The 72,089-nt window shown below is 35.9% G+C and overlaps 2 protein-coding genes across 5 annotated transcripts; one reads left to right on the top strand and one right to left on the bottom strand.

Annotated features, from left to right (window-relative positions):
* The first annotated feature begins 45,167 nt into the window (after positions 1 to 45,167).
* Positions 45,168 to 46,211, top strand: LOC141689701 (uncharacterized). Its single transcript, XM_074494055.1, has one exon. It carries the CDS (start codon positions 45,168 to 45,170, stop codon positions 46,209 to 46,211), a length of 1,044 nt encoding a protein of 347 aa, XP_074350156.1.
* Positions 46,212 to 51,682: 5,471 nt separating this feature from the next.
* LOC141690194 (NADPH-dependent diflavin oxidoreductase 1-like) lies at positions 51,683 to 68,810 on the bottom strand. Of its 4 annotated transcripts, XM_074494873.1 has the most exons (12): positions 68,628 to 68,810; positions 68,317 to 68,394; positions 68,134 to 68,238; positions 67,956 to 68,047; positions 67,560 to 67,738; positions 66,500 to 66,597; positions 65,820 to 65,894; positions 62,295 to 62,405; positions 55,711 to 55,824; positions 52,941 to 53,060; positions 52,554 to 52,770; positions 51,683 to 52,462 (listed from the first exon to the last, which is right to left on the bottom strand). In XM_074494873.1, exons 1-12 carry the CDS (start codon positions 68,763 to 68,765, stop codon positions 51,933 to 51,935), a joined length of 1,857 nt encoding a protein of 618 aa, XP_074350974.1. In that variant the 5' UTR covers positions 68,766 to 68,810; the 3' UTR covers positions 51,683 to 51,932. The 4 variants fall into 4 exon arrangements, with proteins under 4 accessions (XP_074350974.1, XP_074350975.1, XP_074350976.1 ...); XM_074494874.1 differs by lacking the exon at positions 68,628 to 68,810 and having other exon boundaries at positions 68,151 to 68,238; XM_074494875.1 differs by lacking the exons at positions 65,820 to 65,894; positions 66,500 to 66,597; positions 67,560 to 67,738; ... (2 more) ...; positions 68,317 to 68,394; positions 68,628 to 68,810 and adding an exon at positions 63,270 to 63,787.
* Between the last annotated feature and the right edge of the window lie 3,279 nt (positions 68,811 to 72,089).

The following is a 72,089-nucleotide window of genomic DNA, read 5'->3' as shown; positions in this document are numbered from 1 at the left end:
GCGGGATTTATCTATTTAAGTGTTTAAATAAGATATATCATAGGTTAGAGTAAAGCTTTTTATGGATTATGATGAGATCATAATCATGAGACCTAAAAGATGATAACTCTAAACTTAAATATTTCCTGGTCGTAGGATTACTAACTGGTAATTAGTAATCCGCAAAGATCGGTACATACTATGCTTGCTTCATTATGAAGGATGTCTGTTCTCATAGACATTTGTGTGGTGACACTATAGCTAGTATGTAGGTGCTTATTATAGAATAAGTTCACTGAACATGACTCACACAGCTGAACAACTGATGGCGTTCACTCACGTGCCAGCAGTTGTTCACATAGTGATAGTTGTACAAGTATCTTTAGACTTGAGGTCATCATAGTCATCTTGTTTACACTGAACTATGCTTTGGTTTAGTTCTTAGTCTCCAGGGATAATTATAAGGGCTCTATTGGGTATAGGAATTTGTACAAGAAGCTAGTGTATGATCAATAAAGGATCTACCCCTTCCAGTGAAGGAAGAGAATGTTCAATGCTGATCCACTTATGCTAGTTCAGGAATCTCTGGCCAGAGTGAATGAAGTTAGAAAGGAGTTTCTAATTTACATTAAATAGAACTAAGCATAGTGAATGGGAAAGCAAATGATTAAATAAGATAGGCTTGACATAAGTTCCATGCCTTGTATTTAATCGTGACATTGTAGGGTAGAAGGAATTGATTGTACGGTAACTACTCACTGAATAGGTTCTTGGTATCCTAAGCAGTGAATTCGTATTATCCGGATAGTCGCGATATGCTGAGAAGTATCCCTCACGACGTAGAATAAATATGATTAATTTATTAATTAATCATATTTAATGAATTAGAGAATTTATATAAATAATGATAAAATAGTTTTATTATTATTTATTTCTAATACCGGCTTAATATTGAACTTACAGGGTCACACCATAAAAGAGAATGATTTAATGGTGGAGGAATTAACTAATAATGGCTGGTAATTATTTATTTGTGAAATAAATAACTAATTAGTAAATTTTATAATTGATTAAATGAGATTTAATTAATTCTTAATATTATTAATTAAGAATTTAATTTTGGAAATTAAATCAAGTGAGAGAATTATTTTTCTAAAGTGTTTAGAAAATGGATTAATGATTAAAAGGTGTTTTAATTATTAGTTAATTGGTTAATAAGAATAATTAATTAAAGGGTTAATAATAATAATATTTTATGGAAAATTTTCAGCTGAAAATTTTGCCTATAAATATATTATTATAAACTCTATTTGCCTCAACCCAAATAATTAACCCTAATTCTAAAGTAGAACAAGAGGGAGGCAACTAATTCTCTCAACCTCTTCATCCTCCATCACATTGTACTCTTGGTGGATACCGGTGGAGTGCTTCACACTTGAGGAGCAGCTGCTAGGGATCTCCGCTCATCGTTCTTGGATTTCTATTAAAGACCTCCATCTTTCCATTAACGTAAAGCTTCTTAAGGTAAATATACTGAACTACGAATTAAATATTATTTTTTGCATGGATCCTGCGGAGGGTTTCGGTTTTTTTTTTAAGATTTAAATTTACGTTTTCGTTGCGTTTATGTGCTAAAAACCCTTCAACGGCATTCGAGCTACTTGCGCAAAGTTTTTAATTCATTTATGTGTTTAACTGTTTTCGATATATGAGCATGTACGTGATTCGCCATGATTTGATGTTGATATAATATGCTTATATATGTATGGTTTTGAATATATGATATTCACGTGAGTTGTATAATCATAAGATGATTATGTAATCTGTATATATACTGATATATACATGATTTATGTTTGTTCTAATTATGAGAATCATATTAGATACGGATTCTGAATTGGCTGCTGCAGATTTGCTGAAATCTGGGTCTGGTGTCTGATAACTCCGGTGAGCGGGCGGCTCCGTCCGATGGCGTTCCTGGACCTTCTGTGCGGGGGTGAGGTGTAGTTGCTGGTTAGGCGCCTGCAAAACAACACCGGAAGAGGGGTTCGGCTCCCACGGCGCCTCCGGTGTGAGAATGAGAGCAGGCTTTGGAGAAAAAGAAGGTTTATGTAAGTAATGTAAAGGCTGCTGTGTGTGTGTGTGGATATTTATATGTGATGGCTGCTATGTGTTTTTGAATGTATGAGAGTGTGTGAGTATGAATATTTTCCAACCCCTAAACCCTTCGGTCTTGGGGGTATATATAGCCCCAAGGTAGGGTTTAGGGGTAGTTACCTCTAAATCTGGGCCGTTGGATCTTCAGAGCGGAGGACGCCTGGCTTGGGCGGATTGCTTACACGTGTCTAGGGGAGGACCACCTCTAGAGTGTCCTAACGGCCTCTGACATGCACCGTGCTTTTCTGGAGTGTTGGTTGTTGATAGCTATCATAGTCACGTGCCCACATACCCCTCCTTGGCGGGTTGTAGGATGTGCATGTGTTTGCTGGGACCCCGCTCATGGCAGTCTGAGTCCGGATCCGGATCCGGGTAGGCATTAGGTTCGGGCTCCCTGTCGGATCCGGATCCGGGTAATGTGATGGGGCCAGGCCTGGTCTCTCCATTTGATTGTTCTGGGAGAGGGGGGTCTCGGACCATCGATCGAGCCTGGTGTCCTTTAGATCCAGGTTACATCCTAGCCGGGTCTCTTATACCCTATCATTTTCCCCCCACTCCCTTATGGGGATTTTCTGGATGAGGGAGTAGAGTAGGATTACATGGTTGGCTTGGGAGAAATATTTCTGCTCCTGGTTGCCCCCAATCTGGATCTGGTGTAGTAGATGCCAATCCGGATTAAGGTAGGATGGTTGATGCCTTAGAAAAATTTCTGCTCCTGGTTGCCCCCCAATCCGGATATGGTGTAGTAGATGCCAATCCGGATTAAGGTAGAATTGTTGCTGCTTCTAGAAAAATTTCTGCTCCTGGTTGCCCCCCAATCCGGAACTGGTATAGTAGATGCCAATCCGGATTAAGGTAGAATAGTTGCTGCTTCTAGAAAAATCTCTGCTCCTTGTTGCCCCCCAATCCGGAACTGGTATAATAGATGCCAATCCGGATTAAGGTAGAATGGTTGATGCCTTAGGAAAATTTCTGCTCTTGTTTGCTCCCCAATCCGGATCTGGTGTAGTAGATGCCAATCCGGATTAAGGTAGAATGGTTGATGCCTTAGGAAAATTTCTGCTCCTGGGTGCCCCCCAATCCGGATCTGATGTAGTGGATACCAATCCGGATTAGGGTAGAATTGTTTCAAACATGAAACTGTTGACAATGATCCGGACTATTGTTATTGATCCGGGGCTGTGGAATTCGAAAGGTTTGGGAATTTATACGGTTTTGCTCATTTTCCCCCCTTCGAATTTGAATTTTGGGCAGTTACTTTGCTTGATAATCGGGCCATAATGATGACTTGATATAAATGTGCTTTATGTGTATATATTAATATACATATTTGTCTCTTTTTTTTGTAATTGCTGGGATAACCAACCCCTGGCTGCCACGTGGCAGGGGTGGTTTCTCTCCCCCTTCCCCTATAAAAGTCGCAGCCTCCTTTCTTTTTCTCTTCTTATTTTCATTCTTTATTCTCCATTAAAAAGAAAACAAACAGTCTCTCTTTCTCTCTAAAAGTTTCTTGAAGGGCCGCTCTTGTTTTTGGATCTTTCCGTTGTTGTGCCGCCGTCTCCTTTGTAACTCGTAAGTTGATTCTTCCCTTGTTCGATTTCTTCTGCTTTATCTTCGAGTTTTTTCAAGAATTTCCAAATTTGCATGCTTCAATTTTGTTTCTTTTCCTTCGAATCCATGGTAACAATTAGTTTTTTAGTCTTTCTTGTGGTTGGTATGGATGCTTTTTGTTTAGATGTGTTTATTTTTGCTTGTCTTTGTTGTATTTTTGTGCGAAAACTGAGTTTTCGGGTTCGGTTTTCCTGGGTTTTTTGTTTGTGTTCTTCGTGTTCTTGGCTGAAACATATGTGTGTATAGGTAAAAAGGGCGGATTTCACTGTTTGATTATTGGGTTAACTGTTTGTGGGTTAGGGTTTTGATTTTGATCCGGGTTGAGGGTATAGGATCCGGATCCTGGGGGGTGGGGGTGTTTTGTTAGGATTATATGACTTGTGTTGTTTAAGCCTTTTTTTTGTTTCTTTGGATCCGGATCGGGGTGCTTGCCACCGGGATCCGGGTTTATAATTCTTGATATTTTTTGGCTTATAGTTAGCATGATCCGGATCGTTGATGTTTTTCCGGGTTGGACTTGCATTGGTGGTCCGGATCATTAGGTTATGCTAATACTAACATAACACACTTGATCCGGACCTCTTAGTGAAATAATTAAAATATGTAGGGACCAGGCTAACTGACCTTCATTTTAATAGGTATATGGTCCGGATCAAGGAGCGGGCTAGAAAAGTCTATAACTGCTACCCAAACTTTTCTGGAGAGGAGAGTGACCCGGATTCATCTGGTAGAGAACAGATCCGGGTAGTGATGGCTAAGAAAGCTTCTGTTTCCGCCGAGATAATCTCAAAGTTCAGGTATAAGAAAATACCTGGGGGCTAAGTTCCCTTCACGCCCGAGGGGTACTGGATAGATGTCAAGTATCACTTTGTTGAGAAGCCGACCGAGATCGAAAACGAGGTCTATTATAGCCGGGTTAGATATGATAGACATCCTGACGGTCACCCCGGAGTATATAACCAGGAAGCTCTTGAGAGGATTTTCGTTGCGTTCCCAATAAGCCGGGATCACTACCAGTTGAAGGACTCATTTTCTGAGGCTGATCCGGGTGAGATGAATGAGGCGGTCCGGGCTGCTTTCCAGTTGACTCCAGATATTAAGTGGAGATGGCCAGAACCCCATGAGAAGATCTATCATCGGCCAGAAGATGGTTTTGTCCCGGTCTGGATGGAACATCTCAGATCCGGGTGGAGCCCCCGGTGCCATATGTTTATCAAGCACCTTTGTAAGCACGTGTACAGGATATCCCCGATGCAAATCACCCCGAATGGGATAAAGTCGATGACATGGTTCATCGCTTGCTGCAACAAATCCGGATTCTTGCCCACCTTGAAGCTTTTTCATCAGATTTTTTATCTCTCCAAGTTGAGTCAGAAACCTTTTTATGAGATTAGGTTCTGGGCCTCGGAGTGTGGTTACGGCCCGGGTAGAGCTAAGCCCATAATGCACCAGTCTTCTTTGAAGTACTGGAATGGGGAGATAATCCTTCTGAAGGGATATGACTTGGCCTATCTCCCTTACTTTACTACTGAGGGGGTTCAAACTAAGTTTAACCCGGCTGTGCTCGAAGACCGGGCTGTTACCCAGATTAGATGTTTCTGTGAATCTCTCGAGTTTCAGCCGACTCGGGACACATTTATGAACCATAAGCTGCTTTTTAATCTAGGCTGTAAGTTTTCCTTTTTTCTTTCTGATTGTGGATAAGATGCTTTCCCTCGATCCGGATCTCTTTCGCTCAGCTTGATGATCCGGATCAAGGTCCAGTTTGCTTGTAACTTGTTTGCATAAGTTTTTCGCCTTTGATCCAGATCTCCTTCACCCAGCTTGATGATCCGAATTAAGGTCCAGTTTGCTTTTAATCTGTTAGAATATATTTTGCCTCTGATCCGGATCTCTTTCATCCAGCTTGATGATCCGGATCAAAGTCCAGTTTGGTTTTCTGTTTGCATAAGTTTCAATCCGGTATTTAATCTCCCTTTGTTTCATTTCCACAGGTCTGCCTCATTTCAACCACAATTTCCTGAAAATCATGTCTTCTTCTGCATATGTTGCTGCTTTCAACACCCTCGGGCTGGCCTTTAAGACAAGAAAGGGAGCCCCTGGTCCCGGATCTGGCTCCGTAGATATTGAGGGAGGGGCCGAGTCCTCCGTCCCTCAGAACATCCCGGATCCGGGCCACAAGTCTGAGGCCGAGGTTCAGGAGATTCCGGGCGGTGATGGCCCTCCGAGTAAGAAAAGAAAATCTGTTCCGAACAAGCCACCCCGGGGCAAGGCTGTGGTTTCCAACCGGGTTATATGTGATTCGGAAGGCCGAGGGCCCGACGGAGAGGCCGTGAAGATAGGCACCAAAACTCTAATCGACCTAGCCGGGTTCATGTCCAGTATCCCCTCCGAAGAAGATTGGGAGGAGGTTGAGGGCTACAATATGGCTGCTGCCTTGAAGAGGGTCACAGGTCAATGGGGGCAGGTAATTTCTAAATTTTTATGCTCTTAGTTCCGGATTATGCCCCCTAATTTACTTTGTGCTTTGCTAATAGCATGTGTTTTTTTTTGTTTCTCAGCTTGGGAGTGCAATATCCATTTGCTCTGATGTTTCTTTCACTGAGCTCAAGGAGGCCAACAACCGGACTAAAGCTGAGAAGATGCTTTCCGATTCCCTGAGGGGTGAGCTGGAGGAGGCCCGGGAGGGGTTCCGTGTTGTGGAGGCCGGGTTGAATGAGAAGCTGAAGGATTCTGAGACCCGGGCTGAGGGGCTGGCCAAGGAAGTGGAGAGGCTCAAGGGGGAGCTTGCTGCTAAAGAAAATCTGAACAAAGAGGCTATCATTGTTGAGTTCAAGGCTAGTGATGTTTATGACTTCGAGGTCGCTCATGCCGGGGTTCCCGAGGTGCGCAGGTCCTGGGTCGTTGCTGAGCGGCACATCAAGACCGACCCGTTGGCGTCCTGGGAGAGCTTCATCCAGGAGTTCCTTGCTGCAAAGGCTGTAGTTGAGCAGGGTCAAGGGGAACCGGAACCCTACGATGGCCCGAGCCCCAGCTTTCTCTAGATCCGGATCAGCTTTCCTAAGCTTCTCGGGCCCAGCCCATGAAATTTCATTTTCTAGGATTTCCCATTTGTCGTACTTTGATTTGGACCTTGTGTAATATTTGGATTCGTTTCGGGTTGATGGCAATCCGGATTGTGTTTTAAACTCTTATTTCGTTGTAAAAAATATTTGCTTTTCTTCGATCTGTGTTTTTTTTTTTAGCAATCCGGATCCTGGTTATGGCCCTTAATCCAGATTGGGTTCATATCAGGGATGGTCCGGGTATGGAACCGTGTTCGGGTTGATGTTTAATTTTTTGCTTTATGTACTTGAAAATTTAAGTACATAATGGTTGTTTGCAACCTGGATTTGAATGCTAATCCGGGTTGTTTTTTGCTTTTAAATTTGCTTTCAATCCGGGTATGTCTAACCCGGATTGATGTTTGCTTTTTTGCTTTATGTACTTGGAAAATTTAAGTACATAATGATTGTTTGCAACCGGGATTTGAATACTAATCCGGGTTGTTTTTTGCTTTTAAATTTGCTTTCAATCCGGGTATATGACCCACCCGGGTTGATGTTTGGTTTTTTGTTTTATGTACTTGGAAAATTTAAGTACATAATGGTTGTTTGCAACCTGGATTTGAATGCTAATCCGGGTTGTTTTTTGCTTTTAAATTTTCTTTCAATCCGGGTATATGACCCACCCGGGTTGATGTTTGCTTTTTTGCTTTATGTACTTGGAAAATTATATAATGGTTTTTTGCAACCTGGATTTGAATGCTAATCCGGGTTGTTTTTTGCTTTTAAATTTGCTTTCAATCCGGGTATGTCTAACCCGGATTGGTGATTGCTCCATTTACTTAGAATTTTTCTAAGCAAATAGTGGTTGCTTTCGTTTTTTGCTTCTAACCCGGGTATGAGAAGGTACCCGGGTTGCTTTTTGCTTCCATAACTTGTAATTTGAAAGTAATAACTTTCTAATAAAGGAAAATTCTTTTCATTGATTTGCAAATTTTTTCATACAAAATATAGGATCATAGATTGGTTGCTTGCCATAGGCTACAAGTTCTGGTTGCTTTTGGTTGCTTTTTCTACTTGTAAAACTTTCTGAGCCTGAGTCCATGCCATGTATTCGGTACTTCAGACTCATCCATGTTCATGAGCTTGTATGTTCCTGGCCTTAGAACTTCCTTGACTTTGTATGGGCCTTCCCACTTTGGCATTAGCTTTCCAGTGTTGGTGGGGTCTGAAGCTTCCGTGTCTCGAAGGACCAGGTCTCCAACTTGAAAGTTTTTGACCCGGGACTTCTTGCAGAAGTGCTCTCTTATTTTTTGCTTATATTTTTCCATTCTTGCCACTGCCTGGTCTCGGACTTCGTCAATTAGCTCAATATTCGTTCTGAGCCCCTCCTCATTTGTTATCTCATCAAAGTTGATTGCTCGATGGGAGGGGGATCCTACTTCAGTTCCATAAGCCAGCTTGAAGGGGGTTTCTCCTATGCTTGTTCTAGGGCTTGTTCTGTATGCCCAAAGTACATTAGGCAATTCTTCTGGCCATTTGGTTTTGCTTTCCCTGAGTCTCTTCTCTATCCCCCTGAGAAGTATTCGGTTTGTTACTTCAACTTGGCCGTTTCCTTGAGGGTAGGCTACTGATGACTTCATATGCCGGATGCCCCTTTCTTGAAGGTAGGATTCGAATTCTGAACCAACGAACTGCGGACCATTATCTGAGACTAGTACCCTCGGGATCCCAAACCTCATCAATATGTTATCCATGAACTTGATGCAGTCTTGTTGGTTTATTGTTCTCATTGCCTTTGCCTCTACCCATTTTATCATATAATCAATTGAGACTAGTAAGTACCTGAGGTCTCCTCTGGCCCTGGGAAAGGGTCCCATGATATAAATTCCCCATACAGCAAATGGGATTGGTGACAAGACTGAAGAATGTAGGACTGGGCTCATCCGTGTCACATTGCTGAAGAGTTGGCATTCCTTGCATTTTTTCACAAAGTCTATTGAATCCTGATGGATAGTAGGCCAGTAGTAACCCTGTCTTATGATTTTATGAGCTAGTGCTATTGCGGACATGTGGTCCCCGCAGATTCCTTCGTGAACTTCCATGAGGCAGTATTGTGCCTCTCCTGGGCCTATGCACTTGAGTATTGGGGAGGAGAAGGTCCGACGATAGAGTATTCTCTTTTCCATGAAGAATTTTGAAGCTTTTGCCTTTAACCTTTGCGCCTTCCCCTTGTCCTCCGGGAGCTCTCCCTTCTCCAAGTAGTTAATGAATGGGGTCATCCAATTTGGACTGTTGTCTATTTCCATAACTTCCTCAGACTCTGTGCTTGGTTTCTGCAATTCTTCGAAGTAGACGGAGCAATCCAGGTCTGATGAATTTTGAACAAGCTTAGATAGTGTATCAGCTTCTGAATTTTCCTCTCTGCAGATTTGGATGACTTGTATTTTTGGTATCGAGGCGAGGTAGCTTTGGACCAGAGCCTGGTACTTGGCTAGAACTGGATCCTTGGCTATGTACTCGCCATTTGTTTGTTTTACGACGATCTGGGAGTCGCTGTAGATTTTGAGATTCTGGATCCTGAGTGTTCTTGCTAGCTTCAATCCTGCAATCAAGGCCTCGTACTCTGCTTGGTTGTTTGTTGCTGAGAATGTAAAGGAGATTGCTGTTTGGATTGTGAACCCTTCTGGGCTCTTTAGGATGAGCCCGGCTCCTGATCTTTCATTGGTTGAAGAACCATCAACGTTGAGAGCCCAGGCTTCAGTTTCTTGATCTGTGTGTCTCTCAGGGTCAATGCACATGGGCACGGGCTCTTCTTCTGGGAAATTGCATTCTATGATGAAATCAGCTAGAGCCTTGGCTTTGATTGCTGTTCTAGGAATGAAAGTTAGGTTGAACTGACTTAGCTCAACCGCCCAATTTACCAACCTCCCTGAGACATCTGGCTTGTGTATTATCTTCATTAATGGTTGATTTATTACAACTCGTATCTCCCTTCCCTGGAAGTAGTGTCTGAGTTTTCTGGATGTTGTGACTAAGGCAAAAGCAAACTTTTCTAGCCTCGGGTACCGGGTCTCTGCATTTTTTAGCACTTGGCTCACATAATAAACGGGTTGCTGTTTTCCATTCTCTTCCCTGATCAAGGCTGCTCCACCTGCCAGGGCCCCTGCTGACAGGTAAAGGGATAGGGGTTCCCCGGGTTGAGCTTTTGTTAACACAGGGGGTTGAGAAAGGTACCTTTTGATTTCTTCAAATGCGCTTTGGCATTCCGGGCTCCAATTAACTTCTCTCTTGTTGGTTGCTCCTTTTAACAGGTCAAAGAAGGGTAGGCATCTTTCAGCTAGCTTGGAGATGAATCTTCTTAGTGCAGCCAGTGACCTGCTAGCTTCTGCACATCTTTTTGCGTTCTGGGGGCCTTCATCTCTTGGATTGCCTTTATCTTTTCTGGGTTGGCTTCAATTTCTCGGTTGCTTATCATGAATCCAAGAAATTTTCCTGCCCCTACTCCGAATGTGCATTTTTCTGGATTGAGCCTGAGTGAGTACATTCTCAGGTTGTCGAAGCATTCTCTCAGGTCTCCTATGTGCCCGGGGATGCTTGTGGACTTTACAATCATGTCATCGACATATGATTCCAGGTTCCTTCCAATCTGGTCCTTGAAAATTTTATTCATTGCCCTTTGATATGTTGTTCCCGCATTAGTCAATCTGAACGGCAGCATTATATAGGCATAGACCGCCTTGTGGGTGATGAAGGCTGTCTTTAGAATGTTTCTGGGATTCATCTTGATCTGGTTGTACCCCGAGTAGGCGTCCATGAAACTTAGCATCACGTGGCCAGAAGTCGCATCGATCAATTGATCAATGTTTGGCAAGGGGTAGGGGTCTTTGGGGCATGCGTTGTTTAGGTATGTGTAATCGATACACATTCTCCATTTTCCGTTTGCTTTTTTCACCATCACTACATTTGCCAGCCATTCCGGGTACTTGACTTCGCATATTATTCCCGCTTTCAATAGCTTCTCAATTTCTTCATCGATTGCTTTCTGCCTTTTCGGGGCAAAATTTCTTCTCTTTTGCTTGATTGGCTTCCTCTCTGGGTTGACGTCCAAGCTATGCGTCGCTATGGATTCATCCAATCCGGGCATGTCTCTTGGTGTCCAAGCAAATATGTCAGAGTACCCTTGGAGTAGCGAAATCAGGTCTTTTCTGAAATTAGCCTCGAGCCCGGATCCTATCTTTATCTTTTTTGTAGGATCGCTTGTACTGATCAGAATTGTTTTTGTTTCAACAGCGGCCTCTATCTTGGATTGATCCGTATCTGATACCATCTTCTGGATCCGAGCCTCTGTGTTCTTTTTCATATAAATCTGAGCCTGGGCTGTTATCTCTTTATTCTTTCTTTCTTCAGTCATTTCTGGGTTGGTTGCTTGTACAGTAGGGTTGGTTTGGTCAATGCCTAGGCCCAATTCAATCCCTTCTTTGACTTGGTTGCTTTTTTGCTCTTCTGAGCCTTGTTTGGTTGTTTTTGGATCTGAGAGGGTCTCTATGACCTGAACTTCTTTTCTCCCATCATCCCTTGATTGTTGGCGATGTTTCTTAATACTTTGCTGTTTCCGGAGCACGACAACCTTTCTCTTGTTGTCTTTATGGGTCTCAGCCATTACCAGAGCCTGACTATAACATCTTTCAGCTACCTCATAGTCTCCCTTGATTTCTCCTACCCCGGTTGGGGTTGGGAACTTGATTTTCAAATGTGATATGGAGGTGATTGCTTGGATCCTGGTCAAGGCTGAGCGCCCGATTATGCCGTTGTAAGATGAGGGAGTATTGATCACGTAGAACTTAATCACATGGGTAACTTGGTTTGGGGCCGATCCAAATATCACTGGCAAGTGCAAAGTTCCTTGGATCGGGACCAAGTTGTTCCTGAACCCATACAGAGGGTCCTCTCGCCATTCATTTGAGCGCACGCTCCCTAGCTTCATCCGGTCCACAGTATGCTTAAAGAGTATGTTTACTGAAGATCCATTATCAATCAGCATCCTTCTCACTTCGTTGTCAAAGATATCAAGTATTACCACCAAGGCTTCATTGTGATTTGGGTTGACCCCTTCATAATCCTTGCTGCTGAATGAGATCATCATCTCCGGGTAGGATTGAATTGAGAATACCTCATCTCCTGAGCCCGGGCTCCTAAGGGGAGAGTGTGAGCCTCCCAGGACCACATTTACCATATTCTTACCTTTTCTTTGCCTTTCCTCTCTCTGATTTTTCTCCCTTGAGATGTATTGATTCAGGTTGCCTTTCTTGACTTGATCTTAAATGAAGTATTTTAAAGAGAGACAATTTTCAGTCTTGTGCCCATGAGTTTCATGATAGTCGCACTGCCTGTTATAAGGCCTGCTCTCTGGAGGAGTCTGCATTGGCTTTGGAGGATAGTAGAATGGCTTTCCCTTGATCTCCTTCAGTATCACTTCCCGGGTCCTGTTTAGTTGTGTCCACTCTGGCTCTTTCCTAGGCTCCCTTTATTGCCTAGGGGGACCGGGATCACTTTTGGACTCTGTTTTAGGGCCCAATCTTTGGAATATTGGGGTATTTTGTACAACTTTTGTTTGCTGGGTTTGGTTGCTTTGTTTGAACTTTTTCTCCTGATGGTAACCCCCTTTCGGTCGGTCATCAGAAGATTTGTTCCTGTTTCCTCTATTCCGAGTCATTCTCATTGCCTGAAGAACATCCGTTTCTTTTATGAACCGGGCTGCCATAGAATAAGCAGCGGCCAGGCTTTGGGGTTCCTTGTTTATCAACTCCACAATATATCTCTCATTGTGTTCTGGATCCAGGTTTCTTCGAAATATGCTTAGAGCCTCCCTTTCATCGAGATTCGAAACTTTGTTGATGGCTTCCTGGAACCTCCGCATGTAGGCTGAGAGTGCTTCGTTATCATACTGGCGGATTGTCTCCAGGTGGCATATGTGCATTTCATGTGTTTTATTGGCTCTGAATCTTCTAAGGAAGGCTTCTCTGAATTCTTTCCAGGAGTGGATGCTTCTTGATGGGATTCTGCTGAACCATCTTTGAGCCCCCCCTTTGAGGGTCGAGGCGAAGAATCTGGATTTCGTCAAGTCATTGTAATAGTATATCTGAGATATCTGTTCGAAGTAGTTGAGGTGTTCTTCCGGATCCCCCAGCCCATCGAAAGAATCGAAGTTGTAGTGTTTGAGATTTTTCTGTCGGGGGATGGCTTCTAGGGAGTGGCTTAAGGGCGTGAGGGTCTCCCCAACTTCCACCCCGGATTCTTTCTCCATTTTTCTCTGGAGCTCGTAGATCATTTCCTTGAGGTCTTTCTGACCCTCCTCTTCATCATCGGAAATGATTTCGGGGGTAGGGTCCCTCCGAGTTCTTTTTCCTCTTGTTTTAGCTAGGAGCCTCTCCTCCTCCATCTGCATTCTTTTCTGAATTTTTTGCTCCAGCTTTTCCTCCTCTTCTTTTCTTATCTTTTCTCTGATTTCTTCTAACTTTTTCTTTCTGGTTGCTTCTGTCTCCTTCTTACTAGGCTCTTTTTGATTCTTTTTTGCCTTATCCCCAATTCGGTCGAAGACAGATCTCCTGGATTGCTGAGAGTCCCCGGACTCTTCTTGCTCATCATCTTGTTCAAATTCCATCTGAGCCCGGGCTTGTTCATCTCTGTAGAGCCTGATTGCTTCAACAAGTTCATGGCTTGTTAAGTTAGCATATGCTCCTCTGCAACTGGAACATTGGTGTACTTGTACTGATTTAGCTCTATGACATTTCTAGCATCCCTGATCGGGGTATGCTGTGTCAGTGGTTGCTCCTAGAAGGTCTCCATGTCTCCTCCAGGTTCTTGAACTTGAGAGGGGTCTTGATCTTGAAGATGGGTACTGGCGGAGGGCCTACCAGCTGTACTTTTTCCTGCTCTTACCATCACCACAAATGTACAAACAACTGACCAAGATTTGAGGCTACAAATGTGGATCTGAGGTTGCTTTTTTAAAGATTACAAAAAATTTCCAGAATAACAGCAAGCAAATTTTCTGGGTTTTTCTAACAACAATACTAAACAAGAACAGCAGGCTCTTGAACACAAAAGAAAATATGCAAGCTAAAACAGTTCTGGGTTTTAAAATTACCAAGACTATCAAACCCCAGGCTTCAAGACTATCAAGATTATCAAACTCTAAACAACCAAAACTTAACAAGAGCGGGCTCACATAAACGTGGCCTAAAGTAACGAGTTCACACAAACGTGGCTAAAATGAACATTCATATTCAAGAAAGGGTTTGGTTGTTTATATTCTTACAGTTTTGAGAGTGGACTCTCTCAAGAGTTTGCTGATGAAGATGAATCCAGGGGCACCGAGACCCAAGGATGGAGCGCCCCTCCTTCTAGCGCCAAATGATAACTCTGGTGAGCAGGCGGCTCCATCCGACGGCGTTCCTGGACCTTCTGTGCGGGGGTGAGGTGTAGCTGCTGGTTGGGCGCCTGCAAAACAACACCGGAAGGGGGGTTCGGCTCCCACGGCGCCTCCGGTGTGAGAATGAGAGCAGGCTCTGGAGAAGAAGAAGGTTTATGTAAGTAATGTAAAGGCTGATGTGTGTGTGTGTATGGATGTTTATATGTGATGGCTGCTATGTGTTTTTGAATGTATGAGAGTGTTTGAGTATGAATATTTTCCAACCCCTAAACCCTTCGGTCTTGGGGGTATATATAGCCTCAAGGTAGGGTTTAGGGGTAGTTACCTCTAAATCTGGGCCGTTGGATCTTGGGAGTGGAGGACGCCTGGCTTGGGCGGATTGCTTACACGTGTCCAAAGGAGGACCACCTCCAGAGTGTCCTAACGGCCTCTGACACGCGCCGTGCTTTTCTGGAGTGTTGGTTGTTGATAGTTGTTATAGTCACGTGCCCACGTACCCCTTCTTGACGGGTTGTAGGATGTGCATGTGTTTGCTGGGACCCCGCTCATGGCAGTCTGAGTCCGGATCCGGATCCGGGTAGGCATTAGGTCCGGGCTCCCTGTCGGATCCGGATCCGGGTAATGTGATGGGGCCGGGCCTGGTCTCTCCATTTGATTGTTCTGGGAGAGGGGGGTCTCGGACCATCGATCGAGCCTGGTGTCCTTTAGATCCAGGTTACATCCTAGCCAGGTCTCTTATACCCTATCAGTGTCCGATTTATGCAAACGAATACCCTATTCCATAGGTAAATGAGCGTCTGAACAAAACTGATAGCTATAGCTATCAACGACTCGTCTGTAAGGCGTTTGACGTCGTTTACTGCCCGTAAACAGTGATTCTTGTTTTTCTGATTTGATTCTAATTTGACTTGTATAAAGCATCCCTTTTTCTGACTAGACAGATAGACTCTTGTGTATCACTTTTGGGACAGATGGCTGTAGCACTGTTATACTTTTGACCAGATCAAACTATGTATTTCTCGTATTATGTATATATTTGTTTCCTTTCAGTTCAGTTCCTTAGTGATGAGATCACTGTTTTTATCATTATTATTACTGCACTTCTTTTTAGAACTGTCTATCCCGGAAAATTGGCTCTTACTAAGGCCTCGACTAACTAGACAACTAGACTATCCCATCGTCAGTCCTGAATCACACACCGGAGCGGGTCAGCTCTCATACCCTTTCCATCGCACGACGGAAGATATAGTCGGACTGCCGCCTGGAGATCCTACCATGCATGTCCCCCTGGAGCGATCTGAGTCTCGCTCGGGACGTGAGCTCTATCCCCGTCAGCTCCCTCCTCAAGGATCGGGGTATAGCAGCCCTAGTCTCATAAGCTCGGGTACGCCTACCCGCCCTCTCCGCATCCAACTCCCTCCTGACCTCATCTAGTCGGGCCTCAGCAACAGCCACTCGGGTCCTCAGTACATCCTGAACATAGCTGTGGGCTAACAAAGACTGCCTATGGGCAGGGTCGAGAGGTGGTGAATCCGGAGCCGCTGGGGGTGCCTCCTCGGTCTGCCTAGGCTCGGAAGTATGGGTCTCTGAGCTGTCATCATATGGGCTCCAGGATAGTGGTGGAGGGGTAGGAGCTCTGACCACCGGGAGTGTGGTAAAGGGGTACCAGTGTAGACTACCATAGCTCCGACACGCTCCTCAACCACTGGGACCTCATCCGGGTCCTCCTCATCTAAAATAGCAACAACCTCTGTCTCTGACTCCTCTGAGGGGTCCTCCTCATCCTCCTCCATCTCAGGCTCCTCTTGATCCTCGACATCTAGCAGTGCCTCATCATGCTCACACTCGAACATCTCAGGGTCCTCTATCTCATGCGCCTACACATTAAACGAGCTAAGTTACTATCATGATACTTATAAGGGTTCCCATTTGAGAGCTTTGTTCAATAGTTACATCCTTTTAGGAGGATGCAACTACAAATGAGCTTGTATCCTTATTAAGCACTGCAGTTTGTTGGGAAACTGCAGTGTGGCTAGGCTGGGAAACACTCACCTCTCCAACCTTATCCTTAGGGTTTCTTTTATGTTCACCCTGTCCCTCACCTACCTTACCCACCTTCACACTCCCCTCTTTTGGTTTGGTGGATTTTGCAACTGGCATCTTTTGAGAGATACCAGAGGGGGCTTTCTTTGACTTGGATTTAGAAATTTTTGTTGATTTGGTAGCTTGGGTAGGCAACTATTGGGTCAATGACACAGTTGCCATAGCTACACTTGATTGTAAAGAAATTGAAGAAGTTGGAAGAGCAGGGACAACTGAACTTACCTCACTTACCTGAGGTGCTTCCATTACAGGGAAGTAGAAGAGTGGCACCTCTTTGTGATGGTTTTCCCTATTCAAATTTGCAATAATTTTTCTCTTTTGAACCCAACAATCTAGTTTGTTGGTTGGGTTCTCAAGCACAATTCCCTCAGAGAGGTGGTTAGCTAACATCATGAAAAATCTAGCATAGTAAACATTTTTACCCCTCTTATTTAACTCTCCTAACTTAAACCCCAACTCAAACAAAACAAGATCATTAAAGTTAAAGTACTTATCGGTAAATAGCATTTAAAGCATGTTAAGCACAGAGATATTAACAGAATCAAAATTACTGATTTTACCAGAGAATACCTTAGTAATTACATCACATAGATAACTTCATTCCTTCCTAAGACCCAATCTCCTAATTTCACTTAACTTAGAAGTAGAGAGTGCATAGTTCATGGAGTTAAGCATATTAACAATTTCAGTGTCTGTGTGTGGTGAAGTTACAGTATTATCAGGAATTTTGAAACATGCTTTAACAACATCACTGTTAATACAGAATTTTTTACCTTTAATAGTGAGTGTGATGGTCTTATCAGTTGAGTTGTACACAGCAGTTGACCACATTTCCTCAACAACCTCACAGAAGATGGTGGGTGATTCCAGCATGGCATAGTTGAGTTTGCAGTTCTTTACAAAATCCATCATTTTGTGGTAGTCACCAGACTTTTGAATCCCCTTGTTTACTAGAGCCATGAAGTTGTTCTTCTCATAGATGAATCCAGTTTGTGACATGATCTTGACTACTGGTGCCATTGTTAGAGAGTGGAAATTGCAGAGATAGAGATGATAATTGCTTTTGAGAAAGAGAGAATTTAGAGCAGGTGATTTGAGAATGATAAAAGAAAATTAATGGAAATGAATTAAGCTTTTATACTATCTCAAAAATAACTGTTAAAAATAATAAAGTAAAATAAAGTAACCAATAGAATTGCTCAAAATAGTCGTTTAAAAATAAACTGTAAAAATTTCTTCAATTATCCGTCGTGTTATGCTTACAAACTGTAAGTATACTGGATGGATAATGTTCATAGAATCAACGGCTAAAAATAAGACAATTCGACGGATGAGGATAAATCAGTTATCCGTCGAGTCATAAAATATTCCAGAAAGTAATTGCTTTTTATTTGATAATTGTATACCGACGGATGATCAAACTCGATGGATAATGATCATCCGTCGGGATGCAAATTTTGAATTAGCCAAAATCTCATCCAAGACTGAAATATCAATTAAATTTATGGCTGCATTACAACATGCAAAATATCTGTAAAAATTTTAAGAATAATTTAGCATACCTAACTCACTTACCAACCTTTAAAAGGTGGATTCATCCAGTGACTTGGTAAATATATCTGCAAGCTGCTTTTCACTTGGAACAAAATGTAGTTCCACAGTACCATTCATTACATGTTCCCTTATGAAGTGGTACTTGATGTCTATGTGCTTTGTCCTTGAATGTTGTACTGGATTTTCAGTGATGGCAATTGCACTTGTGTTATCACAGAAAATGGGAATTCTTTCCGCTTGCAGACCATAATCTAGCAATTGGTTTTTCATCCATAAAATATGTGCACAGCAACTGCCAGCAGCAATATATTCAGCTTCAGCTATAGAAGTAGAAACTGAATTCTGCTTTTTACTGAACCAGGACACAAGCTTGTTTCCTAGAAATTGACAGGTTCCTGTTGTACTTTTTCTATCAATTCTACAGCCTGCATAATCTGCATCTGAATAACCAGTTAGATCAAAACTAGAATCTCTAGGGTACCAAATGTCAAGTTTTGGTGTTCCCTTGAGATATCTGAAAATTATCTTAATAGCTACTAAGTGAGATTCTCTAGGATCAGCCTGAAATCTAGCACATAAACATGTAGCAAATATTATGTCTGGCTTACTAGCTGTCAAGAACAGAAGTGAGCCAACCATGCCCCTATAACTTGAAATATCCACAGACTTTTCAGTAGTGTTTAATTCAAGCTTAGTTGTAGTGGCCATGGGAGTTTTTGCAGATGTGCAATCCATTAGATCAAACTTCTTTAAAAGATCATAAACGTATTTAGTTTGAATGATGAATATTCTATCACTAACTTGCTTAACTTGCAGACCAAAAAAGTAAGTTAGTTCTCCCATCATACTCATTTTATACTTTGCATCAATTTGGCAAACTTTTTGCAAAGTTTTTCATCTGTAGAGCCAAAAATAATGTCATCTACATAAATTTGAACAAGTATACTAGAGCCATTAACATTTCTAAAGAATAAAGTTTTATCTACAGTACCTCTTGTGAAGTGATTTTCCAAAAGGAACCTTGATAAAGTGTCATACCAGGCTCTAGGTGCTTGCTTCAGTCCATAGAGTGCTTTCAATAGATAGTAGACATAATCTGGGAAATTTGAGTCTTCAAAACCAGGAGGATGACTAACATAGACTTCCTCCTCCAAATCTTCATTTAGAAAGGAACTCTTGACATTCCTTTGATAGACCTTGAAATTGGCATGGGCTGCATAGGCTAAGAAAATTCTGGTGGCTTCAAGTCTTGCAACAGCAGCAAATGTTTCATCAAAATCTATTCCTTCTTATTAACAATAGCCCTTAGCAACCAATCTAGCTTTGTTTCTGACTACTATGACATTTTCATCCATCTTGTTTCTGAATACCCATTTGGTGTCTATTGGATTCTTTCCTTTAGGTTTGGGTACCAGCTTCCATACCTTATTCCTCTCAAATTGGTTTAACTCTTCCTGCATAGCTAAAATCCAATCAGGATCCAACAAAGGTTCTTCTACCTTCTTTGGTTCTTCCTTAGAAAGAAAGCTGTTGTATAGACATTCATCTTGAGTTGCTGTCCTTGTTTGAACTCTAGAAGATACATCACATATGATATGCTCAAAGGGATGATCCTTTGTCCATTTCCTTTGTTGAGGTAGATTAGCTCTCGATGAAGAGGCCGCATTGTTGTCTTGATGTGTGATTGAGTTTTGATTGTTTGAAACTCCCCCTGAGTTTATGGATCTTTGATTTGAGAGAGGGGAATTTTCTGTAAGTGATCTATTCTGACTTTCAGCTCCTTTTGATAACCCGACGGATGGTGAATTTTGAGTACTGACGGATGAGGTTGGTTGTCTCCTGACGGATGATGCAGGTTGTCTACCGACGGATGATGCATTTTGTAACTCGACGGATGTTGAGTTAACAGCTTCATTGGAGGTAGATTTTCCTGCACTATCCTTAGTAGTAGTTTCTTGATCACTTAAATCATCATTGTCATCACTAACCATCTCCACATTGTCAAATTTGAGGCTCTCATGGTAATCTCCATCTTGTGGTCCTTCAATCTTTTTATCATCAAACACAACATGTATTAATTTCAAAACAATATTGGTTCTCAGATTGTAGACTCGGTATGCTTTACCAACTGCATATCCAACAAAAATTCCTTCATCTACTTTAGCATCAAACTTCCCATTCTGATCAGTTTGATTTCTCAAGATATAACATTTGCAGCCAAAGACATGAAGGAAATTTAGAGTTGGCTTCTTGTTCTTGAACAATTGATAGGGAGTCATGCATTTTGCTTGATTAACCAGAGAAATATTCTGAATGTATCATGCACTATTTACAGCTTCAGCCCAGGAATATGTTGGTAACTTAGACTCTTCAAGCATTGTCCTTGCAGCTTCAATAAGTGATCCGTTCTTCCTTTCTACAACTCCATTTTGTTGTGCAGTTCTTGCTGCTGAAAACTCATGCATAATCCCATTTTCTTCACAGAATGCTCTCATAGTAGAATTCTGGAACTCGGTTCCATTATCACTCCTGATTCTTCTAACTTTGAAATCATGATAATTATTGACTTGCCTTATGTGATTGATAATGATTTCACTAGCCTCATCTTTAGACTTTAGGAAATATGTCCAAGAGAACTTTGAGAAATCATCAACAATTACTAAGCAAAATCTTTTCCTTGAAATTGACAATACATTGACTGGTCTAAACAAATCCATGTGTAACAGTTGCAAAGGTTCTTCAATAGATGAATCAAGCTTCTTTCTGAATGATGCTTTGATCTGCTTTCCTTTTTGGCAGGAATCACACAATCCATCCTTAGAAAATTCCACTTGAGGAATGCCTCTAACTAGTTCTTTCTTTACAAGTTCATTCATGGTCTTGAAGTTTAGATGGGATAGCTTCTTTTGCCATAACCAACTTTCATCCTGACTTGCTTTACTGAGAAGACAAGTAACAGATTATGCATGTGATGAGTTGAAGTCAGCTAGGTACACATTTCATTTTCTCACTCCAGTGAGAACCACTTTGTTGCTTCTTTGATTTGTCACAACACAGGCTTCTGAGTTGAAGGTTACTGAATTGCCTTTATCACAAAGTTGGCTGATACTCAACAAGTTGTGCTTGAGACCATCCACTAAGGCAACCTCTTCAATGATGACATTGTCTTTTGAAATCAAGCCATATCCCACAGTATAACCCTTGCTGTCATCTCCAAAAGTAATACTTAGGCCCGCTCTCTCCTTGAACTCTGTGAGCAGGGTAGAATCACCAGTCATGTGTCTTGAACAACCACTATCCAAGTACCATAGATTATTTCTGTTTCCCTGCACACATCAAAATCAAATCAAGTTGATTTTGGTACCCAAGTTTCCTTGGGTCATGCCTTGTTAGCTTTCTTTTTCTGTTTCTTAGGTTTTATCTCATTTGACTTGGGATATCAGATTCATCCTTAATCATTTGAGTTAGACCTTTAAAACCATTCATTACAGCAGAATTATCATGCATATTTTGATTAACAGAAAATGGCATGCTATTAGTAAACATGTTATTCCCGTAAGGCATGCTAAATGGCATTTGTGGCATACTAAATGCAGCATAATAAGGATTAGGTGCAAATGGCATATTAGCAAATTGTGCATTCATATTATGTGCTGACATAACATTCATAGGCATAGAAGGCATGGCATTCATGTTGGGAAAATGAGGTGGCACATATTTGGAAGTAGGCATGGCATATTTGCAATTAACAGAAAAATGATTTACACTACAACACTTGACACAGATTTTTCTAGGAGCATATTTATCAGGAGTGTAGTTGTTATGCTTGTTAATTCCTACTTTACCATTTCTATTATTTTTCCTTTTAGCATATGTTTTAACCTCAATCTTTTCCAGTCTGTCACTTAATTGCTTGACAGTCATATGACCAACATTAGCATTTTTCTCCTTCTTTATTTGACTGAATTCTCATGCAATAAAATTCTTGGAAACTGATCCATATTTCTCATTCAACTTGACAAGTTTGGCTTTACTCACAGGCTTGCTCACAGTCAACGGATGAGGATTTATATCACTCGACGAATAACTCTTTTTGTTATCCGACGGATGACCCTCATCATCCGTCGAGTTTACATCTGTTAGCAATCCTTCAACCAAATTGGATTCCAGCTTCTCTTATTCTTCTTCCAGGCTGCATCACAAAAGGACTCAATACCTTGAACTTTGGTGATTTGAGCATGAACATCTCTAGATGTTTTCCATGCCTTAATCACCTCCTGTTCTCGTTCAAAGTGCTTCTTCAAAATCTCTTCTTTCATCAAGGACTCAGTTAATTCATCCTTAGCAATTTTACACTCAATTCTCAATTTTTCAAATTCAATGAACTGAGACTCTAGCACATTATTCCTCTCACTTAAAAATAAATTATTTTCTTTGATTTTAGCATTTTCCTTAGTAAGAGACATAAGTGTAACACGCAAATGATATAATTCTGTAGACATGTCATTTATTGCATCATTACACTCAGCTTTAGATAAATATGCAAGGTTAGTGGTGATTACCTGATTACTTGAAGAACTTGTCTCTGTTTTATCAGACTTGGCCATTAGGGCTAGATTAACATAGCTGACATCCTCATCCTCATCCAGACCATCTGCTGCCCAGTCATTTTCTTATGTAATGAAAGCCCTTTCCTTTTGTTTGAGCGACTCAAATTATTTCTGTTTATAATCCACAGGCTCAAACTTTTTCTTGCTGGAATCTAACTTTCTACACTCACTGGCAAAGTGTCCTGCCAAGCCGCATTTGAAATATTTGAATTTTTATTTATCCACCATGTTTATATTTGACTTAGCTGCTCCAAAGTTCTTCTTGAACTTGAGCTTGGCAAATCTTCTGGAAAGAAATTCTAGATGTTCATCAATATCTTCCATGTCATCTTGGCTCAAATAATCTTCATTTTCTACTACCAGCCCCTTGCCCTTGTTTTCACAAACCTTTGAAGTTGATTTAATAGCTTCCATCTTCATCTCCTTCTCTTTCTCTAACTCATCAACTAGTGCAATGGATCCTCCTTTCTTCTTTCCTCTCTCCATCCTCTCATCTTGCTTTATTTCAAGCTCATAAGTTTTCAGGATGCCATACAGTCTCTCCAAAGTAAACTCCTTGTAATCTTGAGAGTTTCTTAATGAGACTGTCATAGGTTTCCATTCATGTGGAAGAGATCTAAGAAACTTAAGATTGGAGTCTTTTGTCTGATAGACCCTTCCATGCAACTTCAGAGCATTTAGTAGTTTTTGAAATCTACTAAAAATGTCAGTGAGAGACTCACTGTCTTCACTATCAAAGTGCTCATATTGCTGAATTAGCAACTGCATCTTATTTTCTCTAACTTGTTCAGTGCCATCACAGATTGATGATGTTGTCAAACATGTCACCATCAACTCGATTGAACAAAATGTTCATGGCCTTCTTATCCTTCCTAACTTGTTCAATATCAGGATCAAACCATGCATGCCTTGGCTTGGGGACAGATGGCTCATTTCCAGTTGTAGCTCTCATTGGTACATGAGGGCCTCTTTCTATGCAATCTACATAGGCCTCATCTTGAGAAAGTAAATGAAGATGCATTTTTACCTTCCAGTGATGGTAATTATCTTTATCCAGAAAAGGAATCTTGATTCCAACATCCTTCTTGTTCATCTTGCTATTTTGTTGTGATCTTTAAACTCTTTGTTTATCAAGAGCTTGCTCTGATACCAATTGTTAGTCCCTAACAATGCAACAAGAATTACAGAAGGGGGGTTGAATGGAATTCTTGAAACTTTTTCTTGGTTTAAAAGTGTTCTAACTTAAAATATATATCTGTGTAAATTGATTTGCAGAGTGCGGAATAATAACTTAGAATGAATCAAAACACAAGTCTTTAAAAACTTTCTGGTGGATTTGAATATATCCACCAGAGATATATATTATATCAAGAGAACTCTGTGTAGCTAAATTAGCTCACAGCTGCTTACAAATGTGAACAACTAAGTTTACAGAGAAATGCTAAGAAATACAGCTTACAAATGTTTCTCTGAGAAAAATGTTCTTAGTCTTGTTGTTGTTCTATTTGCTACTTCTTGGTTTATATATCACCAAGATTACAAAGTAATAAGACAAGATAATAAAACAAAACCTATCAAGTCTAATACTCTGCTGCTTCATTACTGTATTCCAGCATCTTTGAATATCTTCATAATAGCATGGAAATGACAATGTTTCTTTGTTCTCTAAAACCCAGTTGAATAGGCTTCCATATTCCTTTTGCATAGTTGCATGCATAAATTTCTTTATATACTTATAAGCTAAAAAATTTAAAATTTCACGAAGAATTCAGTTGCATTAGTTCCACAGATTAACTGTGAGTTGTAAACTTGTGGAGTGGCCGAAGGTCCAAAATATTATAAAGTGATTATAATTAACCGAGAGTCACAATTATAATATGTAATTAATTGTGTAATTAGTAATAAAATATAAGCATCTATATAACAAAATTATTAATAAATATGGACAGCTAAAGCGATCGTCAGTCATAAAAATAATCAAACATGTATATACAAACTTCAAGGACGATTTTTGAAAAAAAGTACATGACACTAAGAAGACAAAGCAGAAAGGTATAATACAGAATTCTGAAAACTAACCTTCTATTTATTTTCGTGATTAATCGGATAGTTTTTGGAAGAAAATCTTTTATAAACCTGGATAAACAAACAAAGATAATAAGAATTAGATGATGAGATGGGAATTCTACAATTACAACGATATTGTCTTCTAATTTTCTATTTATATAGATCTCAGGCAATGAACCTTTTTACTTCAAATCCAAAGGTATTTTGATTAAGATAAGATTACTTGTGGGGAATATATCGGATTTGAATATTTTTTGGATCGTATAGTATATATTTGAATATTTTAAAGACTTTTACCAAATTTTAAAAACGTTTTTACTTTTTTTCTAAGAAATAATAACTAAAAAGGGAAGTTTTGATTTTACTATTTAAAACAAAGAAACTCTATAAAAATATATAAATATGATAAATTAGGAAGTTTTCTATTTTATAAAAATTTGGATTTTGTTTTTTTCTATTCCTATATGAACTTGGATTTTATTTTCTAAAATATAGGACCTAAATAAGGAAATTTTAATTTTTTAAAATAAAATTTAGGAGTTCTAATAAAAAAAATAAATATGATTGAAGCGATTCTAAAGCTGTCGGGGTTTTTCCTTTATATATATATATATATATATATATATATATATATATATATATATATATATATTAAGATAATAACGATAAAGCAAAAGAAAAAGAAGAAGATTTGCATGTAAATAAGGAAAATTGAAATTAAATTTATATATTTATATTAATATATTAAAATTATTATATAATTAGATAAATAAAATTTTAAAATTATTTAAATATTAACAAACCTATATATCGCACGAATTTAAGTTAGTACGATACTCAGAAGCAATGTTACAGAAATCGCTAGGCGGACCTAGACGGTTAGGGTACCGCCTAGAGATTAATCGGATAGTCGGAGATTAATCGGACGGATTAATCTAAACATAAATCGGATGTATTTGAATATTATTATTTACTTTAATTAAAATTATATATAATTTATTAATGTTAATTATATTATATTATATGTACATAAAATTTTGTTACTTTAAAGTATGAATAACATTTAAAGATATCATTTGTATTGTATAAAAAAATAATAAAATGAATAAAAGAAAACATAAATTAAATAAATATAGAGGAAAACAGTCATGAATCTACGTGAATGAAGTAAATCAATTTTACAAAAATACCACAGGCCCAAATTCATACTGGCTACTAGGCTACTAATTCAAAGTATATGATAATATTCACAAAGATATCTTGGTATTCGTGAAATTTTTGTATGTATTATTTGAGTATATACTATTCACTTGTCTTCCTCGTCAAAGAAAAATGGAGCAAAGCAATTATGTTCATCTTCGTTTCATGACCAGTTTCCCCCAATTCTTTTATCGACGAGTAAGATGATTCGACCGCCTTTGACCGATTCAGCCGCCGTTTACCGATTTTGATTGTTTTTGCCAGAAAACGCCTAAAGATCTGATTACCTCTGAATTGCAGCGGTGAGAGCTCGCCTAGCGCCTACACGCCGCCTAGGCGGCCGCCCAGACCGTCTTTTAGAACACTGCTCAGAAGGCAATCCAGTTACCAAAATAATCCATCCAAAGTAATAGAAACTAAAATTAACATGATTAGAAAAATAAAAACTTCAGTTATTAAATTTATTTGAAAGAAGAATAAGGAGGTAATATCGATAATAAATATTAATACAAATCGTAAATTTGAATTTGCAATTTATGCGTACTAGCTCCAATCCCGTGCAATGCACGGGTTTCTGTTAATATTTAAAAAATTTATTTATCCCGTTACATTATAATTTAAAATTATTTATATAATTATATAATAATTATAAATTTATGTTAGATATATTTGTGATGTCATGTCTAATGATGATTTGTATTTAGTTTTCAGATCTTACTTAACAGGACAAATCAGGACTTAACTGGAAATCAGTACTTATACTGAAGTCAGGACTTAAGATATCAGAACTTAATTTGTCGGAACTTAAGTTATCAGGAGAGATTTATCAGGAGATAATATCAGGACTTAAGGAGACTTTCAGATAAGGAAGGCGGCTGATTGAAAGGAAAGAAGATCGAGCTAAAACAAGAAAGAGATATGCATGGAGAAGAATTCTATGAAGAATTTTATACTTGGAAGAAAAGATAACTAATTGATATATATTAGGAAGCAGAATTATATTCGATATCAATTAGAAGATTATTTTGTAACTGTATAATATATAAACACAGACATAGGGATTACACTATATGTATTATCTTAATCGAGGATATTATTCTTTGTTACCCTAGCATCTCTCGTGATAATTTGTTCATCACTAAGAGAGAACAGTTCTTTGTAACAGAGTTTATTGTGTTGAATAAAATCTGTGTTCTGTTACTTGAGTTTTTATATTCGATTTGATTGTAGTAAACACTGTATTCAACCCCCTTCTACAGTGTGTGTGACCTAACTAGTGGTATCAGAGCAGATCTGTTAACACACAAACAGTTTAAGATCCAAAAACAATCATGTCTGAAGTAACACAAACTCCAACCAAGCCCACCAAAACTGAAGAAACTTCAAAGACTCAAATCCATAATCGATATGAGACTATTAGGGTTCCCATACTGAAACCTCTTGAGTATTCCATATGGAAGGTGAGGATGTCTATGTTTCTGGAAGCTACAGATCCAGAATACCTTGACAGAATTAATGAAGGACCACATAAGCCAACCAAGCTCTCTGTTGTAGTTGCAGATCGGCCAGCACAGTCTGTACCAAAGGAGAAAAGTAAATATACAGCTGAAGATATCTCATCTATTGCAAAGGATGCAAACGTAAGACATTTCCTGCATAGTGCCATTGATAATGTCATGTCAAACAGGGTAATTAACTGCAAGACTGCAAAGGAGATATGGGATGCCTTGGAGACAAGATGTCAGGGAACTGATTCAATTAAGAAGAACAGCAAGACTATACTCACTCAAGAGTATGAGCACTTTGACTCAAAACCTGATGAGTCATTAACTGGTTTATATCACAGATTTGTCAAACTCTTGAATGATCTGTCACTGGTGGATAAGGAATATGATCTTGAAGATACTAATCTTAAATTCCTTTTAGCTCTTCCTGAAAGTTGGGACTTGAAGGAAACTACTATAAGAGACAACTATGCTCTTGATGAAACCATTCTTGATGAAATTTATGGTATGCTCAAGACTCATGAAATTGAGATGGAACAAAGAAGTAAGAGGCATGGGAGAAAATCAAGGACAGTTGCTCTTAAGGCTGAGGAGGAATCCCCTAAAGTGACTGTCTCAAGGAAAGGCTCTCATCACAAAGTCTGATACTGAGTCATCAAGTTCTGATAGTGATGAGGATTTAGAAACTGAAAGTCTATCTGAGATGGATGATGATTAAGAGATGATGAAATTACGTGCTCTATGGTGAAGGGTATCACAAAGATAGCTTACAGAAAATTCAGAAAGGGAAAGAAGTTTTCCAGGAAAGGTGCAAGTTCTGATAAGAAAGGTTTCAGAAAATCTGAAGGCAAAGGAGGAAAGTATGACAGAGGAGATTGCTCAAATGTCAAATACTACAACTGTGGTGAGAAAGGCCACATATCTCCTGATTGCAAGAAAGGAAAAAGTGACAAAGGCAAGGCACTTGTCACAAAGAAGAAAAGCTGGACAGACACTTCAGATTCTGAAAGTGAGGTGAACTATGGCTTGATGGCAAATGCTGATAGCAGTTCTGAAGCTGCTGAGTTAAAGGTACCTCAAACAACTTATGATTTTCATACTGATGATATTACTGAGTTGAGAAGATATCTTAAAACCATGTTCATTAGTTATAGAGATCAAAATTTAACATGTGAAAGATTAACTTCTGAAAATCTTGCTAATAAAAAGAGGAATGATTATTTAGAAAAAGAGTTAGTTATGTTCCATCAAACTCAGAAAGATAGAGATGATGCTTTCTATGTTAGAGATGAAGTGCTTAAAATGAATGAATCTCTAAAAACTGAGTTAGAAAAGGAAAAAGAGATTATCAGGACTTGGACTAACTCTGGCAAAACAACTCAGAATTTGTTAAGTATTGGAAATTGGAAAGAGGGCTTAGGTTATGGAGATGATAAGAATAATAAAGGAACTGTAGAAATTGAGCCTATAGTTGTTAAACAAAAGCCTAAGGTAAATCATGTTAATTTTATAGTTGTAAAGTCTGATACTGATAAATCAGAAGTTAAAGAGAAATTAACTTCTGACAAACCATAACAGGATAAGCCAACTGAAGTTAACATAGGCTTGATGACAAAGAAGCAGCTTAAGCATAAGCTGAAAGATGTTAAGAATGTAAACAAGGTAAAGCCACCTAGGAAAAATAGGAATGGAAAGGAAAGAGTGAATAAAAGCAATGATTATAAGCCTGTTCCTAACGCTCCTAGAAAGAAATGTTATAACTGTGGAAATTCTAACCATCTGGCTTCATTTTGCGGGAAGAATAAGAACATAAACTCCTTACCTTTAAAATCAGGAGTTAAGAGTCAGTCTGTTAGATATAGGCCACAAATCCTTGTTTTCACTGTGGTAGTTTATGGCATTCTATTTATCCTTGCAAGGAATATCATAGTTTGTACTATGATTATTATCAAATAAAACCTTCTTTAAAGAAAGTTAGCATTGTTCATTCTAGTATAAGTTCTGATGCAAAGTCTGATACTGTAAATTCTGATAAGAAAATTGTTAACATAAACTCTGATGTTAAATCCGCTGTAAATGTTAACAAACTTAATAAGGCCAAAGGATCCAAGCAAGTATGGGTCCTTAAAACTAATCATTAGTGGTCTATGTGATTGCAGGGCAACAGGAAAAACATCCTAGTTTTGGACAGTGGATGTTCAGGATATATGACTGGAAATAAAGCCCTGCTATCAAACTTTGTGGAGAAGGCTGGCCCAGGTGTTTCTTATGGAGATGGCAACATGGGAAAAACTCTGGGATATGGAAATATCAATCTTGGGAATGTCATCATTGAAAAAGTAGCTCTAGTCTCAGGACTTAAACACAATCTACTGTGTGCTAGTCAAATCTGTGACAGAGGTTATCATTTGGATTTCATTGAAGAACACTGTGAAGTTGTAAGCAAATCTACAGGCAAAGTTGTTCTGAAAGGATACAGGCATGGTAACATTTATGAAGCCAAACTTTCTACAAGTTCTGATGGTTCTGCAATCTGTCTGTTAAGCAGAGCATCAGTTGAAGAAAGATGGGATTGGCACAAGAAACTCTCTCATTTAAATTTTAACAATATAAATGAACTTGTCAAGAAAGATCTTGTGAGAGGACTGCCAAAATCAGTATTTGCTCCTAATGGCCTTTGTGATTCCTGTCAAAAGGCAAAACAAAGAAAATCTTCATTCAAGAGCAAGACTGAATCTTCAATTCCTGAGCCTTATCACCTACTACATATTGATCTATTTAGTCCAGCGAATGTCATGTCAATTGCAAAGAAGAAATATGCTATGGTCATAGTGGATGAGTTCACCAGATACACATGGGTGTATTTCTTGCACACAAAAAGTGAAACTGCATCTATCTTGATTGATCATGTCAAACAACTGGATAAATTGGTCAAAGACTCTGTGAAAATAATAAGAAGTGATAATGGCACTGAGTTCAAGAATTTGATTATGGAAGAGTTCTGCAAAGACCATGGAATCAAGCAGGAATTTTCTGCTCCTGGAACTCCACAATAAAATGGAGTTTTTGAAAGAAAGAATAGAACTCTTATTGAAGCTGCACGAACTATGCTTGATAAAGCAAAGTTACCAACCTATTTTTGGGCTGAAGCTGTGCAGACTACTTGTTTTACTCAGAATGCAACACTTATCAACAAGCATGGAAAGACACCATATGAGATGGTGAAGAAAAAGAAGCCAAATCTAAAGTATTTTCATGTATTTGGATGCAAGTGTTTTGTTCTTAAGACTCATCCTGAACAGCTATCCAAATTTGATCTAAAGGCTGATGAAGGAATTTTTGTTGGATATCCACTTTCCATAAAAGCCTTCAGAGGCTACAATTTAAGAACAAGGGTTGTCATGGAATCTATCAATGTCTCTTTTGATGATAAGAATATTACAGGACTTGAAGATTTCAATGATCATGATCAGCTAAGATTTGAGAATGAAGTTTTAAATTCTAATTCTGTAAATCCTGACAGTCTAAATCCTGATACTGCAAACTCTGATGGGTTAGACTCTGATGTTATTGAAACTGTGGTGACTATGCCAAAGGAAAATGCACCTGTGTAGGGGGCATATTGAAGATACAACTACATCTCAAGAAGCATCAGAACTAAGAAAAGGCTCTTCAAGTTCTGATTCATCAAGTTCTAATGGGCCAAGTTCTGATAATTCTGGAAACTCAACATCTGATATTTCTAGAAACTCAAATTCTGAAGGATCTAACTCAGAGAGCATAATTTTAGGGGGAGCATCAGATAATATTGATGGAGACAGCATGGATCATGGGGGAGCATCCAGTTCTAGAGATAATCTTCCATCTGCAAGGAAGTGGACTAAAGCACATACACCTGACTTGATTATTGGAGATCCTGAAGCAAGTATTAGAACTAGAACAGCAACATCAAATGAATATCTCTATCACTCTTTTCTTTCTCAGACTGAACCAAAGAAAGTGGAAGAAGCTCTTCAAGATGCTGATTGGGTGCAAGCAATGCAGGAAGAGTTAAATAAATTTGAAAGAAATAAAGTCTAGACCCTAGTGCCAAGACCAAAGAACAGATCTGTTGTTGGTACAAAGTGGGTGTTCAGAAACAAAACTGATAGTGATGGCATAATTACAAGGAGTAAAGCAAGGCTGGTTGCAAAAGGATATTCTCAACAGGAAGGAATTGATTATGATGAAATATTTACACCAGTTGCTAGATTGGAAGCCATAAGGATATTTTTGGCTTATGCTGCTCACAAAAAGTTTACAGTCTTTCAAATGGATGTAAAAAGTTCTTTTCTTAATGGAGAATTGGAAGAAGAAGTATATGTTGAACAAACTCCAGGTTTTGTAGATTCAAAATTTCCTTATCATGTCTACAGACTTGATAAAGCACTTTATGGCCTTAAGCAAGCTCCAAGAGCATGGTATGAGACCTTAGCTCAGTTTCTTCTAGAAAGTGGATTTAACAGAGGGACTATTAACAAACCATTGTTTTATCTCAACCATGGAAAGGACTTACTTTTGGTGCAGATATATGTTGATGATATCATTTTTGGTTCTACAAATGACAGACTTTGTAAGAAGTTTTCCAAGTTAATGCAGTCAAGATATCAAATGAGTATGATGGGAGACTTTAGCTATTTTCTGGGCCTTCAAGTCAAGCCGAATGAAGAAGGAACTTTTATTTGTCAATCGAAGTACACCAGAAATTTGTTGAAGAAGTTTGGAATGCAAGATTGTTCAAGTACATCCACTCCTATGGTCACTGCAACAAAATTGGATAAGGATACTGGTACATCAGTAGATATTACTGATTACAGAGGTATGATTGGCTCACTACTCTATCTAACTGCAAGTAGACCTTATATCATGTATGTTACCTATCTTTGTGCAAGATTTCAAGCAGATCCAAGAGAACCTCACTTAACAGCTGTAAAAAAAAATTTCAAGTACTTAAAGTGTACAGCTGATCTAGGATTGTGGTATCCTAGAGAATCAGACTTTAAGCTAATAGGTTACTCAGATACAGATTTTGCAGGATGCAAAATTGACAGGAAAAGCACAAGTGGAAGCTGCCAATTTCTTGGAGGCAGGTTCGTTTTTTGGTTTAGCAAGAAACAAAAGTCAATTTCCACATCAACTGCAGAAGCAGAATACATTGTTGCAGGAAGCTATTGTGCACAGATTCTTTGGATGAAGAATCAGTTACTGGATTATGGGTTAACATATTCTAAAATCCCTATTTACTGTGATAATCAAAGTGCTATTGCTATGACAGGTAATCCAGTTCAACACTCAATGATAAAGCACATCAGCATTAGGTACCATTTCATAAGGGAGCATGTGATGGAAGGTACAGTAGAATTGCATTTTGTTCCAACAGATCAACAACTAGCAGATATCTTCACAAAACCACTATGTGAAGCTACTTTTACAAGATTGGTAAATGACCTTGGAATGGTTTCAGGTTCTTTCTCTAAATCTGCTTAGTTTATGTTCTGATACATCAGTTTATGATCAGTATTTACAGATATTACTATTTTTATGTATTATGTGCTTAAATTGAAATTTTCTAAGTACTGATTGTTGTCTGATATGAATTTATAAACTCTGATAGTAATATGAATGTTTCTGTGACTATTCAATCTAATGAGGATAACTGTGCTAGATGTTGACCTAGTAGTCTTTAACATACTGATGATCCGATGTATGAAGTAATTGTTTATGTGGAAATCTTTTAACACTAGAAAATTTTGATATTGATCTTAGTTATGTTGACTTTGTGTATCTTATTACTAAGTCAAAAACTAGAATAGTGCTTCTTATCTGTTAAGTTATGATGTTGGTAAATCTTATGGATGTACTAAGTGTTGATAAACCTCACTTATCAAAAGAAAAAGAAAAAGAAAAGAAATAAATATCAGGTACTCCTTTGAGATCTAGAGTAAAAATATGGAAGGGAAGACCCAAGTGCATTGCTGGTATTAAGTAATATGCATTAGAAAAGCAAAATAAATTTTCTTGGTGACTTTTCACATTCTCTGATTACTGGAGATATACTCTGATAACAGCATAAATTCTGATAAGTAGTCGTGACTCACTTACACTGAGAAGCCACTGTATAAAGGAATTTCAAAAGATGCATAAAATGAGCACAAAACAGTTGAGGTGGACTCATGCATGAACTCATTCTATAGTAGACTTCAGAATAATGACATATTTTGAGCAAAGTTCTTAGTTATGCCTTATTTCTAAGATGTACTGAAGTGAATCAGACTTTACTCTTTGTCTGATATTTAGCTAAATGCACACACTTACACTCCTTATGAATGATGAAAATTATTGTGGTGATCAATATTGTTTTAGATGAACAGTTTAAGTGTCAGTTACATAAATTCTGAGGACAAGTTCTGATGGAAGTTCTGATGATTAAGTTCTGATGTACTCATATCAGTATTTGTGTGAAGAATTACAGGAATAAACAATCACTTTTCGAGTTAAGAAGCCATATTCTGATGACTTTTAAATTCTGATAATAATCAAGTTCTGATGCTGACGTGGCAGTATTTATTTACTTGGTTTATTTTTGGTCATTACTTGAACGGTTATATTTTCTCAGAATATTGGTTTATGTGAGTTAAAGCAGTAATAATCATTTGTTTAGTGGGAACAGTTTTTTTTAAACTGAATGTGCAAAGTAATCATTACTTATTTACCATGCCCATTAACTTTTGTCGTAACTGTTGCATGGCTGACAAGTTAAAAGTCTGTTCCACTACTCATTAATTGCTGTCACGTGGGGTGTCTAAGTAAAAGAGATAAAAGATTTTCAAATCTTTTATGTTCATTTTTATTCTACTCACTCTCTCTCTTTTCTTATTCTCTCTCACATTTTCTGACGGTTTCTATACAGACATTTCATCAAACACCTTTCAGGCAAACTAAATTCTCACTTATTTCTGATGGCGCCCAAGGATTTAATTATTGATGGAGCCAAGTTTGTACCAAATAACTATGCTGCAATCTTGAATAAGGCTGAAGCTCCATCAGATCTGCACTTTGTGCAAGATTTATTAGTCTATAGTGAGATTGGGTATACTTTAACCCAACCTCAAACTATTTCAAGCCAACAAGTGCTGACATTTTGGCGAACTGGGCTTTTTGATGATGGTGGTGCTACTGGTACTCCAAGCATTGTTTTCACATCAGGAGTTGTCGAGCATGTGGTTACTTCTGGAGCAGTTCGTAAAGCTCTCCACTTACCTGAAGGTTGCACATTCTCAACAGTGGAGGATCCTGTCATACAGCAGCTTATGGCGAGACTGGGCTATGAGAAAGGTTTGGGAAAGCTGGGTCAACTGAAAAGATCAAATATCAGAAAGGAATGGAGCTTTTTCTTTGATTGTATCACTAAGGCATTCGCCAATAAATGCTCCAACTTTGATGTTATTCCCATCATGAGTCAGCAAATCGGGTATGCCCTTATTCATCAAACTCATTTTGATTTTGTAAGTGTTGTGCTAGGTTTCATAGGGGATAGGATGACAGAGGATAGGAATGTAGTATACTTTGCTAGATTCTGTCAGCTTATATATACTTTCTGTTGTGATGAACCCCAACCTACCAGTGATTTAATTCCACCCTTTAAACTTGCAAAAACGGCTTTTAATGATTTGTTAAATGCTGACAATAAGAAACAAGTGTTGAGACCCTTATAGATTCCTCAGTCAGTAAAACAGATCTTGGTAAATGCTGATCCACAAACATACACATCTGTTTACCCTGATGTTCAACCCACCAACACATCACAGCCAACACAACAGCCATCAGAACATACCATCTCTCACCAACCTCAAACTTCTCAACCTCAACCTTCAGTACATCCAGTGAAGCCTTCATCTTCCAAACCCAAGAGGACAAAGACTGTACCTCAGTCTCAGCAGAAGAGAAGGAGAATTATTCTGAGAGATGAGTCAGATACTGAGGAACAGGTTCCATTATCAGAACCTGTTGTTGTAGAAGCTGAGAAGATCTCTTCTCAGAAAGATACTGAAACTGGGAGTTCTAGGCCCCTCAAAAGTCTTAGAAAGCTAAATTCTGATGATGAAGCTCCCAAAGTCTCTAATTCTGCAAAGAGACTTAAAAAGCAAGGAGCCAGGATGATTGTAAGTGTATCATCACACACTGAAGAAATTCTCGAAGCAGCAGCTAAGGAAGGGGTCAGGAATCTCTGATCCCAACAACACCTATAGTCATTGAATTACTTCCCACAGCTGAATCAAACTTTACTCAAGTTCCAAAGTCTCCTATTCAAGAGCAAGAGGATATTCCAGAGCAAGTGTCTACACCTCCTGTGACTCCTATCATTAATCCAGTACATGTTGAAGACCCAGGTACAAGTGCTGAAATAGACCTACATAACTTGGTTATGCCTGAGGTTCTGTACTAGAAAGCTCCACCAACTCAACTCACTCCACCAACAATACCAATTTTGAATGCTGATTTCAATGCAGATATTCCATCAACACCAGTTCTGAATCTAGATGATGAAGATCAGATTTTAGGTGGGCATCAAAATTTGGATGTTGATCAAAACTTAGTTGCAGATCATAATTTAGAGGATGATGTTGAAGCATCTATAGCCTCACATACTGTTATTTTATCAAAGGATGCTGATACTGCAGACTCTGTAAGTTCTGATGCTGACAATGCTGAAATTACTGGTGAAGCTGCTACAAATGTAGATGCTGATGCAGCTAGTCCTTCAGAACATGCACCTCAACAAACAGTTAACAAAGCTGATTTGATCAAGAAGTTTGTTAGAGAGGATGCACCAGTACCTTGGAGTGAAACTCCTAGAGGAAAGGAGTGGACTAAGGAGTGGAACAAAGTTACTTTTGTTCCTAATGAAAAAATTCTTGCTGAGCACCTTGCTAAAGCTGATGAAAAGCTGATAAATGATGATTTCAAGGCACAGCTGAGAGTTACTGCATTGAGTACAAGGCACCTTCAAGGTCAACACTCAATAACTCATGACAAGGTGAACAAAATTCAAGAATCTCTGATCCAGCAAGATATGAATATAAAATTGGAAAAGAACAGATTTTTCAAGCCAGCCTTTGACCGAATTGGGTATATTCAAAAGACTCAGGAGAAGCAACAAGATCAAATTTCTGAAATTCTAAAGAATCAAGCTTCTCAGCAAACTCAACTCAATGAGATCCAATCCTCAATGGAATTGCTTGTCTCTCTTTTTTTACCTGCTGATGCCAAAAAGGGGGAGAAAGTGATTAAGTCCAAATGCAAATCTAGTCAAGTACTGAAAGGTAAGGATGATGGAAATATTGACCAGGAAAACTCTGGAATGGGTAGAGGTCATGGTCAAGGCAAAGGTTCTTCATCAAAGATAGCTGAAACTTCTATACAGAGATCAAGTTCTAATACTGGGAGAAGAATAAGTTCTGATACTGGTAAAAGAATAAGTTATACTGGACATTTGGAGCTTGATGAAGAAATTTCAAAGAGATTATTTCTCAAAGAAAATCCGGGAATGGACTTTGAAAGTCTAAAGGAAGAAGAAGCTAGACTTAAAGCAGAAAATTTCAACTCCAAGTCTAAAGCTTCTGTTGTTGAAAAGAAACTTCCAAAACCTAAGGGTATTGAGATTAAAGAGAGGACAATTTTTGAGGCAACCAAAGCCAAATCACAAGTGGAGGTAGATCCAAGATCCAAGGGCAAAGAAATAATTGATGAACCTGTAAAGGTATATATGCCAATCATGGATCTGGAGACAAAATTTGATGAAGATGTTAGTCTGATTTTGAAGAAAAAGGATATTCAAACAACCTCTGACAGAGCTCATGTTGTTCAAGATCAGGACTTAGTAAATTCTGATATTACAGTGAAGCAAACAACCTCTGACATAGCTCAAGTTGGCTTGATATCAGAAGATAAAGAAAAGGAAACCTCTGACATTGCTCATGTTAAACATTCAAGGATGTTACTACCTAATTTTACCAAAGCTCAACAGACTCAACCTTTGAAGACTACATCAAGTGGTTTTGAAGCAAGAGTTGTTACAGGAAAGGAAGCAAGAGACAAATCAGGATTGGGTAGTTCTAAAGAGAAGAGAGTAAACAATACTACCAATGATCCAACTTCCTTGAGTGAACCAGGAGTAGGTACAACTCCTGAGAGATTGAATCAACTTGAATCTGTACAAATGGTTTACCACTCTGTTTTGAAAGAAGATGGTATGTTATACTTTATGACAGATGGGAGGGTATTCCATATTAGGAAGAATGCTATTCCATTGAAATATTTTGAAGAACTGGAACATGTTCTATTCCTACTTCAAGTGAAAAATAGATCAACAGATGGTGCTGCAGGTTATTTAAAATCAAATATTCAAATATAGAAGAGGCTTTACTTTGTAAAGTCTAACAGCCCATATTGTCCTAAGTACAGATCTCACAGTGGAGAAATTGTTGAAATAAAGCCTAATACCACAAATATCATCACTACATTTTCTGGTATTAAGGGACTTGAATTCAATCTAGAGTCTGATAAAGCCTTTATAATCAGACTGGATCAGGATATAAGAAAATCTAAAATAAATGATCTCAGGGCTGCTATCTTTCAAACTGGTGAAGATACAGTTGAATTGAAAAATGCTAAAAGGAGGATGGTCAATGAACTTAAATATGCTGAGAGATGTCTTTTGAAGAACTATCTCAGAACAACTCCTGACATCAAAGAGATCAGAAATTGAAGCCAAGTCAAAGATCTACAACTGCTTAAATTTTGAAGGATATACAGACTGAAGCTGAAATCAGACTTTAAGGATGGTAAAGCTATAAGGACTGTAAGTTGTAGTTATCTAGTCAAATTCTCATGCATTTGTACTTAATATTTTTGACATCATCAAATAAATGTTGAACTTGTATATTATGCTAATTTACAAGTTGGGGGAGATTGTTAGATATATTTGTGATATCATCTCTAATGATGATTTGTGTTTAGTTTTCAGATCTTACTTAACAGGACAAATCAGGACTTAACTGGAAATCAGTACTTATACTGAAGTCAGGATTTAAGATATCAGAACTTAAGTTATCACAACTTAAGTTATCAGGAGATATTTATCAGGAGATAATATCAGGATTTAAGGAGACTTTCAGATAAGGAAGGCGGTTGATTGAAAGGAAAGAAGATTGAACTAAAACAAGAAAGAGATATGCATGGAGAAGAATTCTATGAAAAATAGAATACTTAGAAGAAAAGATAACTGATTGATATATATTAGGAAGCAGAATTATATTTGATATCAATTAGAAGATTATCTTGTAACTGTGTATTATATAAACACAGACATAGGGTTTACACTGTATGTGTTATCTTAATCGAGGATATTATTCTTTGTAACCCTAGCAGCTCTCGTGATAATTTGTTCATCACTGAGAAAGAACAGTTCTTTGTAACAGAGTTTATTGTGTTGAATAAAATTTGTGTTCTGTTACTTGAGTTCTTATATTCGATTTGATTGTAGTAAACACTGTATTCAACCCCCTTCTACAGTGTGTGTGACCTAACAATTTATAATAAAAATAATAGAATAACATGTGGTCGTAGTTTAGTAGGATAAGTGTATTATATTTAGTAGTTTAACAATTTAGTAGTTTAGCTGATATATAACACTATTTATTTAGTGTTTAATAATAGGATAAACTCTGATTGTAATTTAGGAGAATAAGTAGACTATGTATGTAGTAGTTTAATACTTTAGTAGTTTAGCAGATATATAACACTATTTATTTATTTATTTATTCAATAACCAAAATTAGGGAATAACCGTTGAACCATATTATACCTCATTCCCGTTATTATAGTATACTAGTTTAAATCTTGTGTGATGCACGGATCCACATTATTATTTTTAAAAATTATATATCCCGTCATTTTATAATTTAAAATATTAATATAAATATTAATAATTATAAATGTATAATAAAAATAATAGAATAACATGTGATCGTAGTTAAATAGGATAAGTTTACCATGTCCACTAGTTTAAGAAATTAGTATTTTAGCGGATATATACCACAATTTATTTATTTTTTAATAATATAGTAAGTTGTAGTCATAGTTAAGTAGTATAAGTACTCTAAGTCTAATAGTTTAAAAAATTAGTACTTTAGCGGATATAACACTATGTATTTACTTTTTTAATAACTAAAATTAGGGAATAACTGTTGAACCAAATTAAACCTCATTCCGGTTATTATAATATAGTATAGATATAGATAAGTATATAATTATATAATAATTATAAAATTTATAATAATAATAATAATATGATAACATGTGGTCGTAGTTTAGCAAAATAAGTATATTATATTTAGTAGTTTAACAATTTAGTAGTTTAGCTAACATATAATATTATTTTTTTATTTTTTTAATAATAAAATAAGCTGTGATTGTAATTTATTAGGATAAGTAGATTATGTATGTAGTAGTTTAATAATTTGGTAGTTTAACGGATATATAATACTATTTATTTATTTAATTTAATTTTAATAATCAAAATTAGAAAATAATCGTTCAATAAAATTATATATCATCCGGTTATGTTATTTATAACTTGGAGTTCTTTGATCTGTCGACTCCGTAACTTGATGTGACTCATAACCATGGTCCCCGTAAATATGTAGAATGAGTTCTTCCACCTGACCAAAAAAAGAAGTATATTGAGTTATGTTATTCTCCGAACTTTTTGCGCAGTACATACATACACCACATATAATGAGAACACATGAATCAAGAGCGTTAAAAATATCTAAAAAACATTAGTAACAAAGTTTGAAAAAGAACAAAGTTCCATAACTATTAATACGGGTTATCTAATTTGTGCCCAAGGGAACACAGTAACCACTAACTCCCATGAGTTTGGTGTATTTTGATTGGTCCTCTCCTGCATTTACAACAACTCCATGAATAAAAATGCACCAAACTTATAAAATTTAGTGTTTATTGTGTGCTCTTGGACACAGACCGATATTAATATGCAAGAGCATCTCTGAGCGCAACTACCTGGTAACAATAATGTCTACATGGCAAATCCTAAAAGGGACATCTAGGTAAAATTGCACACTAGATATAATGAGTGGCCATCATCTATATCAAAGTCACGTCATTTCCCTTTAAATTAATTATTCAACTGCTTATTTTCCACTTACACCTTCCCGCCACAAGAGTTGGGTTCAATATATAATTGGTTTGTATTTTTAGAATTGAATGAAGTTTTACAAAAATAGAAGGATCTTTTGTATCTTTATATTTGAATATATAATTAATAATTGAATTTTATATTTAACTTTAAGTAATATTAACTATAAAAATTTATTATCAAAAAGCTGTAAATAAAAAACTCACTGTTAACCAAAATTATTAATTACTTGTATAATAATTTTACTGTACATTTTTATATAAAAAACTATTAACAAATTGCTTGGAAAAAAAGAATTGGTTAAATGTTTTATAATATATAAAAGTAATATTTGTTAATTAATTTTTATCATGATTTAAATATTTTAACAACATCATTAAATATGTTATATATATACATATATGTATATATATTATTTCCACTTATATCAAGTAAAATATAATAATTTTTATTAATAATTTCTTACCAACCCTTTTTGGTAAAAGATTACTGTATAATTGTTGAAATTTAAAAATAACAATAAAAATTATTTTTTAAATATAGTTAATCATTATAGCTAATAGCAATGAAACACAATTTTTTATCGTTGGAGATGCTTCAAAGAGATGATGTATGAATAACTGATTAACGAATGGATATATAGAACCAAAGAAGAGGGGTCTTATATTTGTAAAAGGATAAAATTCATGGTTTCCTTTTATAATATACTCCATGTCCCGTTGAATTCTTTATATTTCAAAACTTATCAAAAATAGTAAATGAGTCACATCACTTTCTCACTTTTTTTTCTTTTTCACACTACTTTTACTCCACTATCTCCTTTTTATATATTGAAAATCAATGGATCTCACTACTCCACTCACTTTTATTTCTCTTTTTCACTACTTTATACATATTTCTTAAACTCCGTACCCTGCAAACAATTGGCGGGACAGAGGGAGTGAAAAGAACTTATGGAAAGTAATAATTCACGGACAATTATTTGAATTTGATTTGACTTATAATTTGAAATTCTTTTCTATTTTGAATAGGTAAAGAACCTAAAAAATAATATTTGGTTCTTAGTATTCGACAAAACCGCGCTGCACACTGGCCTTGAAAAATATTTTAAAAAATTTTATATAAAGATTATTTAAGAAAAACATGAATTATTATTAAAAATTACTTATTCATTATTATTGCTCATTGTGTGTCACGCTTTATTAAACCGACACATGTTATAATATACATAAAAAAAATTGCGTAAATATTTTTTCATGAACACAATTTATATCATGTCTTTTTAAGTCGATAATTATAGTAATTATGATGATTTGTTAACCCGACTTTTGTTATAATAAAAAAAGACTAATTAGATAAATTTTAACATGAACCAATATTATACTTTAGAAAAAAATTAGTTTGATCCGTTCTCCCGTTAAACACAATACTAATAAAAATTTATTATGATTTCGATAAAAATTAGTTTTAACTGCCCTTCCGTCAAATATAATACTAATAAAAAAATTATTAAAATTTTGATAAGATTTAGTTTGAGTCGCCTAACCGTCAAACACAATACTAATAAAAAATATTATAATTTATTTAAAAATTAGTTTGATCAGCCTCCCGTCAAACACAACCCTAATAAAAAATTATTATAATTCGATAAAATTTAATTTGAGTCGTTCTCCCGTCAAATACAATACTAATAAAAATTATTATAATTTAGAAAAAAGAATTAAAATATTGAAACAATAAACAGATGTAAACCCCTACAAATAAAGAATATTACATTGGATATCTTTATATACACTCGAGAGCCGATGACCTGCAAAAATTTTAAAAAAATAACTTTACAGCAAAAATTTTAAAAAAATAACTTTACAGCAAACAATAATAAATATTTGTACATTGAGGGTCTATCGACCCTTTTTAACTCCCACGAGGACATGACCATGGGTCTTTCTCGGCTTTTTGCATGTAGAAAATTGTTTAAATATCAAGATGTTCAAAGAATTTGCATTTATATATACTTGTATAATTTATTTGTTTATAAAATAAAGTATGGAGTTTCATTTTATTTAAATTCGGATTTTATGGGTCACTTGCGTATTCTACCATGTTCGGGCCATACCTGTAATTCCAGAAGTTCGATTCTGACGATGTTCGGGCCATACCTGTAATTCCATAAGTTCGATTCTGACGATTAAACAACTCATAGCTCATGAAAAGTTTGTGAAAAAAACTTCAATTCAGAAGTGGCCTTAAATAAGTCCAGTCGAATCAACTCAGAATCGGAGTCAAAAAGTCAACTACGAAATTTCACTTTTTCGGAATTCAGTTTTAAATGGGATATAAATATTAAAAATCATATTTCTTATGTTAGGTCCTAAATTTTAGGTAAGAAAAGATCTATAATAATTAAATTTTATTTTAACTTATTCAAAATTGAAAAGAAAAATAAACTATACTAACATATCCGAAATGCAAAAACTTATAATAATTAAAATTTATTTTAACTTATTTGAGAGAGAAAAGAAAAATATATTGCTATTAATGTATTCGAAATAGAAAATAACTCAACATCTTTTTTAATGTATATCCTTTATATCTACAATAAAATATGAATATTTATTAAATAAAAATTCAAATCAATGTAAAATAACATAAATATAATGATAATATTAAGGTAAAGTGCACGCTCGTGCGTTCGTGCAGATGTAAAGATAAGTTATAAAGAAGAAGCCTTCCAAGTAATAAATAGATTTAGTTGTGTGTCTAAGTGTAAGGATGTTTAACATAAATTTGTATCCAAAGTTGTAGATGTTATTATATATATAGTTTAACATAAATTACATGATCTAAGATATATCAACGGAGATTTTAACTAACCTCCAAATTGAGTTATTGTAGCGGAACATCCATATACGAATAAATATATAGGTAATAAACATATTTATGTCCATACATGTAAATCCTTTATTATTTAAAAGAAGAAGTAATTTCGTGTACGTGCAAAACGAATAGAAAAAAGAAGTTAATAAAATTATTGGAAGAATATATTTTTTTTTAAACCTATTTATATTCATATATATAAGATCTTAATAAAACTTTTTTATTGAATAAAATAGAATTTTAATAAAATTCTACTTCTATACAAACTTGTATTTAATTTTCTAAAATATATGACCTAAATAAGGAAGTTTTATATTCTATATAAACTTGGATTTTATTATTTCTACTTTTTATATGAACTTGGATTTTATTTTCTAAAATATAGGATCTAAATAAGAAAGTTTCATTTAGCAAAAAAAAATTAAAAAAATAAGGAAGTTTCAATTTTTTGAATTAAAATTTAGGAGCTCTAAAAAAAGACAAATATAATTGAAGCGATTATAGGGCTCCCGGAGATTTTCCTTTATATATATGAAGATATAAAGATGTTGATTGAGTTTTGAATTTATTTTGAATAGAGGACCTCTATGTAATTCTAAAATTCCCTCAGTTTTCCGTTATATTTTATCCTTATATATTATAAGCGGGTCTTTTATCCAAAAATTTAATCTAAAACAATCTCAACCGTCAATAAGATATAACTGTTAGAATATGGATGTCTCTAGAATACTCTAGAACAACCTCTTGACTTTCCAAAGTCATAACTCTTGACTTTTGGCTTTTCAAGTTCATGTATTTGGCCTTTGGATTTCTCTACCTATGTTCATGTATTTGGCCTTTGAATTTCTCTACCTATGTTCTAGTGAGCCTATAAATAGGACTCAAGTCTCGTCTTGTAAGATACACACTTGAATGAATACAATATTATCTTCTTAATCTCTCTCTTTCTCACATATCTATTATATAGTTATCATAATATATTTCTAACACGTTATTAGCACGATCAAGTTTCTCTGCCAGTTGGGTCTTCCGGTTCTTGAAGTGTGCAAGTTTTTTTGAATATTACAGCTTCATATTTTATCACAGTGCTCTCTCGTTTTTCATCTTGACTTCTGCTTATACCAGCGGTATGTTTGCATTATATCACATGCATCTATCAATCATTGTTTATGTATATTGTTATATGCATACAGTTAATTAATTCCGCTTGCACATTTTGCACTTGAAGTCTCATTATTTATTTTTGAATTAAAGTATATAGCAGTTCTTTTTACAAAGATATTGTGACTTTGTAATGTTACTTTGCGATTCTTGTCATCTGGTTTAATTGATTAGCCAAACAAGTATTCAATATTTAGAGTTCTGGTGCTTATAATTGAACAAATACGCTTCTTAACAAGGATGTATCTTAGTTTAAGTTTGAGATAATATTATTTGGTTGTGTAGTCATATCAAGTTTGAATTAGTTACAAATTTCTTAAATTTGTTTTTCAGCTTTCTCTTAATGCAGGATGAGATTATTTATTTTTCTTTCCTTTTCATTTTTGACAATGATTTTTTGTGTGTGTGTGTGTGAGTTTCCTGGACATGCATTGCTCTAGATTGCCTAAATTTTATATTATATTCTTATGTGAATAACATGTGAATTGTGTTATATTTGCTTTATATTAATTGAATTTGCTTTGCATAAGATGAGATCTTATTATTACTTTATTATTATTTTTTTACTCATATAATGTTAACATGATTTTATAGTTTTCAAATATGTCAAATTTCACCAAACTTGAATTTGAGGCTCATGATATCACCGGAAAGAATTATTTATCATGGATTTTAGATATTGAAATCCATTTAGCTGCACAAGGCCTTGGGGACACCATCAAAGATGGAAATCAAGAATCTGAATCAAACCGCGCAAAGACTATGATTTTTCTTCGCCGCCATCTCCACGAAGGGCTTAAAAGTGAATATCTTACAGTGAAAAATCCACTTGAATTGTGGAAAAATTTAAAAGATAGGTATGATCATCAAAAGACTGTGATTCTTCCAAAAGCTCGTTATGATTGGATGCATTTGAGGCTACAAGATTTCAAAACCGTTAGTGAATATAACTCCGCACTTTTTAAAATAAGTTCTCAATTAAGACTGTGTGGAGCGAATATTACTGATGCGGATATGTTGGAAAAAACTTACTCAACCTTTCATGCCACAAATGTACTCCTCCAGCAACAATATCGTGAAAAAGGTTTTACAAAATATTCAGATTTGATTTCTTGTCTTCTTGTTGCTGAACAAAATAATAAGCTTTTGATGAAGAATCGTGAGTCTCGCCCCACTGGATCTCGCCCATTCCCTGAAGCGAATGCGGCAATATACAATTATGGGCGTGGACGAGGTGGCGGGCGTGGACAAGGTGGTAATCGTGGACGTGGACGTAGTTTTGCTCATGGACAAGGAACCCGTGGTCGTGGATCTCAAATCCAAAATTACCCTATTTTCAAGCATGACAAATCTAATCCCAACCAGAAGTTGGAGAAAAATATTGATAAAAGAAAGGAGATTGTTGAAAACGAATGTTACAGATGTGGAATGAAAGGCCATTGGTCACGTACCTGCCGTACGCCAAAACACCTAGCTGATCTTTATCAAGCGTCCCTGAAGGACAAAGGCAAGAATGTTGAAGCAAATTTAGTTTTCAAAGATAATGAACATGCAGACAATCTCCTAACAATGACTTATTTGGATACCGCTGATTTTTATGAGACTCTTGATGGCATCACTACCCTAGATGATAAACAAAATGCTTGATGTACTTCTTTGCTTTATTTTACATTCGCATGTATATGATTGTATCTCTTTATGATTATCCTTACTAATTATATATTTATCTGTTATTGAAGCAATATGGAAATTTTACATTCTCGCATTGGGCATATAACAAAAGAGGAAGATATTTGTCTTGTAGATAGCGCAACGACCCACACTATACTTAAAAATGAAAAATATTTCACCTCTTTAAATAAATATGAAGGCAATGTATGCACAATTTCCGGGAGTATAAAATTGATCGAAGGCTCCGGAAGAGCTACTATATTACTACCCGAAGGAACAAAATTTATTATAAATGATGCGTTGTTCTCCCCAAAGTCACAAAGAAATTTATTAAGTTTCAAAGATATTCGCAGAAATGGATATCACGTTGAAACGGTGAATAAAGGGGATAAAGAATTTCTTTATATTACAAGTATCACTTCGGGTAGCAAATGTGTTATAGAAGAATTGCCAGCCTTTTCTTCCGAATTATACTATACCAATATTCGAAATATTGAGGTAAATGCCACAGTAAACCAGAAGTTTACTAACAAAAATAATTTTGTTATATGGCATGATCGGCTAGGGCATCCTGGATCAATTATGATGCGAAAAATTATTGAGAATTCACATGGGCATCCATTGAAAAACCAGAAGATTTTTCAATCTAATGAATTCTCTTGTGCTGCTAATTCTCAAGGAAAATTGATTATCAGACCCTCCTTAGCAAAAATTGGAACAGAATCTCCTAAATTTTTAGAAAGAATACAGGGTGATATATGTGGGCCCATTCACCCATCATGTGGACCATTTAAATATTTCATGATATTAATCGATGCATCAACAAGGTGGTCACATGTGTGCTTATTGTCATCTCGTAACCTGGCGTTTGCGAGACTACTTGCGCAAATAATCCGATTAAGGGCACAATTTCCGGATTATAATATTGGAACAATTCGATTGGATAATGCCGGAGAATTCACATCAAAAGCTTTTAATGAGTTTTGTGCATCAATTGGGATACGTGTTGAACATCCAGTAGCTCATGTTCATACACAAAATAGTCTTGCAGAATCATTTATTAAAAGACTCCAATTGATTGCTAGACCATTAATTATGAAAACAAACCTCCCAGTTACAGTCTGGGGACATGCCATTTTACATGCAGCAACACTTATACGCATCAGACCTACAAGCTATCACAAATTCTCTCCCTTGCAATTGGCCTCCGGAAGAGAGCCTAATATTTCCCATCTTAGAACATTTGGGTGTGCTGTATATGTCCCAATTGCCCAACCACAACGCACAAAGATGGGTCCTCAAAGAAAATTGGGAATATATGTTGGTTATGAATCTCCCTCAATAATAAAATATTTTGAACCAATGACAGGTGATTTATTTACTGCAAGATTTGCAGACTGTCATTTTGATGAAAATGTTTTTCCAAAATTAGGGGGAGAGATTAAAATTTTTCCTAAATCAGGGGGAGAAAATAAGCAGCTGGAGAAAGAAATTACATGGAATGCACCAACATTGAATATTTTTGATCCTCGTACAAACCAATGTGAGCTAGAAGTTCAAAGACTAATCCATTTACAAGGCATAGCAAATCAATTTCCTGATGCATTCAATGATATCAATAGAGTGACTAAGTCACACATACCAGCTGCAAATGCTCCTGCAAAAATTGAAGTCCCTGAAGGACAAATTATCAAGGCAAATGAGTCAAGACCTCGCATGAAGCGAGGTAGACCAATCGGTTCCAAAGATAAAAATCCTCGGAAAAGAAAAGGAGCAAAATTTGATGATGCCCAAATAGATGAAATAAAATCTCAAGGAGAGACCCCAGAAGAGACTTGTGACATGAATAACCAACCCCAGAAGAGGACCAGGTACCTGAAAATGTTGAAATAGAAGAGATCTCTATAAATTATGTTGTCACGGGAAAGAAATGGAACCGAAATAACATCATCATCGATGAAAATTTTGCATATAACGTAGCGCTTGATATAATGATGGAAGACGAGGATCTTGAACCAAAATCTGTCGAAGAATGTCGACGTAGGGAAGATTGGCCAAAATGGAAAGAAGTAATTGAAAAGGAATTGAGCTCACTTAACAAGCATGAAGTTTTTGGACCTGTAGTCCGAACCCCTGAAGGGACTAAACCCATTGGTTATAAATGGGTATTTGTGCGAAAAAGAAATGATAAAAATGAAACTGTGAGATATAAAGCACGTTTAGTTGCTCAAGGATTTTCACAAAGACTAGGCATAGATTATGAGGAAACATATTCCCCTGTAATGGATGCTACAACTTTTCGTTATCTTATTAGCCTGATAGTTATTGAAAAATTAGAAATGCGATTAATGGATGTTGTGACAGCATACTTGTATGGTTCCCTTGAGAAAGATATTTATATGAGGATTCCTGAAGGATTTCGAATGCCTGAAGCATCTAAATTATACTCTCGTGATCTTTATTCTATTAAGTTACAAAGATCCATATATGGATTAAAGCAATCTGGTCGAATGTGGTATAAGAGGTTAAGCGAATATTTACTAAGGGAAAATTACAAGAATGACCCTATTTGTCCATGTATTTTTATAAAGAAAACATAATCTTCATTTTCTATAGTGGCTGTGTATGTTGATGATTTGAATATCATCGGAACTCCTGAAGAGCTCCAGAAAACAGTTGATTACTTAAAAGCAAAATTTGAAATGAAAGATCTTGGGAGAACAAAACTTTGCCTTGGATTACAAATTGAACATCTTCCAAATGGAATTTTTTTGCATCAATCATCATACACAGAAAAGATCTTGAAACGGTTTTACATGGACATATCACATCCATTTAACTCTCCAATGGTTGTTCGATCACTTGATAAGAAAACGGACGTGTTCCGACCAAAGGAGGAAAATGAAGAGATACTCGGTCCTGAAGTACCCTATCTCAGTGCTATAGGCGCGCTTATGTATCTTGCTAATAATACACGACCCGATATAGCATTTTCTGTGAATCTATTAGCAAGACACAGTAACGCCCCAACTCGGAGGCATTGTTATGGTGTTAAACATATTTTTCGGTACCTTCGAGGCACAACTGATATGGGTTTATTTTATTCAAATAAATCCAAAGAAGTGCCAACGGGTTATGCAGATGCAGGATATTTATCTGATCCAGATAAAACTCGATCACAGACAGGTTATTTGTTCACTTATGGGGATATAGCCATCTCATGGAGATCTGTAAAACAATATATAGTTGCTACCTCTTCTAATCATGCAGAGATTCTTGCAATCCATGAAGCTAGTCGAGAATGTGTCTAGTTGAGATCAATATGTCAGCACATTCGGGAGTCATGTGGCATGCATCGTGACATGACACCAACAGTAATGTTCGAAGATAATGCAGCATGCATCGAGCAGCTAAAGAAAGGTTATATCAAAGGCATATCAAAGGCGATAATACTAAACATATCTCGCCCAAGTTTTTCTTCACACATGACCTTCAAGAAAATGGAGAAATTGAAGTCCAACAGATACGCTCAAGAGACAACCTTGCAGATCTATTCACGAAGTCGCTACCCCCATCAGTTTTTGAAAGCTTGGTACATAAGATTGGCATGCGTCGACTTAAGAACTTGAAATAAACTTTTCAAAATCGATGTACTCTTTTTCCTTTACTAGGATTTTTTTCCCAATGAATTTTTTCCTAGAAAGGTTTTAACGAGGCACGATTATTGAAAATTGGACATCCAAGGGAGAGTGTTAGAATATGGATGTCTCTAGAATATTCTAGAACAACCTCTTGACTTTCCAAAGTCATAACTCTTCACTTTTGGCTTTTCAAGTTCATGTATTTGGCCTTTGGGTTTCTCTACCTATGTTCATGTATTTGGCCTTTGGATTTCTCTACCTATGTTCTAGTGAGCCTATAAATAGGACTCAAGTCTCATCTTGTAAGATACACACTTGAATGAATACAATATTCTCTTCTTAACCTCTCTCTTTCTCACATATCTATTATATAGTTATCATAATATATTTCTAACAATAACCATATTCTTAATAGGTATATTTTTAATACAATCATGATAAAAAAAATGATTACATTTTTCTACTACTATTCAAATACCAATTGATATACAATATCCTAATACAATCCTACATAGAATATTATTAAAAATTTAACCAATCCTTAATATAAAAATATTACATTGTTTTACTACTATTCAAACATTAAAATATGATATATGAATGATAAAACAGTAAATAAGATATGTTTATATATTCTACTATATATAGTTATAATTCAATTTCACTATAATTCAATTTCACATCTGGACATTTGTCAATATCAGCATATTTATTGTAAAAATATTACAACAAACAATCAAAAATAAAAATAAAATTGCAACGATGTCAAAAATAACAATATATATGTACATTAAAAAAAATTAAAAAAATGGAATACAAATTTTAAAAAAAACTGTTCAACGCCCATATTATAAGCTAATATATAATAATAAAGGTACAAAGATATTGATTTAGGCAAATGTTTTATTTAAATCATTTAAACCTTAGACCTTCTAGGTCTAAGATTTTAGTATACAACTCATTAATTTAATCCAGCATCGTACCAGAGGGTAATACATTTGTTAGATTATTTCCATTTCCACAAAAAAGGTTTTTTCCATCAATGTTGTATCATATAGGCTATAATCATCATAGATTCATAGTATCCTTACAGTGAACTGTGACTAAGGTTTGTACCTGCACAATGATGGACCTAATGGCCCAAAAATTTATATTGATCATGGATAATAACCGCACTAAACAGCTCATATACCTCATCCAATAAACAGTGTTACAGAAATCGCTAGGCGTGCCAGGACGGTGAGGGTACCTTCAAGAGATTAATCGGTAAATCAGAGATTAATCGGACCGATTAATCGGAACATTAATCGGAAAATTATAAATATTATTTTAAATTTTTATAATTATATAATAATCAACATGTCAAATATTTGTTTAAAAAAAGAAATTAGAATGGTATTAAACAATATCTACACATTTGACATGAGTTATGAACTAATTATTGAGTTTACAATATTAACTATATTTTAATTTACACTTTTAAATTAATTATAATATATTATTTTTATATTTTAAGTGAGAAAATAAATATATTAGATTACTTGTTATTTCTTACCAATACTTTACATTATAAATTGACATGATATTGTGTGAAATTATGAAATTAATGATTTAAAATTATAAAAACATAAAAAAAATATTTTTTTAATTATTTTCCGCCTAGACCGCCTAGGACCGATTCTAGCCCGCCTAACCCGTCTAATCCCAATTTTGACCCGATTTTTTGAAAAAACGCCTAAATCACCGTCTAAGTCCGAGTCGGGGCGTTTTACCACCGCCTAGCGCCTAGACCAATTTTTAGAACACTGCCAATAAATCATCACTTTAAAATTATCGTTAAAGCAATCCAAGTTACTTTTTTTTTGCTAAATAACAATCCAAGTAACTTTCCTACTTGCATGGGAAATGTTCCCAAAAGCCAAATATGCATCTCTAGCCTGCATCTTGTATACCTATATCACATTGCAAGTATACCTTGCCTCGGCACTTAAATCAGAAGCATAAGATTATACTTTCTAGCCAATGGTGGCTGCGAATTCAAGGAACCGGAAAGACCTTAAGACCATGCTTCTACATGGTACTTGCCAGCCTTCTCCAATGTCCTGAGCCACCTTACAGATGCTTCGCTTGAAACCCCACTTTCTTTGCAAATAATTTCCCCAAAGGTTGAGAACACGTCTGCAGGCATTTTGTCTGAAGAACCTGCAACATAGATAGCGGCACCCTCACTCAGCAAATTCCATATCCTTGTGCTCCGTTCCCGCATTTTATGTTGCACATAAACCTTCTTTGCTTGGTCCCTAGAGAAGGCAACATAGAACCCTCCACCCATGTCTTCTGAGAGTACTCCCTGACTTTTTAAATGCGACTCCCAAAAGGTTTTATATAAAAAGTCGTGCTTCTCATTTCGACAACCAAAGAAGAAAATAACTGGAGCAGTTGGACGAGATTTACTTTGCAATGCTCTTTCCTCCACGAATCCCCGAAAAGGTGCACAACCAGTTCCGGGTCCAACAAGAATGAGGGGAAGTGATGGTGGTGGGGATGGAAGAGAACCTTTACTGAACCACACTGGAATCTGGACTCCTGTTAAGACATAATTAAGAGATGAGAGCTATAAGAAAAAGAAAGTTGATAAGATTGTTTCATGAAAATCAAATGTTGTCAACACCCATACTTTGCTCAGGAGCAAGTCTAGCTAGCCATGATGAGCAGAGACCAACTCGCTTCCTCTTAAAAGGTGTAGTCCAAGAAACAGTTTTAACCGTCAAGTGTACTTGGTTGGGATGAGCTGAACACGAGGAAGAAATGGAGAAAGCCCTTGTATTCAATTGAGGAACCAACTGAACTAACCATTCAAAAGGCATTTGTACAGATGGGAAGTCCTCTAATACCTGTAGAGCATTATCTAATTTGTCACAGTTCACAATAACTCAGTGATACATTTAAAATGTATGGCGAGGAGTCCAAATTCAATATTACAATAACTGAGCCCAGCACAATGAGAAGCATTAGAGTTTCTTGAGAGAATAAAAGGGAAAAGGAGAAGGAAGAGAGATCTAACCTCTAATACAGTTCTCCGTTCTTTTTTATTGTATTCATACAAATCATCTCTGCCTTCTGCCGAGGCAAAATACTGCAGTCTTTCCTTCTCATGTGGGGCAGCAGCAAAAAAACTCATGACCTGTAAAAGTATGATGTAAAACGAGAGAAAAGTATCAAATTATAGGCATCATGATCATCAGTCATCAAAGAAAAAGGTCGCAAGTTCTGCAAACTCATCTCGATGAACAAACAGTAATGTTTATTGAACTTATGTCCAAACTTTGAACTAAGAGCTTTTCCGGAAATCAACATTATGTCATAAATAAGTGAATAATATACTAGGATTTACACAAGCAGGATGCGTGTCTACGAGGGTTATTGTCGAATAACTGATCCATCATGCCACAAGAAAAATAAAGATTCTTGTGACAACAAACAGCATTTTCCATGTTTGAACTATTTGATCTATAACTACAAATTAATTACACATGCATTAGTATTAGAACTTAAATTTAATATTACTCTCGCATAACTCATTTAGAGATTGATGCTCCTAAGTACGTACTCACATAACTTAGGTGAGTACAAAGCAATTTTTAATATGAATGCACGAGGGTATTATTGTAATCACAGAATTGATTTAAAAATTTACAACTTTGCCATTAAAAATACACTATGTACTTAGATAAACCCCCTAAGGACGTACTTAGGGGCATTTTTCTCATTCATATATATCTAAATATTACGTGTGTAATTTGCTGTTGTGGAGAAATGTTTGAGAAAAAAATGTTTGGTGGTCTTAATTTTGGGGGAACTTGATGTGCGGTCGTATATTTAATTTTCGTCATCAAAAAACTTAAATGTTCTGTAATCAGAAGCTGTCAAACTCCCTTGGTCATCTAGCACTATCCTAAAAACTGACAGAAGTAACAAAATTAAATAAAAAACAAGTGGATAAAGTTATTTGAGATGGAATGCTTCAAGTTTAGACATTTCATGACAGCTAGACGCCATTTTAATTGTCCCAACCCTAGTACACAGAGCCAATAGATAAAAACATAGCCAGACCAAGTAGTCGAGCATTTAAGAAACAAAAACACGATGAGAGAGGATATAAATTACAACAAGCTTCTTCATATTTTTGTCGACAACAACTTTAATATATAATAATTATCTTTAGATATATTTTAATTTTATTTTAACCCGAATCAATAATATAATAATTATCTTTAGTTTGAATTTCATTTTGGTTTTAACGTAGATCAATAATATACATTATTTTTTTAGCCACATGCCCTTTATATCTACCAAATCCAGCTAATTACATCTAGTTTGTTTTTAATTTTATTTTAGCTCGGTGAATATTATTTTGTTTTAAATCAAATAAATGATATATTTTATTTTGTTTTAGCATAATGACATTATATCGATCAGCGAATTACCTCTCAAATTTTAATTTTTTTTACAACCCGATTCAATATTATATTTTTCTTAGTCGGATTGGTTGTATTTATCATTTTGTTTTAGCATGAGGAATCAAATCTTTATTTTAGGTTCAGGCCCGTCATATCAATCAAATTCGGGTAATTATACTTTATTTTTTTTTTATTTTAGTCTGTGATGAATATTATTTTGTTTTACACTGAATTGTTAATATGTAATCATATTCTAGCCCGATGACATTATATCGACCAAACGAATTTCCTTTCAAATTTTTATTTTATTTAAGCCGGGTCTTTATTGTTTTATTTTTGGCCCGAGCCGGCAAATCCAACCAACTATATTTGTTTATTTTTATTTTTTAATTAAGATTGGATCAAATGTATAATTTTGTTTAGCCTAGTCCGCGTGAAATTTATATATTATGTAGTTTAAACCAAATTATAATTATGTTGTGAATATTTATCTATTTATGAAAGTTTTAAATAATATTACTATAAATATGGTGACCAGACCGACTATCAACCAAATTTTCATTGTTTCGTCTTTAATATTATAGTATAGACATATATATATGTATGTATATGTATCTATCTGTATATTGTACAACTTATTCTCGGTTCTATATAAATGTTAAAACTTCTCGTTTCCATAGAAAGCAACAGGAAAGGCAAATTCAAGTGATGATTGCATACAAATATACAGTTTAGCGACACTAACAAGGTCGGGACCTGCAAACTCTGAAAGCAAAATGGAACAAAAGAAAGACAAGTGAAAGCTATATGACCTGGACTCTGGTACTGGCGTCGGCCAGTGATGCGGATCCAACTGTCGGACTCTTAGTTTCTAAAAATTTAGGATTTGCGATATGGATCAAAAATTGAAAAAGGGTGCGGGGATTCTGCTTATAACCTCCATAGAAGTGAAATTATACCTGTCCCTTATATTTTTTACATATGTAAGTTACTAAAATTAGTGTCTTTTACCAATTAAAAGATAAATTACATAACTTATTATGTCAAATTTATAGCAAAAATTAAAAGAATAACATTCAAATAGTAATCTACGGACATCCATCCTTAAAAAACAGGTTCTTGTGAGGCCTTGTAAATCTTTCTGAACTAGATTGCTTAAAGTTGAAGTGTCCGATTTTCATATGAAGGATCGGACTCGGATTCCATACCCACGCCCATGTCATGTCCGGTTGACAAGGGTAAGAGGGAAAAATTAAATAGTCCGGGTAAGTGAGGGTGAAAGCATGAGGAACTAGGCATTAAATTTTGATGCATCTTAGCAAGTGCAAAATGGAAAGAAAATGGCAACAAGGAACCAACAAGGAAGAATCATACCTCAAAAAGATAGCGTCTCGGGGAAGCAGATGCAATATCCATATTAAACTTCACAAAATCTTTTAATCTCACAGGTACCTTTGAGACCTCATGTGCTGTATCTCTATGTTGAATCTGAGACATGATACAAGTATACAGTCAACATTACTAATAAAAAAAGGTCATATTTGTTAAAAATCTAGTATTTTATATGTGAAACGATTTGTGAAATTTGCAGACATGAGAAAAATTCATTTTTTATTCTGATAATGTGCCCAACTCGTATTCAGTTCCCTTCTAATGTTTCTGTACCTTTATATTACACTACTATACGAAATTGAACGGACTGTTCTGCGAATAGCTGAAACAATCTGCACAAGTAATAATGGGTTAAATGGCTATTGGGTCACTCAACTGACACCCAACTTGCAAGTGGTTCATCAAAGAGAAAAATCTTGCAGTCAAATCATTACACTATTTAAAATTTGCAATCAGGTCTCGACCGTTCTAACCGTTAAATATTAGAAAGAAATTTGTCTAGCCATGCTTATGTTGGAAATTACTTATTGTCAGTAGGGCTGTAATTCGGGCCAAGCGAGCCGAGTTTCGAGCCGGGCGTAATTCGAACTGAGATTAATCGAGTCGAGCCGAGCCGGCTCGTTTAGTTAAACGAGCATAAACCTCTGCTCGAATTCGACTCGTTTAATTTCATGAGTCGAGCCAGCTCGTTTAGCTAAACGAGTCATTTTAACGAGTTGGGCAAGCCGACTCGTTTAATTTTACACTTAATCGAGCCTAAACCTCTACCCGAACTCGACTCGTTTAATTTTACGAGTCAAGCCGAGCTGGCTCGAACGAGCCGGAACCTCTGCCCGAACTCGGCTCGTTTAACTAAACGAGCCGAGCTCACTTAAACGAGTTCGAGCCGGGCGGCCCGACTCGAATTACAGTCCTAATTCTCAGGATTAATGATCATTAGTGTAGTAGCAGTATAGTAGTATGGTGTTAGTAGTGTGCCAGTAAAGTAATGTGTCCTGTATGGTACATGGGCCGGTATGTGCTACTTAGGTGGGGGTAGTAGTGTCTTTTACTTTTAATTAGTTATATGTCAGCAGAGTCTATAAATACTTGTAAAGAGGCCTGTGTTTCATTATGTTGAATATGAAAATGGAATCAATTTCCACCAATCTCTTTCTCTCTATATAACAAACTTTCTCTCTCTAGGGTTTCTAACTTAGAACTCTTGTTTCTCTCTGATTTCTGCCTAAAATCTCTCTGAATCTCTCTGTTTCTCTGTTCTACATCTGATATGTCCTTAATTCTCTTCTATTAGCTGTTAATCTCTCATTTTTGCACTCATAAACCAGAAAATACCAAAAATATACCTAAAAACACATACATTGTCATGGAGAACCTGACAAATTGGTATCAGAGCTTTATAATCAGATCAACCACTGCTTCTATCATGCGGAGCACTCAATTTCGAGTAGATCGAGCCTAGATTCGCAGTAATCTCTCATCAAAGTTCTGATATTTGCAATCTCACCCACTCAGGTGTTGTTCTAGCTTATAATTCAAATCTGTGAATTTTACTGTTAAGTACTAGCTAAGTTGTAGTTGTGACAGTTGCTTGTGTGTGATTACTTGTGGATCAGTTTATATTAAAGGAGAAAAGTACAAAAACAGCAAGTTTAGTACATTTCTAGTAGTTATATACTTTATTCTGTGTTAATACTGTTAGTACTGGTGTGAATTGGTTGAATTGAGGTGTTGTTGTGATCTCAGTTGTTAAGTAGGAGTGTGTGTAGTAACAAGTCTTGAGGAGTGAGTATTGAAGGATTTGTAGTGATTGCTTATTAGCAGTACTAAGATTGCACTCCAGGTGTTTGAGAAATGGACTATAGAAGATCTGGCTTTTGATGAAGCAGTATCTTTAGTTAAGCAACAGATTCAGGTTAATAAGGAAAAAACCTCTAAGAAGTTAGAGAAGTTGGAAGCTACTATTGAAGTAGCAAGGAAAATGATGGTGGAATGGTTACAAATGAAGACTCGGGACTGTGAAGAAGGTTTTGTTAATCCTTTTGGTTCTCAGAGTAAAAAGAAGTATAGGAAGAGCAATATGGTTGACAAAGTAGATTCTGGTAACTTACAGTACTTGAAGCTTAGAAGGTTTGATGAAGGTAAAGTAGTGGAGGATTTGATACTTGACTGCAATTAGTATTTTGACATCTATGGAGTTCAGTAAGAAAAGAAGGTAGCTATTGCTGGGATGCACCTAGAAGAAAGTGCCAAAAATTGGTATAAGGTGTATTTACTGGAGAATTCTCTGATAGATTGGAAACAATTTTCCAAAGGAATTATGTCAAGATTCAGTAAAGAGGAACATGAGTTAGAACTTTAAGCAGCTGAGACATATTAGTACTGTGGAGCACTATTATAATCAGTTTGAGAGGTATATGGAACAGTGGAAGGAGCGAGTACCATCACTAACAGAAGACTATTTCTTAGAGTGTTTTGTCAGTGGATTACAGAAAGAAGTACAAGTGGTTGTACAACTGTTTGGGCCAGATACAGTCCCCCGGGCGAGTCAACCTTCCCTCTCGGGCTCAATGATAGGCGATCAACGACTAGTAGTTGCCGGAGACAGGAAAATCGGTTGATGTTTGTGTTAGATGTGGTGGATAAGAGGAAAGATTCTAACTTCTCTCATCAGACAAAAGGAGATGTTGAGACTGGTAAGGAAGGAGAAAAGCTGAAGCAGCTCATAACAGATTATGATGCTATATTTCAACCTCCAGTTGGATTACCCCCAAAAAGAGATATTGAACATTCTATTGACTTGAAGGAAGGACCACAACCTTTCTCTATGAGACCTTATAGGATTTCTTTTGACCAGAAAAATGAAATTAAGAATCTGGTAGCAGAAATGCTGGAATCTGGGGTCATCAGGCCTAGTAGCTCACCATTTGCATCTCCTATCTTGTTGGTTAAGAAGAAGGATGGCACTTGGAGATTTTATATTGACTACAGAAAGCTAAATTCCTTAACCATCAAGAATAAATTTCCAATTCCTCTTATTGAAGAATTATTGGATGAGCTTCATGGGGCTGAATACTTTACTAAATTAGATCTGAGAGCGGGATACCATCAAGTCAGAATGAAGGAAACAGATGTGGAAAAAACAGCATTTAGAACTCATTTAGGACATTATGAGTTTACTGTGATGCCATTTGGGCTCACAAATGCACCAGCAACTTTCCAGAATTTGATGAATGATGTCTTTAGACTACATTTGAGAAAGTTCACACTGGTTTTCTTTGATGACATCCTCCTCTACTCTAAGTCTACTGAAGATCACTTACTACATTTAGAGCAGATCTTCAAGCTCATGAGACAGCACAAGCTATTTGCTAAGGCATCCAAATGTGAGTTTATGACAAGCCAAGTAGCCTAATTAGGACATGTGATTTCTACAAAAGGAGTGGCTGTAGATCAATCTAAAGTTGTTGATATGCTAGCTTGGCCTATTCCTCAAATTTTAAAGGCCTTAAGGGGGTTCTTGGGATTAAGTGGTTACTATAGGAAAATTTTCAAGGGGGAATCATAGCTAAACCCTTGACTAATTTGTTGCAAAAAGATAACTTCCACTGGACTGAGGAAGTCACTACTGCATTTACAACTTTGAAGCAAGCTATGATCAATACCCCTATTCTTAGATTGTCAGATTATACTAAAGAATTTACAGTGGAGTCAGATGCTTGCAATACTGGAATTGGGGTTGTCCTAACTCAAGAAGGACAACCTCTGGCTTATTTCAGTAAGGCCTTGGGTATAAGAGGGCAGTCTATGTCTACTTAAGAGTTATGAGAAGGAATTGATGATTGTAGTAGCAGCTGTTAAAAAGTGGTCTCCCTATCTAATGGATAAAGCATTTTTACATCAAGACAGACCATTGGGCATTGAAGTTTTTGGATGAGCAGGAGATTAGTAATCTTCTACAGCAGAAGTGGATTAGCAAGCTTATGGGATACAACTATACTATTTTGTATAGGATCGGTACCGCCAATACTGTTGCAGATGCTTTGTCAAGAATGCATGATGATCCTGGTCCTTCAGACTTAACTCGGGAAGTGAACCATGGGGACATGGTTCAAATTTAAGGGGAAGGGTTGTCAGGATTACTGATCATTAGTATAGTAGCAGTATAGTAGTATGGTGTTGAACATTAGTATAGTAGCAGTATAGTAGTATGGTGTTAGTAGTGTGCTAGTAAAGTAATGTGTCCTGTATTGTACATGGGCTGGTCTGTGCTACTTAAGTGAGGGTAGTAGTGTCTTTACAGTTAGATAGTTATATGTCAGCAGTGTCTATAAATACTTGTAAAGAGACCTGTGTTTCATTATGTTGAATATGAAAATGGAATCAGTTTCCACCAATCTCTTTCTCTCTCTATAACAAACTTTCTCTCTCTAAGATTTCTAGCTTACAACACTTATTTCTCTCTTATTTCTGCCTAAAATCTCTCTGTTTCTCTGTTGTTCTACCTCTGATTTGTCCTTAATTCTCTTCTATTAGCTGTTAATCTCTCACTTCTGCACTCATAAACCAGAAAATACCAAAAATATACCTAAAAACACATATATTGTCATGGAGAACCTGACACTTATTTAGCTGTCACACTGTGCAATTTAACCCATACTAATGAATCTTACCTACCCAACTCATTTTTAATTATAATCCAATTCTTTAGTTGACGGGTTTCTTTTATTCCCTTCCATTTTTACAGTTATGGGATCAGAAAAATTATCTTTTAACTTAAGATTTGACAACCTGATTTTGACAACAAATACATATTCCCTCTATCTTGACTTTTTTACACTTACTTTTAAGAGTTTTGACCATATAGTAAAAATTATTTTTTAAAAAACAAAAGTATTTTTTGAATAAGAGTTATAACTAAAAAATTTATTTACAAAAAAAAAATTAAAAAAATATAATATTTACTATGCGGTCAAATCTCTTAAAAGTACGTGTAAAAAAGTTAGGCGAATATTATATCCAAACAAAGGGAGAACATATCTTCATGTCTACTCACACTAATTCACTAACATGAATACCAATAAATGATACTCCCTCTGTCGCAGCAGATTATATACATTCACTGTTTGCACGCATTTCGATACTTCTAAAAAGTATAGTTTTATAATGTTTTTTAAAAAAATGAATAAAAGTTTAAACATAAAACTTTTATTCAGGAAAAAAATGACAAAAAATTTAAAAAATATATTATAGAATTATGCTTTAAAGGGGCATTGAAAAGCGTGCCAAAAAATAATGTATAGAATTCAATGGGACAGAGGTAGTAACTTCTTTTATTCTATTGTCGTCAGCGAACCTTCATATCTTCTAGCGAAGAAGAAAGCTAAGTTTCAGAATAACATATATAAGGTATGATATGTCTGGTGAGATTAATTATCAAAATAATAATCTTAAAAATTCACAATAAAAACATTCCCTTCTTATTGCTCTAAATCCTAATTTATAGACTTTTAAAATTGAAGATCTCGTATATATTTCCAATTGATATATTCTACAGATTGGAGGTGGTGTTTACTTAGCAATATTCCTTTGTATGATTATATCTATTTTATGTGTATATAATATGTATCGGATGAATAAAAATGTCATACAAATATGTTGAGAGAAGAAGATTGAAGAGTTAATAGGTGAAAATTTAGATTTCAGAGAGAATGAAGACCTGTTCAGATTAATTGAACTTCAAATGCCATTGATATTATAGTTTGATTTCTGTAATAATTTATGATAATTTCCGTATGAATTTCTTACGTTTGTAAATTTTACTCAAAAGTCGTGGATGTCATTCATTTACGTGAAGTCATACAATATACAATATTCAATTTGTATATTGTAGTTTGTATATTCAATTTGTATATACAATATACAATATACAAATTGAATATACAATATTCAATTTGTATATTGTAGTTTGTTGCAGAAGCACTTAAGATATACAAGTGGGTTAATACGAATTTTACAATGTTGATGAAGAACATCTATAAATGTAAATGCAAATAAATTGAATCTGGAAAAAGGTTTATGATTTTGAAAAAGGTTTGGGTTGGGTTTTTTCCTCTGTCTGGGTCAAAAAATCTCAATGGGTCAAGTTAAGTTACACATCTTTCCTATGTGGCAGATGAGTTGGAGCTGATCTGATAGTGTTCAACGGACTCCGTCTAAAGTCAAACCCTACTTAACGGCGTGAAAATTTTGTTTATGTTTAATGTCATCAATGCTAGTTTATTTAGGAGTAGTGATGCAAATGCAAGGTTTTTCAGTTTGATGACCCACTTGCAAGTCAGGTGTGATTTGAATGACCAAATACCCATTTAACCCCGGTAATAACTGAAATGATTTATCAACAAATCGAGTACACGTAATTATTCAAAAATCTTTAGATTATACACCTGAAAATAAAAGATACTTAAACAAGAATTATTATTTTAAAAAAAGCATTAGTCTCAAAGTACACAAAAAACAGAGAATAAAATTGAAAGATACATATCATCTCTGGATAAAATACATACCGTGACGTAAGATTCAGGATTTATATTACAACGCTTAACAAATGCATCAACTGCAACAGGGCTCTGTTCAGGAAGAACCGCAAGAACATCACCAACGTCATAATAGATGGACTGTAGGAATAAAAATGCCAAGTAATTGTTAGAAGACAATCTAAAGTACAAACAATAAACTCACAATAAATGTAAATAGCTTCTTATAATACAAATATGGTCCACTTCTACAGAAACAGGGTCAATGAATAAGACACTAACAACTGAAAGTAGAGGCGAAAGGCTCTGATATCAAGGAGGAGAGTAATGGTCAAATATGAAAATAAAAATCTTTACAACAGACTTAAAACAACAGGTGACAACCGATATGCATAGTGTATGATTTTATTCTGTATCTGTATATCATTAAAGATTTTAGTACTTTGATTTTAATGCACGCATGTTTTAGTTTCCATTGGACTATTTTGTATACATAGACTTGTCTTCTCAATGAAAGAATAGATAATTTTCTATAACTTATTCTAGATAGGTCTTTTTGGTGCAAATTGGTCTAATTTAGCTTTTAATGTTTATTTCTTATAAGTAATTGCTATAACAAATTAAAAATAATTGATTTTAAGTGCTTAATTAATATTTAGTTGAAGAGGAGTCTCTATAAGCATCAATCTATATGTATGTGTATTATACACTTTGCGTTCTAAATTATAACCAACACAAGAATGAATTGGCAACATGCATGAAAACAAATTAGTGGATAAACTGTGATTAAAACCATAATATGTAATCATCTATTTCGAAAGCATGACATAGAATTCATTATAATAATAGAAAATATTTTAGGTAATGTGTATATAAAAACATTTGTAACAAGGAAATATCCAAAAATTATACAATTACTATATAACGTTAATTTGCCAAGGGGGAAATATACAGATTACATAAAGAATTGAATGACCAAAATATCAATGCTTTAGTATTACGTACCGAAAGAAAAAGGCGTTCTTAGTTACATCCTCAAAAAAATCTGATTTCAAATCAAATACTTCCATTAAGAATAGTTAACCTTACAATCGCCTGTCTCTTTCATGTTTCACAATGGAAGGTGAAATCGCGTCAACTCCATCATTTCTAAACCAAAGTTGGGTGTTTTCAACAGATGTTCAGTAATTTCTGTAATATAAACAAATATGGCATAGCTTATACATAGTTACACCTGTATGCTAAAATAAAATATTCACTCCGTTTTCCAGCCACCAAAACTCTAAAAAAATGAAGGTCTCTCCTTCATTTGTTTTTGCTCATATCTCCTTCATTCTTACATGACTGGCTCTTCTTTGTTAGAATATCTTTGTTTAGTTTTCATCGTATATATATACATTCGCTTCAAATATCTTCAAAGAAAAAGCTACATTTACTAAACCCAATTTTTAACCCAACTCAATTGATGCCAAACAAAGAATTAAAATACTAGTTTGTATTTATTATATATATTATTATTTAGATATAAGTGTGTTCTGTTCTTATTAACTATATAATCTATTAGGATAATTATTATAGTAGTTGAATAAAATAAAGGATTTGTTTCCTTTAATTTGTTATGGCAAGTATTTAGTTTTTAGGATATTACTTTGCTTCCAAGTAATTATTATCTATATAATCTCATCCTCATGTAATCTTTCATTATGACAAAGAATTTATTGATTATTAAATTAAGAATTGTTTCTCTCTTGTTATGGTTGCGATCCTACCAAACCTCTCTCTTCTGCGGTTGGTTGAGAAATCCTAGGGAAGGTGATTCTTCTTCGGTTGGATCACCTTAGGCGTAGGTTTTCTGCGGTTAATTCTCATTTATCTATCCTTTTACTTGGTTTTAACCCTTGTCCTGCATCAAAGTGGTATCAAGAGCCCCCATTCTTCACAAACCTTTTATCAAACACCTTCCCTACAAAAAAAAAAAAAAAAAAAAAATCTACTAGCGGTCCAAGCAGCCACCAGAAACTGCTCAGCAACCTCCGGAAGCCACCACCAGCCACCAGACAGCCGCCAGACAGCCGCCATCAAGCTTCCAACAGCCACCAGCAGCCCCTGAATATTCCAAAACTTGCAAAACAGCCCCTGAATATTCTTATTTTGACATAATGGTTACTTCTAGCGAGGTAAACAATCTTTTTTGATCTATCTTGAGCAAAACAACCTGAGAGTAAGAAATTTGGAAAACAAATTTAATGATTTGGGTTTCCAAATGCAAGATGTGCGAGCAACACTCAAAGAAATTATGGATAAACTTGGCATGCAACATAATTCTCCACATGTACGACCTCCATCTCTGCCTCAACAACAGCCTGATGGTGAAAGGAACGTGAAACTTGAAGTTGTTGATGGGGGAAAAGATTCGAGAGAGCCTATTCCACAACACGTTGATATCAAGGAAAATAGTGATCGAGTCTTAATTTTTGAAAAAAAATTCAGATGTGACATTCTGAAATTTCAGTGTGATAACATTGAAAAAGAAGCGGTAAATGAGGTTGTCAAAACTCAAAAGTAAAGAAAATGCGAACAGCGAGAACAAAAAGGTGAAATATGTTAATTTTTTAGGCATCGACAAAATATTAGGAACGACTACCACATCAACAAATTTTATTGTGTACATGTTATTTCCGAAAATCTTGCTTATGGAGTTGAAATTCGAGGTCTTCAAGTGCCATGACACATCTCTTTGTTCGTTAATTCTCAAATTTTATAAAACTCGTGGACGAGTTATTTTCAAAGGCGAGGAGAATGATGCCAAACAAAGAATTAAAATACTAGTTTTTATTTTTTATATATTAAGATTTAAGTGTGTTATGTTATTATTAACTATATCATATATTAGGATAATTATTATAGTAGTAGAATAAAATAGAGGATTTGTTTCCTTTTATTAGTTATGGTAGTTTATATATATAAGTATTTAGTTTTTAGGATATTACTTGGCTTCCAAGTTACAATTACCTATATAATCTCATGTAATCTTTCATTATGAAATAGACTTGGATTATTATTGAAATTGAGATTGTTCTCTCTTGTTATGGGTTGCGATCCTAACATAAACTACTTCTCTTCTGCGGTTGAGAAACCCTAAGTTAATGGTTCTTCTTTGGTTGGATCACCTTAGGCGTGGATTTTCTGCGGTTAATCCACAAATATCTATCATTTTACCTATTTTTAATACATGTCCTGCATCATCAAGCCACTGCCATGATTACTGTTATCGGCCACTTATTTGAAATAGAGATGGACGCCGGAGGGACTCAAGTCAGAACCAAAAATAAATATATTATGTGATTAGAAAAATTGTCTAATGACCTCATACAAAAATCCATAAAAGTTTGCTGACAAATATATTCATATCCTTTCTTTTCATCAAAGTTTAATACATTAACCAGTATGGTGCAGTTAGCGAAAGACCAGAAGCTCAAACAAATACTTGCAAATAAGTTGTGAATAGAACACTTGACATTGCAAAATTACAAAATGTAATGAAATTTGACTTACAGATGAAATAGCTTCAAATTCCAAGTGGCGCACATCTGTCACTGAGCCATCTTCACATAGTGAATAATTATTAATCTACATTAATGAACTAAACAAATTACGAAAAGTACAAGTGGATGAATTTATACGACGAGCTAGCAGTCTTTCATTATAGGTAGCCAGCATGAATAAAGCACGGTTCTAAATATTTATATGAAAAGTGAGTATATTAAAAAAAATTATTACAAATTTCATATTTAGTAAAGCTATATATTATTTGAAAACATGTGTCCAGTTACAATATAACACTAATAGTTGTTATGAGACTGTTGGAAGAATAAATTTCCCACGTACATAAAATAGGATTCTAACAAATATATTCAAAAGAACTCGGATGATTGTATATTTAATATTATGTTAACCGACACGCCAACTATATCAAACCGATAAACTACCAAACATCCCCTTTTATTTCTAATTAACATGTTATCTTTCACTAACACTTTTTAAACTATTAGCTCAATTGGTGGGGAAGGGGAGATGATGAAACATGACAAGACCCAAATATCTGAGCAAAATGATTACATTCTTTGGGTATTAACAATTGTGAAATGTATTTTAAACACAAATGAACTGAGCGAAGAGAATCACTTCAAGTGTTTTCCCAGCATAAAATAAAACATGGATGATGATGCAATTACCACTGTCAAGAAGGCGTCAGGCCTAGTCTTCTCATGAGAAACTTTACCAAGGGGCATGGATCGAGCTCCCTCAATTTTCATTTCAAGGCACTCCAAATCTGTGATGTTTAACGTCGACCAGTACACCAAGTACACCAATAGACATAAAGAAAAACATTAGGCCATTATAATACAATTATCTGCATCGCAATATAATAAAACAATATAATAATTACAGCTTAATAGGAAATTCTTATAATTTGGTTATTAACCTGTTAGTGAGGCCTGCTGTGAATCAAATGTTGAAGAGCTTATGCTTCATAGTGCATTATATCTAAGTCATTACATGGAAGTATAGACACCTAAAGAGCTTTCCAGTTCTAATAATCCATTACTGAGAGTGTTACAATGAAGAAAGGACGACAGATTGACAAAGTATCCGGGGAAAGACGTCAACTAATCTGATAGGGGAAATGATATAGCTTTCTGGTTAAAAACTGCACTGCTGGAAGTTGCACAAGAATGCGGTCATTGTTAAGCACATTAAGTAACTGGAAATTAATTATATCCAACGAGTAAGATACTGCTTGTAGCACCAGGATGGATGCAGTGTATCTTAATAATACGAGACCTATGTGTAGAACTCATTATAAATTTTTATTTTTCTCGAGCGTATCTCATTCTTGAGACAAATAAATCGATATAAACCCAAAGACCTTATGTAATACTTACTCAGGAGATACTGGCCTCTATACTTGAGAATGGAATATTTACAGTCCATCAATGACCAACATTTCAATTGACTTGCCCCCTCAAAACCTAAGTGGAAATATTCTTGCAGCTCTCAAAATATGCAAATATAAAGAAGTAACTAGTCTGCGAGCTAATTTATATCAAATGTAATACTGCCATAATGCTATATTGCTACTATAAAGTAAATAATCAAGTAAACATTGCTGCTCAATCTTTTCTTGTGCAGGGGCTTTAACATTGCAGGGAGTAAACCAGAGGATGAGAAAATACATAGATTAAAATAATGAGGCAAGTTAGTTATAGTCAGGATTTGGAACAAGCTTGTTACCTGTGACCATAGAACAGTGTGAATGCAATCCATCAGCTTCGTGATAAGTGATAACGAATTTGGGTTGATCCATCAAATTTGCAATCGTAAAATTTGGACCTCTTGGTAATAAATCAGGATTGTATTTATACAAGGTATTCCACAAAGAAGACATCCAAGGATCTAGAGCACCTTCATACCTGAAATCATGCCTCTGGATCTTTATTTTAAATAAGCATTAAAAAATAAGTAAAGAAAAAGAGGTCAAAAAATTTACATATATTCATTTAAATTGTCTTGTTCGAAAGAAACATAAAATACAATGTAATCAGAGCGTTAAAAGAGCTGAATGCAATGATTAAGGACGTCATATTATGTCATTATAAATTACTGCAACTGCAAGGCATAACTTATTACCCTGAAGGATGCTGGTCATCTCCAAGACCTCTTTCAATTATTGCAACAGCCCCAAGATCAGAAAGTCTTTTATCAAGCTTCTTTGCAACAAACTGCAGAACGAAAATAGAGATATAATTGTACCAGATAAATATGAGGTAAATATAAGCAAAATTAGAATAATAAAAGTGTACATTACATTATATTTCTGATAACCTGAATCACCCAATCCAAATACTGCATAATGAACTCCTTTTAGCCAATGGTGGTTGAGATTCCTTTGCAGCAGATGTTTCCAAAAAGCCTAAAAATTGCAAAAGAAAACAACGAGCAATTAGACGACGAGGATGTAAGTGAGTGATTTATTCAAAATGCGAACGACCTTCATGGGATCTGGTGTGTCACCCTGACCCGTAGTGGAAACTACAAAAATCATATTGTCCTCGTAGGGTAATGAAGTCTGAAAAGGGGGAAACTGAAAATTAGAAGACCAGATTAACAACTATTATAATAGAAAAGACAATTCTCATAGTTTAGAAGCATATCTTGGGAATAATACTTAATCGTGAATTGAACAATTACACAAGGCAGTGGTATATATACAATACAAAGGTGAGTTTAAAAGTAGTAAGTTAGATTGAAAACAAAATTCCAAAAACAAGCAGTGGGAAATAGTAGAGGTAAAGGGGGTACAGGATCAAATTGATCGATGGAGAGAAGGGAAACACGGCAGCCTCTCCGCCCAGCTTCGCGGCCTATTCTTTCAGCTGCATCCATTGCGTTTCCTGTTTGGGAGGCATACAGAATCACCACCATCTTCTTCTTCTCCATACTGTATGTATGTCAAAACTCTAGCAAGGCCCGCCGAATCACTAGTTCGGTCATAAAATAAGTAATTTTTAATTTAAAATAAATAAATAAATCAGTAATGATGAGTAAAAAAGTAGTTATAAGTTCAAAAGTGTTTCAATAATTTTATGTTCTGATTTTTTTTTCTTGAATAAATTAAAATAAATAATTATTAAATATAATTATCTTAATTCTTAAATTTGAAATTAGATTAATATTTTAAAATATATATTTTAAATCTGAGATTAATAAATCAATAAAAAATTAAAATAAGTTGAGAAAAAATACGTCGTTAATAAATTGGGTAACAGGCCTTATATCTCACCATCTATCAGCTACTAAGCAAAAAGTTACATGGGTTTTTCCTATTAATTACGTATCCTATACCTTCTTTTTTCAAAGTAACTAGGAGTAATTGGTTTTTTAGCATATTTTATAACACAACTTATTGATTTACAAGTGTTTGTTTTATTAATTTTATTTTTTAATATTAATCTAATTTAAAATATAAGAATTAAGATAATTATATTTAAAAATTATTTATTTTAATTCATTTAAATAAAAAAAATTCTACTTATAAATTAAATTATCTAAACACTTGTATAACTTATAAGTATTTATCAACTTATCACTTATTAGTCACTATTTCAATTTAAATCATAAATTACTTATTTTAAAATTTTCCAAACGGCGTATTATCTGTTTTCACTATAATTTTATCATCGTGTTAACTGTGTTTCTTTAACACACAAAAACGAGACTCAAAAGTACAGTTTCTTAACAGTCTATACATGAAAAATTGAAATCTGATTTACATAATATTAAGCATTTACATTAGAATTTAAAATTAAATAAAATTACTTTTATTACTTTTTTATAATTCTTGTTGTTATTTGTACTACAAATATTTTGATTACTCTAACAAAATTGTTCATATTTTGATTAATATGATTCAGAGTTTGAATAAACAAAATCATTTATCTTTTTTCAGTCATTATACACAGTGAATAGACGACACATTTTTCAGGACAGAAACATGACGAATTAGAGAAGACAATAACATATTATACCGTTGAAGAAGACAGGGGGTTTTTTTTTTTTTTTGAAACAAAACTGAATATTTCATTCAAGAAGCATCAATAGTACAAATCTCCACCAAATGGGTAGGAGGAGACGTGAAAATGATAAAGCAATTAACCGAACAAGGCATTTTAGCTAATCCATGAGCTACCTCATTGGCTTGCTTTCGAACAAACTTGACACTAACCCCTGACAACGACTGGAGCAATAGTCTGCAATGGTCAATTATGTGGCCAACCTCTAACAGAAACTTGTTCTGGCCATTAATTGCATTGACTGCTACTAGTGAGTCCGACTCCACCGTCACCTTTCTACCATCCATACTCTTCACCCACGAGAGAGCTTCTCTTATCCCTAGAACTTCTGCTTCCAATGCGTCTGCTGCTTGAGAAAGGACTACAGTTCGGCCCTCGACAAAACTTCCAAGATGGTTACGTATTACCATTCCTATGGAGAAAGATTCAGCCCCCTGAAACCACGAAGCATCTACATTAACCTTATATTCCCCAGCTGCTGGGGTCGTCCACTTCCTCAGATTACAGTTCGTTTGAGATTGGTGAACTCTCTTCTCTGTCACTCCCTTTGCTCTGGCTTCCTTCCAGTCCTGCACCATTTTGCTACAACACTCCACAGCTACCTTCCCTGTAACCGTCTTACCCTCCCAGACTTGCTTATTTCTCCAGAACCAGATTCCATATAGAACCATGCACACCTGCGTAATTTCACTCTGGGATGCCGTCTCCAATTTATGAAGAAGCCATACATTAGCTTCGTCCATCTCATTCGTGTCGTACAGCAAATTTACATGTTGCCAGCAGCTCATTGCAAAAGAGCACTCAAAGAATACATGGCGTAAATTCTCAATATCAACATTACACATGGGACAGCTAGTAGGGACTGGGATACCTTTACCTTGCAGCCTCACTCTCACAGGCAAATTATTGCGACAAAATCTCCAGATAAAAATTTTGACCTTGTGTGGGAGAGTCAATTGCCAGACCTTGTGCCAGCCATTCGACTGAGGAATTGCAGAGCTGTCAACATTTCGATTATGCCAAAAATTGTACCCAGCTTTCACTGTATATATCCCATCCTTGGAGCTGGACCATACTATTCTATCCTCAACTTCATGATGTGGCACCCTAGTTGCCAGAATAGCTTTAGCATCAACCATCATAAACAGCTGCTTCACTTTCCTTTCATCCCATATTTTAGTTCCTGGAATGAATAACGACTTGACACATTCAGACCTGCCAGCATAGCCATGAAAATCTTCCACACAAAAATTATTTTTATCTCTTAGCCAGTGATCTTTAGTAGCAATAATATCACTGCCATTTCCTACCACCCATCTGTAACCACCCTTCAATAGTTCCTTGACTTGCCATATTCCCCCCCAGACCGTGCTCGAGTTGTTTCCTTTAACAGCATGTAACAAACTTGAATCAGAAAAGTATCTAGCTTTTAGCACTCTAGAAACCAGAAGATTGGGACGACTCATACAACGCCACACTTGTTTACCTAATAACGCAATGTTAAACCCATACAGGCTTCGAAAGCCTAAGCCCCCTTTACCTTTTGACATACTCATTGACTCCCATGAATGCCAGTGGACACCCCTTCTCTGACCATTACCTGATTTCCACCAATATTCATTGAACAATCTCTCTATCTCCTGGCACAGCGATATTGGAAGCAAAAAACATGTCATACAATAACTGGGAATAGATTGTGCAGCATTTTTTAGAAGAACTGTTTTACCCGCTCTCGAGATAGGCTTTGCACACCATGCCTGCAGTTTGCGACTAACTTTCTCTTTTAAAAACCCAAACATCCTTTTCTTCGAGCGACCGATCAAAGCAGGTAAACCCAGGTAATTACTACTGGAGATATCATTAGAAACCCCCAAAATCTCCGAGAATTCAACTTGCTTCTCTCTTCTAACGTTCGAGCTATAGAAAATCCCAGACTTTTGAAAGTTGATGGACTGACCTGATTTAACAGCATACTCCTCCAATATAGACTTGATTTTTAAAACCTCGCTCACCTCTGCCTTAAAGAAAAGGAAGCTGTCGTCTGCAAACAATAGGTGGGTAATTTCTGGAGCTGAAGTACTTATCCTGCATCCATGAATTTCTCCCCTAGCTGCAGTATTATCAAGAGCAATGGAAAGCCCCTCTACACAAAACAAAAACAGGTAGGGGGATAAGGGATCACCCTGTCGAA

The sequence above is a fragment of the Apium graveolens genome, chromosome 10 (genome assembly GCF_009905375.1).
Source record: "Apium graveolens cultivar Ventura chromosome 10, ASM990537v1, whole genome shotgun sequence".
Classification (NCBI taxonomy): Eukaryota; Viridiplantae; Streptophyta; class Magnoliopsida; order Apiales; family Apiaceae; genus Apium; species Apium graveolens.
The sequence above is the reverse complement of the archived record's forward strand: the minus strand, read 5'-3'. Positions and strand labels throughout refer to the sequence as shown.

Bases quoted from the DNA above. Each gene is read 5' to 3' on its own strand.
- LOC141690194 (XM_074494873.1), bottom strand. From the start codon at position 68,765: ATGGAGAAGAAGAAGATGGTGGTGATTCTGTATGCCTCCCAAACAGGA. The intron at 68,395-68,627 runs GTACCCCCTTTA...CCCCCTTTTCAG, and splicing joins CCATCGATCAATTTGATCCT to ACTTCATTACCCTACGAGGA. The intron at 65,895-66,499 runs GTAATTGCATCA...TCATTAATGTAG, and splicing joins CTGACGCCTTCTTGACAGTG to ATTAATAATTATTCACTATG.
- LOC141689701 (XM_074494055.1), top strand. From the start codon at position 45,168: ATGTCAAATTTCACCAAACTTGAATTTGAGGCTCATGATATCACCGGA.